At 34.2% G+C, this 72089-nt stretch overlaps 3 protein-coding genes, 1 long non-coding RNA gene and 1 pseudogene across 10 annotated transcripts; 2 read left to right on the forward strand and 3 right to left on the reverse strand.

Annotated features, from left to right (window-relative positions):
• The first annotated feature begins 282 nt into the window (after nt 1-282).
• Nucleotides 283-16584, forward strand: LOC147406358 (Pentatricopeptide repeat (PPR) superfamily protein). Its single transcript, XM_086434357.1, has 2 exons — nt 283-2642; nt 16171-16584. Exon 1 carries the CDS (start codon nt 391-393, stop codon nt 2206-2208), a length of 1818 nt encoding a protein of 605 aa, XP_086290483.1. The 5' UTR covers nt 283-390; the 3' UTR covers nt 2209-2642; nt 16171-16584.
• Nucleotides 7358-9765, forward strand: LOC147406359 (uncharacterized). Its single transcript, XR_015175788.1, has 3 exons — nt 7358-7806; nt 8820-9118; nt 9192-9765. It is a non-coding gene; the product is annotated as an uncharacterized LOC147406359 (long non-coding RNA).
• LOC147406360 (small RNA degrading nuclease 5-like) lies at nt 10012-12376 on the reverse strand. Of its 7 annotated transcripts, none has more exons than XR_015175790.1 (4): nt 11210-12364; nt 11036-11058; nt 10667-10962; nt 10012-10308 (listed from the first exon to the last, which is right to left on the reverse strand). XR_015175790.1 is itself a non-coding variant. In XM_086432777.1 (4 exons), the coding sequence occupies exons 2-4, from the start codon at nt 11129-11131 to the stop codon at nt 10143-10145; spliced, it is 495 nt and encodes a 164-aa protein (XP_086288903.1). In that variant the 5' UTR covers nt 11132-11143; nt 11241-12376; the 3' UTR covers nt 10012-10142. The 7 variants fall into 7 exon arrangements, 6 of the variants coding, with proteins under 6 accessions (XP_086288903.1, XP_086288905.1, XP_086288904.1 ...); XM_086432777.1 differs by having other exon boundaries at nt 10667-10899; nt 11036-11143; nt 11241-12376; XM_086432779.1 differs by having other exon boundaries at nt 10667-10899; nt 11241-12373.
• Nucleotides 16585-16902: 318 nt separating the features above from the next.
• On the reverse strand, nt 16903-33027 carry 5PTASE13 (Endonuclease/exonuclease/phosphatase family protein). Its single transcript, XM_086434356.1, has 11 exons — nt 32056-33027; nt 28759-29011; nt 27540-28344; nt 26726-26850; nt 26259-26343; nt 23215-23380; nt 23073-23113; nt 22682-22949; nt 22133-22256; nt 21698-22052; nt 16903-17629 (listed from the first exon to the last, which is right to left on the reverse strand). The coding sequence occupies exons 1-11, from the start codon at nt 32870-32872 to the stop codon at nt 17276-17278; spliced, it is 3393 nt and encodes a 1130-aa protein (XP_086290482.1). The 5' UTR covers nt 32873-33027; the 3' UTR covers nt 16903-17275.
• A 33780-nt stretch (nt 33028-66807) lies between these two features.
• LOC147406362 (sugar transport protein 11-like) lies at nt 66808-69951 on the reverse strand (annotated as a pseudogene).
• Nucleotides 69952-72089: the final 2138 nt, after the last annotated feature.

Below are 72089 nucleotides of genomic sequence, written 5' to 3' on the forward strand. Positions count from 1 at the left end.
ATTGTTGTAAATTAAATGACGATTTTTTAAAAAAGTTTGAAAAATCTTTGATTTTTCACAAAATCACAATTAATTGTTCATCAATGATTTTTTTTTTTTAAATCATAGATTATTTTTATTTTTAAAATTTTTGGAGTTATTTTATCATTTAATATATGAAATGTATATAAGTGATTGATGTGTAATAAGTAAAAAAATTGGGGTGCCAATAGTAGTTTTCTTTTCAAAAACTTGAATTAGTAGCATAAAAGGCAACTGTTGAGTGGATACGAAAAAACTTGTGCTTGAAACAAGTGCAGAATCTAACAAAAGCTTCAAATCTAAACTTAGAAGGTAAAAAATTAGAGATTTTTTTTTTTTTTTTAAGGAGAATGCCTCGAAACCCAATAAATGCTTAAAACAACATGTAACAGCAAATTCACCACCACCTTACACAAAAGATGCAGAACCATAGACCATCTGAAGCAAATTCACGCCATTTTCATCACAAGAGCCTTCCAACTCTCACACCCACAACACACCTTATTATTAACCAAACTCCTCCTCCATTTCACCTCTACAGAAGATCACTCATACGCTTTGTTCCTCTTCGATCGAATCAAACCAACACCCAATACCTCTACATGGAATTATTTGATCAAAGGGTTCTCAACAAGTTCCCAACCAGAGATGTCATTCGTTTTCTTCTCCAAAATGCGCCAACAAAACGTAATTCCAGATCGAAACACATACCCTTTGCTCCTCAAATCCTTTTCAAATCAAAACCCAAATCAGATTCATGCTCAATCTTTCAAGTTTGGGTTGCAATCTGATTTATTTTTGCAGAATTCGTTGGTGAGTTCTTACTCTAGTGGTGGGAACTTGGACTTTGCGTGCCAAATTTTTGATGAAATTTCTGAGAGAGACTGTATTTCTTGGACTGCTATGATCAATGGGTTTGTTAAGAATAATCAAGCAAAGAAAGGGTTGGATTGTTTTGTTAAGATGAGATTGTTGGGTGTAGAGGTTGATGAAGTCACCATTGTTAGTGTTCTCTCGGCGGTCGGGATGATTGGCGACATATGGTTTGGGAGATGGCTTCATGGATTTTATGTAGAATCTGGGAGAGTGAAGTGGGATGTTTATGTGGGTGGTGCTCTTGTTGATTTTTATGGTAAGTGTGGCTATTGTGACGATGCTTGTAAGTTGTTCAAAGAAATGCCTATTAGAAATGTAATTTGTTGGAGTGCTTTAATAGCCGGTTATGTGCAATGTAGTAGATTTAAGGAAGCATTACATGTCTTTCAAGGTATGCTTCTAGAGCATGTTGAGCCAAATCAAGCTACATTGTCGAGTATCTTGACTGCTTGTGCACAATTGGGGGCATTGGATCAAGGGAGATGGGTCCATGCTTACATTGATAAGAAGAAGTTAGTTGTGAATTCGATCCTTGGGACAACCTTGATAGACATGTATGCAAAGTGTGGGTGTATAGATAAGGCATTCTTGGTGTTTCAAAAGTTACCAAATAAGGATGTCTACCCTTGGACCGCAATGATCAATGGTTTGGCCATGCATGGGCATGCCTTGAGTGCTTTGAATCTCTTCTCTCGTATGATAATGAATGGCGTTAGACCCAACAAAGTCACCTTTATTGGTATTCTTTGTGCATGTTGTCATGGAGGTTTAGTAGATGAGGGGCGTAGGTACTTCGGTTCCATGAGCCGAGTTTATGGTATCGAAGCTAATGTGAATCACTATGGTTGTATGGTTGACCTCCTAGGCCGTGCGGGTCATTTGGTCGAAGCCCTAAATTTGATTGAAAATATGACGATGGAGCCAAGTCCTGGTGTATGGGGTGCTCTTTTTGGTGCATGTATGATCCACAAGGATTTTAAGTTAGGAGAAAGAATAGGAAAACATCTTATTGAGCTACAACCCCATCTTAGTGGTAGATACGTACTTCTAGCTAACTTATACTCTTTATGTCAAAAGTGGGACGATGCGGCACGTGTAAGGAAGCTAATGAAAGGGAAAGGAGTGGAGAAAAATTCTGGCTGTAGCTTGATAGAGGTCGGAGGTGCTATTCATGAATTCGTTGCCGGGGATGTGTCACATTTTCAAACCGAGGACATACATTTGATGCTAGATCAAATGATCTTACAATTGAAGCAGGTAGGGTATGTACCGGACATTGTTGTATTGTCATTTGACCTAGAAATGGGTTAAGGCCAATAAAAAACTATTTATTGGGAATACTTTTCAACAGTAATATGAACAATATCTTGATTTAACAGCATTGGGAGAAGGTAAATGTCCATATTTTTTTACTTTTTTCATCAAAAAATTTGGTTGGTGAATGAATATGTTCCTCCATTCAATTCTGTCTCAAGCTATGTCTTCTTTTATTTTATTGCAAGTGTGTTTATGTATGTTCTGACAATATCAATCTGTGTTCTTTTGGATATTCTTCTTGCCCCTTTAGATCCTTTAATTTGTATCTTTAGGGTCTTGACCTCTATGTGTCAAAATTATAAGTATATCAACCCATCAGCATCTTGACTTAGTCATAGAAGAAATCCCCTCAACTAGCTGAGTAGCAGTCAAGCATAGAGAACATTGGCTTATACTGGTTGTTTTTCTTACTTTGCTACTTATAATAGGTCCATCTAGGGCTGTCAACGGATACGTATCCGATCGGATAGTGGTATATCCGAATCCGAATCTGAATCCGAATCCGATTAGATATCATTAACTAATATTCGAATTCGTATCCGAATAACTTATCGGATATCCGATATTATCTGATTTGAAAATTATTCGAAACTTGAAACTTGAAAACTATCCGAAACTTTTTTACTATTAAAAAATTATCTGAAACTTATTTGAAAATTATTTACTATTCGAAAATTATCAACAGAAAGTAAACTCAAGAGAGAGTACTGGAAGAACCATATATAAGGTTTTCAAAAATCCGTCATAAATTTTGGGAGATTTTTAATCTCTTTATATATGAAGTGAGACTACTTTTACCAGCAACTTAAACCACTTAACAATCACTTTTAGGCTTAGCATTTCTACCACATTTAAAAACACCGATTCAAACTTTATTAGAAAGAAAATTTATGATCTTTTCATTTATTTTTATCTCTTTGAAGTATTTTCACAAACACTTGCAGAGCAAAGTTTAGATACACTCAAACAATAAATCAAAATCACCATTCCAATATTTCAAAACCCCTATTTTCGTCAAGATTACTATGTTGTTAAAAGAACCCAGATTCAATTAAATCAAAATATATATATATATAAATAATTTTACTAAAAATCTAAAATTAGGAAAACAATGGGCTTACTTACCTTTCTGATTAAACCCTGATGTAAATTTAATAAAAACATTACTAAAAACCTGGGCTTAAACCCTCTCTTTCGATCTCCTTTTTACTTCGAACCTCCCTTTGTTTGCACACCAAATCTTATTTATAACAGACTAATCCTTTTTGTAAAGGGGTTGAGATCGTGACAGCTAGGGGTTGAGGTCGTGAGACAATGCCGCAATGAAGAGGAAGAGTTGAGCCGCTGTTTGAGATCGTTGAAGAAGAACGATGGAGAGAGGATTTTCGACTTCGACAGAGCTTCTCTAAGTTCTAAGTTAGAACTTCTAACTTTGAAAGATAGAGTAATAAAGAAGAGAGAGAGAGTAAGAAGAGAGATATGTCTCGTTTTACATAGAGAGAGAGAAAAAAAGAGAAAGGTCTTGTCTTTATTAAAGAGAGAGAGAGTGTGCAAATGAATTGTCTTGTCTTTATTAAAAAGAAAGAGAGAGAGAGTTCCCTAGTCTTTATTATAAAGAGAGAGAAATTGTCTTTTATATATATATATATATATATAAATAAAAAAAAACAGATATGTCTTGTCTTAATTAATGTTTATATATATATATATATAGGGTCCCGTTCGCCACCCTTAGTTTTACCACACACTTTAACAAACGCGTTTTGTCTTACATGGGTTAGAAGTTTCGGAATGAGCTGATTTTTGGTGAGGATGATCTATATGGTGAGGAGATCATCCTCACCAAAAATCAGCTCATTCCAAAACTTCTAACCCCATCAAAATTGATTTACAAAAAATGGACGGTCCACGATTTTTCAACGTGTAAACATGGGGCTAAACATTTCGGAATGGGCTGATTTTTAGGGAGGATGATCTTCTAGGGGAGGATGATCTTCTAATCATAGAGATCATCCTCACCAAAAATCAACTCATTCCAAAACTTCTAACCCATGTAGGACAAAAAACGTTTGTTAAAGTGTGTGGTAAAACTTAGGGTGCTGAACATTTCCCATATATATATATAGGGAAATGTTCAGCACCCTAAGTTTTACCACACACTTTAACAAATGTTTTTTGTCCTACATGGGTTAGAAGTTTTGGAATGAGCTGATTTTTGGTGAGGATGATCTCTATGATTAGAAGATCATCCTCCCCAAAAATCAGCCCATTCCGAAATGTTTAGCCCCATGTTTACACGTTGAAAAATCGTGAACCGTCCATTTTTTGTAAATCAATTTTGATGGGGTTAGAAGTTTTGGAATGAGCTGATTTTTGGTGAGGATGATCTCCTCACCATAGAGATCATCCTCACCAAAAATCAGCTCATTCCGAAACTTCTAACCCATGTAAGACAAAACGCGTTTGTTAAAGTGTGTGGTAAAACTTAGGGTGCCGAACGGGACCCATATATATATATATATATATATATATATATATATATATATATATATATATATATATATATAGGGTCAGGTTCAAGGGTCATATGAGAAAACATATGTAAAAACTTTCGTTTTTAATAAAATTTTAAAATATGGGTTAGAAATTTTGGATTGAGCTGATTTTTTGTGAGGATGATCTCTATGATGGGAAGATCATCCAAAAAAAAAAAAAAAATCAGCCCAATTTGAAACTTCTAATCCCATTAAAAGTGATTTAGAATGTGGACCGTCGATTTTTTACCAATTTTTATCACTAATTTGTAAATCACTTTTGATGGATTTAGAAGTTTCTGATTGAGCTGATTTTTTGTGAGGATGATCTTTTCATCATAGTGACCATCTTTGCAAAAAATCAGCTCAATCCAAAACCTCTAACTCTTATTTTGAAAAATGAAAGTTTTTTCATATGTTTTCTCATATGGCCCTTGAATATATATATATATATATATATATATATATATATGGGTCCCGTTTGGCACCCTAAGTTTTACCACACACTTTAACAAACGCGTTTTGTCCTACATGGGTTAGAAGTTTCGGAATGGGCTGATTTTTGGTGAGGATGATCTCTATGGTGAGGAGATCATCCTCACCAAAAATCAGCTCATTCCAAAACTTCTAACCCCATCAAAAATGATTTACAAAAAATGGACGGTCCACGATTTTTCAACTTGTAAACATGGGGCTAAACATTTCGGAATGGGCTGATTTTTGGGGAGGATGATCTTCTAATCATAGAGATCATCCTCACCAAAAATTAGCCCATTCCAAAACTTCTAACCCATGTAGGACAAAAAACGTTTGTTAAAGTGTGTGGTAAAACTTAGGGTGTTGAACATTTCCCTATATATATACAGGGTCCCGTTCGGCGCGCTAAGGTTTAACAAACATTTTAACAAACATATAGGTACCGTCCGATATAACGCAAATGGATGATCGAGATTGAAAATAACAGTCGATCTGCGTTTACTTATAAACTATGCATCTATTCACAGCGTCATCCCTCCATTTATTTTTATTTAGTGTCACATCCCTCTTCCCTTAAAACAGAAACGAATAACAGAGAGAGAGTTTACTCTCTCTCTATCATCTCTCTCGCTGAAACCCTTCATCGCTCTCTCTCTATCGTCTCTCTCACTCTCTCACTCTCTCACTCTCTCATTCTCCTCGCTCTCTCTCTCATTCTCTCTCTGCGACTCTATCTCACGAACACGAACGGGTTTAGAAGAGAGATGATGGAGTTGGAGCTTCAGGACCCACAATTAAGGTCAGGATCTCTCATGGTTCTGCTCAACATGAGATCAACATTCTTACTCAATCTACTTTTGGTAATTCTCAGTTTTTTTTTTTAATGGAGTGTCTATTTTTTTTCCATGTAATATAGATGGATATTTAGTTTTTGATATTTAATGGAAGGGGTTTAAACTTTAAAATGTGTTCTTCCCCAACAATCTAGTTTTTGCAGTTCTTAGTTTTCCTTACTTGGTTTTGTTGTTTTTCAGTGTGAGATTGATGTGCAAATTGATTTATTTGGTCTGTAATTGTTACTAACCTGATAATGAAAACATAATAAACAGTAAGAGTCTTTTTTTTTTTTTTTTTGGTATTAAAAGAGAAAGAGGAGGTTCAGAAGAGCTACCTCATACCCAAAAAAAAAAAAAAAAAAAATCATCGGAAGAAAAAATTAAATCACTAAACATAAAATAACCCAATCCGAAAACTACAATTTCTCAAGCTTCCAATTTAAATGAAAATCTTTAAAAAAAAAATTCCTTTTAAGCACGTACATCGCCATGCGCTTACTTGAACCACCATGATTAAGGGAGGCATAGAGAGAGAGAGAGAGAGAGAGAGAGAGAGAGAGAGAGAGAGAGACGATAGAGAGAGAGCAAGGGAGGGTTTCAGCGAGAGAAACGATAGAGAGAGAGAGTTCTACTCTCTGTTATTCGTTTCTGTTTTAAGGGAAGAGGGATGTGACACTAAATAAAAATAAATGGAGAGATGACGCTGTGAATAGATGCATAGTTTATAAGTAAACGCAGATCGGCTGTTATTTTCAATCTCAATCGTCCATTTGCGTTATATCGGACGATCCCAATACGTTTGTTAAAATGTTTGTTAAACGTTAGGGCGCTGAACGGGACCCATATATATATATGGGAAATGTTCAGCACCCTAAGTTTTACCACACACTTTAACAAACGTTTTTTGTCCTACATGGGTTAGAAGTTTTGGAATGGGCTGATTTTTGGTGAGGATGATCTCTATGATTAGAAGATCATCCTCCCCAAAAATCAGCCTATTCCGAAATGTTTAGCCCCATGTTTACAAGTTGAAAAATCGTGGACCGTCCATTTTTTGTAAATCATTTTTGATGGGGTTAGAAATTTTGGAATGAGCTGATTTTTGGTGAGGATGATCTCCTCACCATAGAGATCATCCTCACCAAAAATCAGCCCATTCCGAAACTTCTAACCCATGTAGGACAAAATGCGTTTGTTAAAGTGTGTGGTAAAACTTAGGGTGCCGAACAGGACCCTATATATATATATATATATATATATATATATATATATATATATATATATATATATGGGTCCCGTTCGGTGGCTAACTTTTTGGCAAACGGATTGGCAAACTCTTTTACAGCGTTGGATCTAACGACATCGAACGGACACGATTTGATCTCACACGTTATAAAATTAAACGTATATTTGCAGTGCCGTCCCTCAATTACGTCCTATTTTGTGTTTCCTCCCTCTCCTCTTTAAACCAGAGAGAACAGAACTGATCTGTTCTCTTTCTCTTCGAACTCTGTCTTCTGTCTTCGAACTCGCTCATTCTCTCTCGCTCGCACTCTCTTCTCACTAGCTCTCGCTCTAACTCGATCATTCTCTCTCGCTCGCTCTCTCTCTCTCTCTCTCTCTCACTCTCTCACTCACTCACGCTGAAACCCTTGCACTGAAATCCTCTCTCTCGCTCTTTCATTCTCTCTCGCACGAACACGAACACGAACGACTGCAAATCTCTCGCCCTATTTGATAGAACTGTAAGTTTTTTTTTCAATTTTTTTTTTTTTTTTGGAAATTTCTTAGATTGGCAAAACTGTCTAAACTACCATTGACATTTCATAATGGCTTTTGCTTTGGCATCGATCAACTTATGTCCAAAATACCTTAAGGTTTAAGATCTAATTTTCCATTCACTTTTGCCTCAGTTTGTGGAGCATACTTGCAAGTCCTATTAGTGTTATATGTTACAAATGCGATATTATGAATTGGGAATTGGGATTTTGAGGGTAGTTTCATTTGAAAGTTGTATCATGATTCTTCATTCATGAAAAACATTATAGGTTCAGCTACGTTTTATGTGACCTTATGTAGTCGCAGTTACTGGAGGAACCTTTGGTTCTCACTTTGGAGTTTCGCTGTTTCATTTATTTCCCTATGGGAACCAATGGGTTTCTTTTTGTTATTAATTTTGCAGCACTGTAAATTTTGTACTTGTCACAAAAAATTGATAACAATTTGAATATTTATGCTTACATAGGTGATAACAATTTGTTTTAATACAAATTGTAGTCGTAACAGTATGGGGTCTCCATCATTCATGTGGGACACATGGAAATCTGAGTGTTCATCTATGGGTGCTCGACTATGACATATACCAAAATATCCCAACTGGTTGATTTTGGAGTAGAAGTTCTAGGTGGCCCATTGAGTGTTCATCATTGTTTTTATTTATATTTTTGAATCATCATGAATAAATGAAAACAAACAAAGTTTTATTCAACACGCTAAACTGACTCTTCGAAGTAATTTTTTCTTCTACATTGTTTTTTTTTTACACAGGCCAAAATTTTACAATGTGTTTTGAACTATCAGAAAATAGTTGACACCACTTTGTATTATGGTGGCAATATATGTTTTCTGTTGTTTCTCAACCGGCATATACTGTAGAGCTATTGAACAATGTATTACTAACATGCTACAGCTATTGAACAATGTATTACTAACATGCTATCGTATACATTCTCTTCTCTGTTTTTAATTGTTTTAACAGGCTCATTTGTGATCCGTATAAAGGCTTGATGAGCATGGAAATCTGAGTGTTCGGGTCTTGCACTTATATCCCATATGGGAAGCAATAGGGATTGATCAATGGGTATTACATCAGCTGTCCTTATGAACTCGTGTTGCTTCTCTAATATGCAGCTTCAAAATTTTTTTCTACTTCCTTTTTTGTGTAATAAGTTGGTTCAAGACATGTTGGACTTCATCATTATAAATAGTTTTGTTGATGTGCATGTTTTGGTCACTGTGTCTTCAGACGATGAAGCTCTTTCAAAGGCCAGAAAAGAGGTTGGCATTTAACTTGCCGTTTACTTGATAAATTTAATTTCTGTTGTCTGATTGCTATCAGTTGTGGGTGTAGGTAAAAAATGAGAAGGTACACTTCTTTTGGACCCAATTCTCAGAATTGAATTTGTATTACAAGAGACAACAGAGGACATAGAGAAGTTGAATGGGAAGGTTGCGGAGATGATTTCATTGCTTACATGTCATAAGAAGTCTACAGGAAAGAAAGGCATTCGATACAGTATGACTTCTGCATTAAAGGGTATCTTAACTCGCATGGAACCTACTCCTACTGCAGAGTTAGAATCGAAAGCTTGTAGTTCAAATTTTACGAGTCGGACTGGATGCAACACTAGTGAAGCAGAATTGTCTAAAGTGGCAGATGATTGGGAGAAAGCTTATGAGTGAAAATGAGAGATTTATAGAGAGATTCAGGGGGATTGTATTTTACTGATATGCTGGGTATTTATACATTACATCACCTTGGGTGTTTTGATTTTATATTTTGTCAATCTGTGTAGAGAGAATTTACAAGTCCTGTTGTGTGGAAGAATGGTCATGATATGGTTGCCAAATCATGATTGTCATATTTCCTCCAGTATGAAAGTTTCTATGAAAATATATAACTTGCCATGCGGCAATGTTTTGTTGGAATTTTGCTATTTTACTTTACAGGGACTAAGTTGCCGTGTTTGAGTCACTCGTGTGTATTCTGCACTTGAACGCTGATGTGATGCACTCTGCATTTCTCATGGGTGCATAAGGTAGATAAATGTGGGTGTCCTTTGGACATGATTATGGTTCGATCATGTAGGACACCAAGGAGGATATGACTCTTCATTGTAATCATTGCATCTTGATAATTGTTAATTGGATTGAAAGGAAAGGAAAGGATATACGACACAAAATACAAAGTTTGCTTACATCCACAAAATGGTGCATCCAAGTCTACAAATAGTGAGATTTGGGATGGATTTAAGGCATCTAAATTTTTTAACTTTCTAAACATTTGGAGTGTGTACTATTGTTACAAATAATTTTTTTGTGTCAAATTTTGAGCATTTATGTCCGACCCATTTGTAGATCTTCCGTAACAGTGCAAGTTCAATGGAACATTCGATTTGCAGTCTGGCTTCATAAGTTTCTCGCGGCACATCGTGGTCTCCTTCTGTTCTGTGAGCATCTTCCTTAATCTGCACAAATACATGAGACAACACAAATCATTTAAACAAGAATGAAAGTTATACAAGTAATTGATAATGGTTTAAAGGCAATGTAATTCAAATATGTTTCTCTTGGGGAGTGAGCTAGACTAAGGCAAGAAGTCAATATCATCATTTCGTCACATCTTATCTTTCTTTTACAATATATTACTTGTATTTTTTTTGGTCTTACTGGTTATGTAAATCCGTTAGTAAATCCAATGCAGCTAGAAGGTGCATTTATTTATCTTTCATTAATACCTTGTATTCACCATTCAAGCATTTCAATTCAAACTAGTTATTAGATTATCAATATTGTTTTATTAATAACGAGTAAAAAAGCACACACCTTTGGACAATTGCTGTGTCTCCATGGCCGATACAAACAATAAACACAGCATTATTCGGTAAGTCAGAGTAGAGGCTTTGGATCCTAGCATCCATGCAAGTTAAGATACCCTTTAATTCAGAAGTCATACTATATCGAATGCCTTTCTTTCCTGTAGATTTCTTATGACATGTAAGCAATGAAATCATCTCCGCAACCTTCCCATTCAACTTCTCTATGTCCTCTGCTTGTCTCTTGTAATACAAATTCAATTCTGAGAATTGGGTCCAAAAGAAGTGTACCTTCTCATTTTTTACCTACACCCACAACTGACAGCTATCAGACAACAGAAATTAAATTTATCAAGTAAACGGCAAGTTAAATGCCAACCTCTTTTCTGGCCTTTGAAAAAGCTTCATCGTCCGAAGACACAGTGACCAAAACATGCACATCAACAAAACTATTTATAATGATGAAGTCCAACATGTCTTGAACCAACTTATTACACAAAAAAGGAAGTAGAAAAAAATTTTGAAGCTGCATATTAGAGAAGCAACACTATACAACGAGTTCATAAGGACAGCCGCTGTAATACCCATTGATCAATCCCTACTGCTTCCCATATGGGATATAAGTGCACGACCCGAACACTCAGATTTCCATGCTCATCAAGCCTTTATACGGATCACAAATGAGCCTGTTAAAACAATTAAAAACAGAGAAGAGAATGTATACGGTAGCATGTTAGTAATACATTGTTCAATAGTTGTAGCATGTTAGTAATACATTGTTCAATAACTCTACAGTATATGCCGGTTGAGAAACAACAGAAAACATATATTGCCACCATAATACAAAGTGGTGTCAACTATTTTCTGATAGTTCAAAACACATTGTAAAATTTTGGCCTGTGTAAAAAAAAAACAATGTAGAAGAAAAAATTACTTCGAAGAGTCAGTTTAGCGTGTTGAATAAAACTTTGTTTGTTTTCATTTATTTATGATGATTCAAAAATATAAATAAAAACAATGATGAACACTCAATGGGCCACCTAGAACTTCTACTCCAAAATCAACCAGTTGGGATATTTTGGTATATGTCATAGTCGAGCACCCATAGATGAACACTCAGATTTCCATGTGTCCCACATGAATGATGGAGACCCCATAGTGTTACGACTACAATTTGTATTAAAACAAATTGTTATCACCTATATAAGCATAAATATTCAAATTGTTATCAATTTTTTGTGACAAGTACAAAATTTACAGTTATGCAAAATTAATAACAAAAAGAAACCCATTGGTTCCCATAGGGAAATAAATGAAACAGCGAAACTTCGAAGTGAGAACCAAAGGTTCCTCCAGTAACTGCGACTACATAAGGTCACATAAAACGTAGCTGAACCTATAATGTTTTTTCATGAATGAAGAATCATGATACAATTTTCAAATGAAACTACCCTCACAGTCCCAATTCCCAGTTCATAATATCGCATTTGTAACATATAACACTAATAGGACTTGCAAGTATGCTCCACAAAATGAGGCAAAAGTGAATGGAAAATTAGATCTTAAACCTTAAGGTATTTTGGACATAAGTTGATCAATGCCAAAGCGAAAGCCATTATTAAATGTCAATGGTAGTTTAGACAGTTTTGCCAATCTGAGAAATTTCCAAAAAAAATAAAAAATTGAAAAAAAAACATATAGTTCTATCAAATAGGGCGAGAGATTTGCAGCCGTTCGTGTTCATGAGATGGAGTTACAGGTTGCAGGGAGGAATAGGGTCCCGTTCATGTTCGTGTTCGTGCGAGAGAGAATGAAAGAGCGAGAGAGAGGATTTCAGTGCGAGGGTTTCAACGTGAGTGAGTAAGAGAGTGAGAGAGAGAGAGAGCGAGCGAGAGAGAATGAGCGAGTTAGAGCGAGAGCGAGCGAGTTAGAGCGAGATCAAGCGAGAGAAAATGAGCGAGTTCGAAGAGAGAAGACAGTTCGAAGAGAAAGAGAACATATCAGTTCTGTTCTCTTTTGTTTAAAGAGGAGATGGAGGAAACACAAAATAGGGCGTAATTGAGGGACGGCGTTGCAAATATACATTTAATTTTATAACGTGTGAGATCAAATCGTGTCTGTTTGCCAAAAAGTTAGCCAAAGAGCGTGACCTTATTTATATATGGGTCCCGTTTAGCACCCTAAGCTTTACCACACACTTTAACAAACGTGTTTTGTCTTACATGGGTTAGAAGTTTTGGAATGGGCTGATTTTTGGTGAGGATGATCTCTATGATGAGGAGATCATCCTCACCAAAAATCAGCTCATTCCAAAACTTCTAACCCCATCAAAAATGATTTACAAAAAATGGACGGTCCACGATTTTTCAACGTGTAAACATGGGGCTAAATATTTCGGAATGGGCTGATTTTTGGGGAGGATGATCTTCTAATCATAGAGATCATCCTCACCAAAAATCAGCCCATTCCAAAACTTCTAACCCATGTAAGACAAAAAACGTTTGTTAAAGTGTGTGGTAAAACTTAGGGTGCTGAACATTTCCCTTTATATATATATATATATATATATATATATATATATGGGGACGGTTCAGCAGCCCTAAAGTTTGACAAGTTTGGTGCCAAACATTTTTCAAAATATGGGTTAGAAGCTTTGAAATGAGCTGATTTTTTGTGAGAATGATCTCAATGATGAGGAGATCATCCTCACCAAAAATCAGCCTATTCCAAAACTTCCAACCCCATCAAAAGTGAGTTACAAAAATTGGACGGTCCACGATTCTTCAACTTGTAAATTAGGTTTAGAAGTTTCAAAATGAGCTGATTTTTTGTGAGGATGATCTCTTCACCGTCGAGATCATCCTTACAAAAAATCAGTCTATTCCAAAACTTCTAACCCCATCAAAAGTAATTTACAAAAAATGTTTGACATCAAACTTGGCAAACTTTAGGGCTGCCGAACCGCTCCCCATATATATATATATATATATATATATATGGGTCCCGTTCGGCACCCTAAGTTTTACCACACATTTTAACAAATGCGTTTTGTCTTACATGGGTTAGAAGTTTCGGAATGAGCTGATATTTGGTGAGGATGATCTCTATGGTGAGGAGATCATCCTCACCAAAAATCAGCTCATTCCAAAACTTCTAACCCCATCAAAATTGATTTACAAAAAATGGACGGTCCACGATTTTTCAACGTGTAAATATAAGGCTAAACATTTTGGAATGGACTGATTTTGGGGGAGGATGATCTTCTAATTATAGAGATCATCCTCACCAAAAATCAGCCCATTCCAAAACTTCTAACCCATGTAGGACAAAAAACGTTTGTTAAAGAGTAAAACTTAGGGTGCTATATATATATATATATATGGGTCAGGTTCAAAGGACAACCATTTCAACACACATATAGACAACGTGTTTTGTCTTATATGGGAAAAAATGTTTGGAATGGACTGATTTTTTGTGAGGATGATATCTGTGATGAGGGGATCATCCTGGCAAAAAATCATCCCATTCCAAAACTTGTAACCTCATCAAAATTGATTTACAAAAATTGGACGGTCTATAATTTTTCAACAAAAATTGGACGGTCTAGAAGTTTCATAATGAGCTGATTTTTGGCAAGGATGATCTCCTCATCACAGAGATCATTCTCACGAAAAATCAGTCCATTCCAAACATTTTTGCCCATATAAGACAAAACACGTTGTCTATATGTGTGTTGAAATGGTTGTCCTTTGAACCTGACCCTATATATATATATGGGAAATGTTCAGCACCCTAAGTTTTACCACACTTTAACAAACGTTTTTTGTCCTACATGGGTTAGAAGTTTTGGAATGAGCTGATTTTTGGTGAGGATGATCTCTATGATTAGAAGATCATCCTCCCCAAAAATCAGCCCATTCCGAAATGTTTAGCCCCATGTTTACACGTTGAAAAATCGTGGACCGTCCATTTTTTGTAAATCAATTTTGATGGGTTAGAAGTTTTGGAATGAGCTGATTTTTGGTGAGGATGATCTCTTCACCATAGAGATCATCCTCACCAAAAATCAGCTCATTCCGAAACTTCTAACCCATGTAAGACAAAACACGTTTGTTAAAAGTGTGTGGTAAAACTAAGGGTGCCGAACGGGACCCTATATATATATATATATATATATATATATATATAGGGTCAGGTTCAAACGACAACCATTTCAACACACATATAGACAACATGTTTTGTCTTATATGGGTAAAAATGTTTGGAATGGGCTGATTTTTTGTGAGGATGATCTCTGTGGTGAGGAGATCATCCTTGCCAAAAATCAGCTCATTATGAAACTTCTAGACCGTCCAATTTTTGTTGAAAAATTATAGACCGTCCAATTTTTGTAAATCAATTTTGATGGGGTTACAAGTTTTGGAATGTGATGATTTTTTGCCAGGATGATCCTCTCATCACAGAGATCATTCACACAAAAAATCAGCCCATTCCAAGCATTTTTGCCCATATAAGACAAACACGTTGTCTATATGTGTGTTGCAGGAACCCGACCCATATATATATATATGGGTCAGGTTCAAAGGACAATCATTTCTACACACATATAGACAACGTGTTTTGTCTTATATGGGCAAAAATGTTTGGAATGGACTGATTTTTTGTGAGAATGATCTCTGTGATGAGGGGATCATCCTGGCAAAAAATCATCTCATTCCAAAACTTGTAACCCCATCAAAATTGATTTACAAAAATTGGACGGTCTATAATTTTTCAACAAAAATTGGACGGTCTAGAAGTTTCATAATGAGCTGATTTTTGGCAAGGATGATCTCCTCATCACAGAGATCATCCTCACAAAAAATCAGTCCATTCCAAACATTTTTGCCCATATAAGACAAAACACGTTGTCTATACGTGTGTAGAAATGGTTGTCCTTTGAACCTGACCCTATATATATATATATATATATGTAGGATTATGATCCTTATACACATAAAATTACTTATAAAGCTACAACGTATTTTGTCTTATATGGGCAAAAATATTTGGAATGGGCTGATTTTTTGTGAGGATGATCTCTATGTTGAGGACATCATCCTTGCCAAAAATCAGCCCATTATGAAACTTCTAGCCCCATGTTTACAAGTTCAAAAATTTTAGACCGTCCAATTTTTGTAAATCACTTTTGATGGGGTTAGAAGTTTTGGAATGGAATGATTTTTTGCAAGGATGATCCCCTCACCACAGAGATCACCCTCACAAAATCAGCCCATTTTGAACCTTTTTAACCATATAAGACAAAAACGTTGTAGCTTTATGTGTCTACGGAACCCCACCCATATATATATATATAAGGAAAAGAGAAGCATTCGGATCGGATATTAACGAATCGGATGTAGCGATATCCGAATTCGTATCCGAATATTAAAAATACATCCGAATTCGAATTTGATATCCAAAAATTTCGGATAATATTCGAAAATGATTTCGGCTATCCATTGACAGGCCTAGGTCCGTCAGGTCATTTCTCGCCAACATGATCCATTGACTTTCATACTTTCGACTGTTCTTTTACCGTTCTCTTTGTGAGAAACCTAATTACATTGAAATCTCCCCCATACCATAACCCATATATTAACCAGTTCTTCCAATTCTAGGTTCATTTTGAATGGAAAGAACTCACAAGAACTACCTGACAGTTGTATATATTTCATTTTTGAGGATCTACACTTATTTTCGTATATGGCTCCAAGCACTTAGAATCATATCCTAAGCTATATCCTTTCCCCATAAGTCTTATTTTATTTGCTGACTGCGAAGTGAATAGATCTTTTAATTTGACGTTTAGATTTCATTGAAACCTAACTATTTTCTAGTTGACCGTACCGATACTAAGATTTTTTTATAGTTTCTCACATTAAATAATAGTTTCAATGGCACATTTTGTAGAAGAGAACGAATGAAGTAAAAAAAAGAAATTAAAAAACAGGTATTTCAGGGTAAGACTGTGTCCTGAGGATTTGAATCTTCCAAGGTGTATGTCTAGTTGTCTACTTTAGAAAGGTTCCAAGCTTTCGATCGAGGTTTAGAGTTACTTGTAATGATTGAGTGAATGGCTTTGAGTGTCAAGGAAAATCCTCTCTATAGCATTTAATCAAACATATAGAAGAAATTAATTGTAGTTGTAAACTGTGTTCCATGTTGTCTTCTTCCTGTTTGCAGATGAAAACAAGCACCCACAGCTAGTAATAAAACACCACTGAATATTTTTTTTTTAAATTTAATAAAGGGATCAAACATTCCCTCTGCCGCTTGCTGTATTGTTTTTTTTTTATACAAAATTGAATGAGCCTTTGCTTGCATTCAAAGCCATTACAAAGAGCTGGGCTTGAAAAACTTTAGCTTAAAGAATTGGTTGCGCAACGAATTCGTGCCACAACATCTAAAAATGATCGTAAAAGAATCAAATCAAATCTGCACAAAAAAATTAACCAGGCCCCAAACGTATTTACATCAAGATGCCTGAGAGGAGAGTGATTTACCTCCTCGGCCTTCCCCAAACTAATGCAAGGTTTTCTTTTCTTTTCTTTTACCCATCTTTACAGTATTTCCCCCATCATGGACTATGAAAGTAGCGTAGGTTGTCAGACACATCAGAACTATTGAGGTGTTGAAGATCAGAACGATTAAGGGAGGTTGCTTGGATTCTTCTAGAATTGTTGGATCTGGAGTCAATTTGTAAGCTCTTGGATGAGAAGCAATGACGCACACTTATTCGGTGGCTTCTTGTTGCAGTAGAGATACTGCCACGAATGTTCAACGCTAATATCACTTCCTTGTCTCTCGTGTCTTCGCACCACCAGTTTTGTGGAATTCCGTCCACAAATTCTTCTAGGGTATGGAACTCCTCATGTTTCACAGAGACTTCAGCAATTTGGCCGGGCTTGATTACACCAGTTGCTGGAATGACCTGTACCACATTATCAGCAAACTAATCAAGCATGCTTACAAAAAAATACAATTAGAAAAAGGAGATTGAGATCACATTATGATCTCTGGTTCGTAAGAAAACAATGACAATTTATAGTCCTTTTTTCAATAAAAGATAACAATTTGTAAGACAACATTAATAATTTACAATTAGTAACATGTGAGAACAATGATGATGATTCTTATATGTGCAAGGGTGTTGCTCTGATTTGCTTTTTGACATCTAATCTAACCAGAATTCACGTATGGGTCACTGCACTCTCTTTAAGATCTTAATTCTCTCTTATACTTTTGTCCTTCTTTAGTCTTTCCTCTCCTACCTATCGATAAGTGGTTTAAGGAGAAACTATTTGGAATCACTAGGTCAAGATGTTTAAGAGTGAATCGGTTGGGGTAGCCATGTTTCCACATGGTAATAGTTCATCTAGAGAACATCATTCAGCTCTTAAAGCAAGTGTGAGGTGATGGGCTATATAACCTAGCTTTGCGGTGACTGGTGAGCCATGGTAGCACAACAAAATTGTATAAAACTAAGATTTCAAGGCTACTTTATGGCTCAGTGCCAAGTATCAGTAGGTTCTGATCCAGAACTTATGGCAGAAAACTTTTCCATCAGGAGAGCGGTTCCTAGTCAGGGTGGGCTACATGAGTACAAATAATTGATGGCCTAGCACACATAATGTATCTTTCCCTCGAATACCTTGCTATTGCAAACAAATGCCCCAACAAAAAAAGAAGGCAAACACGATTGATAACCACAATATCCTTTCTCTATAAGTGAATGTTGATCACTTCCAACTTAAGGGGAAAATAATACGAAGGCCGATGTTGGGAAAACCGGTCCAGGAAACATGGATCAAAAGATGACTAACCAATTGCCCAGCCAGGCATATGGAACAACAGTCTACAATAATAAGACTCTTCTAGAACAATCATGATCAATAGTTCAATATCCCATCGAAAGCAGTCGATCCGATGAAAAAACCCACCTTAGATGGAATTTTAATGCCCCAAATATATGTAGCTAGAAATATTGATGTAGGCGCAAGAGCCCATGATTGATAGAATGATGTGATGGAGAAAATGCCATCCCAACTCCATAGCCATACCCAATAATCATTCTCCAGAGGAGAGACTGAAACTCCGGCCAAACAACTAATAAGGCTAGTAATGGATATGATATCCCAATCATTGAAGTTCCTTTCGAGTCCAAAGTCCCAAGATATCTTGCCACCAGGCCGAACCATGAAATTTTTTAATGGGTAGAATCTTCTTGTAACAATTAGAGTGAAGGTAAGAAAACCACTTTAAGCGGAGAGATACCATACCAGTGATCTTCTCAGAATTGGATCCTATTATCCTTCATAGACACCACGTCCGAATATGGGCTTAAAACAGTAGGGGAAAACTAGGAGCAAAAAATTACTTTTGTGTTCTTCTTCATTATAGTTTCTAGCGCTTGCAGATGTTCCCCTTCGAGGTTCTTCTTTGTAATCTTAAAAGGGTAGGGACCAAGGAGAAAAAAAACTTGTTTTAAAACTTCTCAGACTGTAAGCTCTTGGCTATTACCACATGAAAGATCAACCCCCAAGAGAAATATCCAACAACAAATTACAGTTCAAGAAGTCTAAAAAATATTTCATGCTTTTTATCACTATAGATCCTCCTCCCTTTCTTTCACAAAAAATCGGATGGTATTGAAATCCCCACCTAGACACCATGAGAGACCCCATCAACTCGTGACATCGTCCAATTCATCCCAAAATAGGGAATTCTCTCCCTTTATATAATGTCTTTAATCTAATCATTTGTTTTACTACCATTCTACTCATCTTTTCCCACCAACCCTCTTAACATTCCAAGATAAAAAAACTTAAGCCATTGATCAACTCAAAATGCCCCTTTCTTCTGACAGCTACCAATTTCATAGCAAAAGCACTAAAGGTCCCTCCCTAGACTTTTCAATTCTTCAACTGCCATATGTTTACTTTTCGTCTTGCATGTGGGGTTCACATCAATATTTGAATCTTGTAGGAGCAATATCTCATTGTGATTTTCCTCATCTTCTTCTCCTCACTGCCACAAGCTTCAAAATATAATAAAGTGACTGATTGAACTCCAATGTTTCAGTTAATAACTGTACTAGGATTGAACTGTAAACATGGATTGATATTAGATGTCTTTTGTTTCACTTATGGAGGCAAATTGGTCATGGATCCTACTGATCTTTAATGAACATGAAATATTTGAAATCGGTTCTATTGTTGGAAATAAAAGCTATCCTTTTGACACCCATCAAAATTAATTGGTAAACTAATTGGGAGTTTCATAAAAGAGAAATTTCTTCTTCAACTTCTATCCATATTACCTCTTCCATAGACCCTTAGCATAGAATAGCTCTCCATCTACCAAAGCTTTCAACGTCAATCATAGCACTTTCAAAATTCTGACATTGAGAACACCCACTTTGAAAGCGCCTAATATAATCATCCTCTCTTGGTCTAATGATTGTGTGCCTTCTCCATTACCATTCACGTTTCAATGCATCCCTTTTCAAGTGGCTTGAAACAGTATGTTTCATAACCATGGAGAGTTGATTTCCACACATCAGCATCCGTGCTTTCAGGAAACACTACAGGCTGGTTCCCACCTCTTTCTGCAGATTAAAAAATTCTTAGGTATATCCCTTTGACATTTTTGCAGCATTTGCCCTTCTTGATCCTTTAAAATACCACTGATTTACTCTATAAGGTTTATGAACTGGATTTTGACCTTCCATCAAGAACTCCAGCTATGACCATCCTTTCATAAGCAACCATGTGGAACTCACCCATTCCCTACCATTCTCTACAATATCCACAACTCTCTGATTCTTCAACCTGCCCCTCTTCACCTTGATGCACATTTGGTCTATTCTTACACTCGTCTTCATAGCTGCAGATGCCATTACAACCTGACCATATCCAAAGCCCACTATCAACTATGGCCGTCCAAAGAAGACAAAGGACATGAGAGTTATTACTGTATACTGTCCTTACATACCGTCCACCTCTTCAATGTTTGTGGAGATCCATACAGCCATTAATTGCTTTTCTCCAGCAAGTGCAATGCTTGAGAGATAAACTGATGTTAACATCCACTCTCTTTGATTATCTTTCTAGTTTATGCAGTAATTGTGGAAAAGTGAAATTTACTTTGTTTCACTCTCCAGTTTCAAGTTTTAATACCCCATTCTAAAGATTGAGCTCAGTATGAAATAGAATAATTATCCGACAGTACGACATTGCACATTTTGGCGTTACACACTGCCCAAATAGTTTTGGGAAAACTATCATCTCTTGATTATCTTTCTAGTTTATGCAGTAATTGTGGAAAAGTGAAATTTGACTTTGTTTCACTCTCCAGTTTCAAGTTTTAATACCCCTTTCTAAAGATTGAGCTCAGTATGAAATAGAATAATTATCCGACAGTACCGACATTGCACATTTTGGCGTTACACTGCCCAAATAGTTTTGGGAAAACTATCACGGCCTACACCGGACTGACCAGCATACATACAGTTTTGCCTTGCACTCTGGATGGTATTTCGATCTGCGTTCTATCCAATGGAGACTCTTGTTTAGTTTTAAGATAATAGAAGGGATCCCCTCCCCAAGGGCAGGGTTCATCCTCTTCTTTCAAGAGATGCATTTCTTCATGTCTATCATAACTAAGATTGGTCATATTTTCAAAGGAGCTAGGGTTTTAAAATTAGTGGTCGGGCTTTAGAGTTTATCCTACACATTGCAATACTCAAGCAAAGATTATCATGACACTAAACAGAGTATTTAAATATGAGAGCTTCTATTGCCACACAAACTTTTGCTAATGCCACCCCAAGATGCGTGCTAGTTCTTTGGTGATTTACATATGAATTGGGGTGGTATTAGCAAAGTTGGTGTGGCAATATAATCTTTCTTAAATATGCATGCCATAAATAACACAGAAACAAAACCCATGAGCTGAAATGAAAAAGCATTCACATTTATCTGAAAGAATGGGATGTTACCTCAAGCCAACGGGGAAAACCAAAGGAAACATGTTGCTCATGTGCTTGACCATCGTCCTTGATGGTAGACTGACCTTCACAAAAGGTTTCAAACAGAGCTTGGTCTTTCGCAGATTTGTTAGTGATTTGTAGAATGCATCTGCTTTGGTTTTGAAGGATTATGTTGTTCGTGCTAATCATAGTTTCTGGAACATCATGTAATTCTTCAATGAGAGACCTGATTTTCTCATTAGATCCAATAATTTCTCCAAACTCTTGTCTCCTTATGGACTTGTCTATGTGGGCAATATCAACATTGAATATACACCGAACAGGTTTGTGATCACTGTCAGTCACATCCATGCAAGCCTCGTACCTGATAATGGATATGCCAAGTTATATGACAGCAGAAAATGCAAATAGTTGACCAGAAAACAACCCCACAAAGAATCTTACTGCAAAATTGAAGAGACCACAGGGCATTGCAAACTGCACTCTGATAGTGAAGCAGAACGGCTATCACGATATATTATTCTGTCGCACCATGCAGGAATGCGCTTCTTCTCACTTGAGTCATATCCTACAAAAGGATTGATACACATGATTAGCTTTCAATGGTAGTGGGGAAAAACCTTAAGCCCAACAAACACTAAGAATGACATGTCATGCCATCCCTTTGACAAGAAATACTAGAAATTGCAGTTATGTCCAAGGTTTAAAATATCATATCAATTGAATGTTTCGGTTAATGAAAAAACAAATACAGTATCGGCTGATACATCTCCAATACATTCCCGAAACATCAAATGTTTCGTAACAGACTTGTCCGATACCGATACATTCCGATATTTTAAGCCATGGTCATGTCATCCCTTTGATGGATTCTCTAAAAGAATCAGATGCTTGTCTAGTTCAAAAATTAGAGACCTATACCAGGATTTGATTCTATATCAGAATGCCAAAACAGTTATTCCAAAAACTCAAATGTCTCAGTTAAAATCAGACCTCCTAAACCTGCTTGGTGCCTTTCAAACTTGTATGTGGGAGGAAAAGTTATGATTCCTTCCCGCATCCCTTGGAAGACTTTCCCAGATTTCATTTCTGCTCTGAGCTGATCCCTTTCTCTGAGCCAATCAAAGCATCTTTGTGAAACAAAATCCCTTGCTTCATCATAAGAAATGCCGTGAAGCCGATAATTGAAATCACCGAGAAATATGACCATGTCTGCTTCAGATAACTCAGGCCTCCCATCTTCAGAGTGGCTGCCAATTGCCTGTAAAAGAAACAACATTTTACTTGCAAACTCTAACCAGAAAAGAAACTAAGATCACAGAACAATAGAAAATAACATTGAAGATTCAGATCACTTATAATATCCATTCATAGAAATACTTACGTTTGTACTACGAAGCATTTGAACAGCTGATGAGACACCAGCTGAAAAAAAGACGACCAATGGCAAGAAAGTAAGAACCAACCAGCCAAAAATAAAATAAAGCAGGCAAGAGAGAAAGATAAAGATAAATACGAAACCATACCAGCTGCAGCATTGAGTAGGTTAGATGGCCTGTTGAAGATCATTGTTCGATAAATATGATCAAAGTCAGCATTGCGGCGATTGACTGCTTCTAAATGTGCAGCAAGGTGACAATTCACAAAGCACATTATCCGATCAAAGACTCTCATTCTCAAACCTACACCTCCCTGTTTGCAACACCTTTGTCCATGTCAATCATATGCATGAAAACTATGATACCTTTGGCCATGTCAATCATATGCATCAAAAGTATAGCGTTAAAGTAAACTTGCCATTAAGCGCAGGAAAAAGAATTGCATGCCTACAATCAGTACTGCTTGAGACAGGAAATAAGGTGACAGGTAGGGAGACTAGCCACAAGAGTTCCTACAATATCAATGGAAGGGATTTCAATGATTGGGAGCTTGAGTTGGTCTCAAGTACGATTGATTTTAGTTCCCATGCGGTTTCGCTCTCCGGTGAAAAGGATAGGTGGAATTGGGAAGGCTCTTGAGTGGAATTTTCTCGGTCAGATCCTTTTACCATGAGCTGGAAAACATGCATCGATTATCATCTCCATTTTGATATACCCAAGTGTAGGGCCCCAAGGTCCTTCCAAAGTATCTTTCTTTGTCTGGCTGGCAATTTGAGAGAAAATGCTCACAATGGATAAGCCGAACCCATCCTGGGATGTCTATGCCTAGTTTTTGTAACATGTGCAAACAGGATGCCGTGTCTGTTCATCATCTCCTGATGCATATGCAAACAACATACAGTCCGCTCATTGGTGCAATGTTTGGAGGGCATCTTGATACATACTCTGGATTTTAAAGGCCTAAGATTCAAGATTGGCAAAAGATAGAGTTTGGTTTTGGGGGGATTAGTGGTGATGTCCCTCTCAAGACCTAAGTTCCAATACATTTCACACTTCCTCATAAACTATAATACCCTATTCATGATTTCATGAAATGGAATGGGGAGTATTTATCTTGGAATTTTGGCTTTAAGACATTTGAATGACTGGGAGATTGATCTTCTGGCAAACTTTTTTTCTTATTAAAATTAGCAATTCCTCCTCTCCTTTAATAGGAGACGAGCAATTATGTTCATGGAATTATAATAATATATCTCAGGTATATTTGTTTTATTCCACTTAGATTCTTTTGGTAGCTATGATTTTTTTGGCTTTGTTTATTCAACAACTTCTTTGGAAAAAACACCCGATGACCAATGATTTGATAAACATTTGAAAGATAATTGTTAATTTTTTTGTTTCACGTGTAAGGCCAATAGAGACTTTGTAAATCATCTCTTACCCTATTGAGATGTGGCCAGAGAAGTTTGGGAATCTTTCTTTACTTAATTTGGGATTTGTTCACCTTGTTTTGTAGTCGGTGTAAGACCTTTAGACCTCTTTTGGAATTGGCATACCTTTGCTTTCTCATTTAGAGTTCGGTTGATGTAGAAGTTCTGACCATTTGCAATTTCTTGATAATGTATTTCCTATTATCATCATCATCACATCAAAGCCTTATCCCAAAGATTTAAGGTTGACTAAACAAATCATTTTCCTCCATTCCATTATGTCTAGAGCCACGACTTCTATTATTGAGAGAGTGTTCATATTTGCTTTCACTATCTTCATCAACATTGTTTTGGGTCTTCCTCTCACTCTTATCGAACCTTCAACTTGAATAATTCTTCTGTGGGACTGTAATTGGTCTTCATTGAAATATGCATTGCAATAATTTCCTTAGAATTGCAAAAAATTAGAGAAATTGAACTTTTCAAGCTTAAAAAATCTATCTAGACACTATTGTTTCTTAAAAAAAATTAAGCATTTGGGGTAAAGAAATTATTGTTTACATTCTAGGTGATTGAAAATATTAGGATTTTGTTTATTAAAATTTTAAAAATAGATAAAGATGCATGAGCTTAAAGGTTAATTGTTTGTGCAATTACAATAAGTGAGACTACACAACCAAAGGCTCATAGAAGGCCAGAATATAGAATAAAATGAGAGGGTAAGAAAAGAGGTTGCGTTTACAAGTTAGGTGAAAGACAATCGAGTGTTGGGTTACAAGGGAAAAGTAAGTCTGTAGTTTCAGGGGTACCTGTATTTAACATGATTATGATCATTTTCATGTATAATTGTAGCTATTTTGGTTTTCCAAACCCTTAGGTGGAGCCACTATGTAACAAAAAAACCATAGACACTTACTCATCACTCTACATGCCTTGTAGCTATTATTGGTTTTCCAAACCCTTAGGTAGAGCCACTATGTAACAAAAAAACCATAGACACTTATTCATCACTCTAAATGCCTTCTTATAATGGTTTGATGCTGATAGATTAAGACTTGAGAGTATGTTTTCATTCTTGTTTTACCATTTCCTATAATTTCTCTATAATTTTGTTTTCTCCATTATCCATTTCCACAATATTTCCATCATCTCCCTAAATGCATTATTTCCACACGAAGTTGAAAATTTCCCTTTCTTGTGAGGTCAAGATAAACATCGATATTGAAATTTAACACTTCGGTGTCATGCAACTGTGAAGAACTCAATCATCTTGAGCTAAGGCACACTCAAGATAGCTCAACCTGTCAGGTAATAGACTTTCCTAAGAGATTTAGAGAATTGAATGGATGAACAGATTCCTGCTACAAACCCCATAGATGAGAATCAAAATAAGGCCAATGAGTATAATGATACTGAGCATTCTACAAAACAATATGTCGAGTTTCACTTGGCTTCTCATCATCATAATTGAAGACTTATACCAAAAATTTGGGGTAGCATCTCATCAAATCATAATTATTTAGCAGTACCACAAATAGTATATCGGATTAAGGTATTGTAAGGAAGAACTACAATTGAAGCTTAAAAACAGTACATGTAATCTTGTTATCCCAACATTCCTTTTAAAAGGGTCGAGAAATCTATGAGGAGTCTTTTTGTTACTTTATTCTTGTGTTCTTAAATAACAAAGAAGAAAAAAAATGACCTGGTTATCAACCTTCATGAATGACAAAGGCAAACTAGAATTTGAAGGAAATATACCTTATTACCAATTGCACGCCCTAAACCACATGCTACTGCTGCTGCATCAACATCCCCAACGTATGGTTTGAGATCTTTTCTAATCCTGGTAAAAATTAGTAGTTCTTAATATCAGATATAGTTCCTTGACAAGGACAGAAACCCTAAGAAGATCGAGGAAAGGAAATTAGATGACTTATAAAACAAAAAGAAAACTTAAGGTTCATAATATATCAGTGGCTTTAATTTCCAGAAAATTGGAAGGAAACCAAAATCATCCTAGTCCTCTCCCCAACATAAATGCTTAGGATATGTACATGGCCTGGACAAGGGAGCCATCCACGTAGCCAATCTTTAGGGTCATCTATTGGAAGGAGTGATGAACCATCTAGATTTTCCATGTCAGCCTCCACATGTAAAGAAATCCCAGCAATACTCTGAAGAGTTTTGAAGTGCAGCTCAAGAAAAATGGTTGACTAAATGCTTACCATACAGCTATTAGCAAGCCGGCAAGCTGCCTTGAACCTGCACGTTCAAATGTTTTCCCATCATCTAATGTTTTCCCTATCGTATCCAGCCACCACTGCCCAATAGAACTCCCCTCAAGTCCCACCTACAATCAGTTAAACAATTTTAAATGAAACAAACGCCAGAAAGAAGAATGAGAAAAAAAACATGAACAGAAGTTTTCAGATCAATGACATCTACAATAAGGGAAAAATAGTGACAATCCCATGATTGGATAACAAGGTTGAAAGCACCTGTCCACATAAGGGTTTTTTTGGAAATTCAATGATATTTTGCCCAAAGTAGCTTTCCAAAACATTATCGCATTTAATATATTTAAGAAGACCCAAATTGTATTTATTTCTTTGAGTGTGCCAACTTGGTAAGTTGGTAAAATCTATGAGTGGCAATACCACAGATTTGGGATCAAAATGCGTCTTCGCCCTTATACCTAAAAATAATGAAAAAATAAAAATCCATGCATGGATCAGTCAAGCTGCATTTTAGCTTCTTCAGGAAGTCTTTTACGTTAAATGAATACAATTTCTTGCATGATCAGTGTTAGATGTTATTAATATATGTGAGGGGGCATATATGTAATTTCCTCTTTTATTCATTAATGTGGAAGTGCCACGACTCCTAGGGCAGGAGCAAAGTTCGACTCCTCCCACTTTCTCCATTCTTTTCTTCTTCTCTCCTGCTCTAAACCCTAATTTGATCTTCTACAATCACAATCACAATCACAGTCAACAATAACAACAACAACAGCAACAAAAAAGCACTAAGAAATCTTACAGTTTCTCGTGCTGCAGACATAGCAAGAAAACCTGCACCCATTTCCACTTCCTGCAACCCAACAACAACAATGCCAACATCTGATGCTGCAGAACCAAGCCACAAAATGAGTGAGTCATGAGAAGCTCTTCCTTGCCCAACATTCCAAGTGCCTGCCAATATCTTCAAATTTTCTAGCTTTTTATACAGCAATTCTTTGCTGGCCAATTCTGATCGCAATATATTGTCAAGAGGGCCCGGAGATATAATGTTCCATCCACGAATACCACCATGATTAGCCAATGTAAAAACGTAACCGGCACCAAAACCCATTTTTATAACCGGACTATCATGAGCAACCCATTCCCCTAGCAGATTACCTTCGAGATCGAGTACCTGAATGGTGCCACTCACATAACCTACCCAGATCCGAGCCCCAAAAGTACAAAAACATTGAACGGCAAAAGAATGGTGGTTGAAGTCTTGTAATCGGTTCCCATTTCCATCCCATTGCACAAGTAATCCGTTTGCACATCCAGTCCAAATCATTCCATCTGTTGTTATCATCAGTGCTTCAGTTCTCCGATTATCATCTGTGTAAGATCCCTTAGCTGCAACTCGGCGGACAGCATCAGCTGCTCCCATCAGAGCATTACGTGAACGTTGCAAGAAGGAGCCTTGAGACTTCTCCTTCTTTGATGTAGAAACAAATTTTATTTTCATCTCATCTTCTATAGATGGATCCTGCACTGATGAAACATCGACACGATTCTCTACCTGTCCATCTACATTAAATACTTTCAAAAGTTCCCTTGTACGAGCATCCCTGTGGAATAAAACCGAAGTCAAAAAAGAAAAGAAAAAAAGAACAAACAAACAAACAAACGAGGTGGCTTAATTCATTTGAAAAGAAACCCCCTTCAGTAAGAAAACAGAAACTTTTTCTCATCAATGCCCTTATGCCCCCTCACAAATACTCATAACATTATTCAAAATATTGCAATGTCTTGCAATTAATTGGAGAAAGAGTAAAACTTTAATTACATTCAGTCAAGAAATTAGATATCTTAGAAAAAAGGATATCTATTTTAGTTGCCCGATGTTGCTAAAACTCATGAACTGACACAAGATTTTCGTGTCACAAGGTTCCAGAGGAGATGTGTCTATGTTATATTATAGTAAGTAGCAGCATTTAACTTTATTAACCTTAAAGAGGACCATTGGTCAAGTTAAGACATACCACAATGCAAAAGATAGGCACCCAGCACTCCAGACCTTTGATCTAGAATTATCAGATAACAAATACTTTACATCTGAAGCAGATATGGAGCAAATACCATTTACAGTGACTTGACTCTTAAGGTCTACGTATGACCTTTCCACAAATAAAGTAGCTATATGTCTTTCCTCAGCCGGTAAAGAAATAGATTTTTCTATGGCTTCACAAGGCCAGACCTTAATTACACCACCATCTGAACCAGACCATAGATCACCTGAATTTAAAAGTACCACAAAATCAGAAACAGAGGATGAACATAAATATTTGACACACAAGAGGCTGCAATATGATGTGTAAAATAAAAAGAGAATAGTCTTGCAAGAGATAGACCTTTTACTTCATTTAATCTGATAAAAGCTTCAAACTATGTTCTAGAAATGCAGCAGGAAAAGGAAATAAAATGGAAGTAGTAGTATTTCATTGCAATAAATACAGGCCTGTTAAGCTTGCACATGATTAGACATCCAAAAACGATACTGTGCCAAAGTATTCTGAAAAATACCGTCTTTATGGCATGTTGTGCCAACCACCAGCACAGTTTTGAGGTCTCTTGAGGGGGGACACAAATTTCTAAGTGAAAACTACATCTGTTCAAGCACATAAATGTTCAAAATATTGTGCAGGCAGATGTATTTAGAGTTAAAAGTAACAAGATAATAATATATATGAATATTTTTGGGTTCTGGGTTAATGCCACTTATTGGGAGTAAAACCAATTGTTTCACCCATGGATCTTATGAGTGAACATGTGGTGGATCAAGAGAGCTTGTTGATGACCTAGAGAGGTAAAGAAAACTTTAGACAAGCTTATACACTTGACAATCACTAGGCATGATATCACACTCATTAAGATAGTTGATTCATGCAGAATCCTCACGCTTCAAATATGGAGGTTGTCCTTCGTGTCTTGTGATATCTTAAGTGGAAACTTGGTAAAGATATCATATACAAGGACATGGTCATTTACTTGTTGAAAGCATATTCTGATTTAGATTGGGTAAGATCTCAGTCAGAAGGGGATCTACTACCAGATACTACACTTTTGTTTGAGGTAACCTAGTAACATAGAGAAGTACGAAACAAAGTGTTGCCAATAGATCTAGTAGTCCTTTTTCTTATGAGTTTTATGGCTCAACTATTTAATGTACGAACTAGGTCCCCAATTGTGGTCCTATGAAATTGTATTGTGACAATCAAGCAGTTGCACACATCAGTAGTGTGTCAATGATCCAATTACTTATGATTTGGACTACTCCTACCAAAGATATTCTTTTAATGTAAGCATGGTTTTAAAATGAAGTACTATTGTAATTTGGGTCATTATGAAGAATGCAATGTGGTGCATAGAGGAAATTATAAATTATAGTAATTTAGTATGATATTTATCAATGTTATCCCAATATAGAACAACTTTGAGTTCACCTACACATACTACAATAACAACATTTAATACCATCAATGCAAATTAATTACATTTTAGGGAGTCCAAATCATTTGCTTGGTTTGAATTTAAATTCTCCCTCTTTGCTTATTCTATAAATGCCATGATACTCAAGCCCATAATTTCCTAATCTTACTAATAAAAAAAAAGAACAGAAAAAGGAAGACACACAATCCAAAAGCAAAAACCCATTAGATTCCTTTCTATCATACACGATTATTGTTCTCCTCCCCCCACCCCCCTTTCAATAATACCCTCTAACTTTACCATCTTTCCTCTCTTACCCCTTTAACCCAAAAGAGGATGTCCGTGTTGTAGAGACAAACTCTAGTAAAACAATAAGATCAAAAACATATTTGATAGGACAATTGTTTATGCCAATGATCATGTTAGAATGTATAGCATTCATGAAAGCATTATATCTATATATATATAGAGCGTTCAATAGACAATCTTAGGGGGGACAACGTTGGGAGACAAGATTTGTCCTATATGGCTTAAAAGTTTCGGATTGGGCTAATTTTTTGTGAGGATGATCTCTATGGAAAGGAGATCATCCTCACTAAAAAACAGCCCAATGTGAAACTTCTAATCCCTTCAAAAGTGATTTACAAATTAACAATACAAATTGGCGGTCCACAATTCTTCAACTTTGTAAATCACTTTTAATGGGGTTAGAAGTTTCAAATTGGGCTGATTTTTATGAGGATGATCTCCTCACTATAGAGATTATCCTCACAAAAAGTCAGCCCAATCCAAAACTTTTAAGCCATATAAGATAACTTTTGTCTCCCACCGTTGTCCTCCCAAGATTGTCTACCGAGCACTCCCCTATATATATACATAGGGTGGCGTTCAAAGGCCCTAAAGAGAGCCAAACATTTTTTCAATGTATGGGTGGTTAGAGGTTTTAGAATAGGTTGATTTTTTGTGCGGATGATCTCTATAACGAGGAAATCATCTTCACCAAAAATCAGCCCATTCCAAAACTTCTAACCCCATCAAAAGTGATTTACAAAAATCGGACGGTCCACGATTCTTCAACTTGTAAACTAGGGTTAGAAGTTTTGAAATGGGCTGACTTTTATGAGGATGATTTCCTTGTCGTAGAGATCATCCTCACAAAAAATCAGCTCATTCCGAAACTTCTAACCCATACATTGAAAAAAAAATGTTTGGCTCTCTATTTAGGGCCTCCGAACGCCACCCTATATATATATGGGAAGCGTTTGGAGGCCCTAAAAGGAGCCAAACATTTTTTAAAATAGTGGTTAGAAGTTTCAGAATGGGCTGATTTTTGGTGAGGGTGATCTCATCATAGATGTCATCCTCACAGAAAATCCGAAACTTCTAACCCATACATTGAAAAAATGTTTGGCATTCGGAGGCCCCTAAAGAGAGCCAAACATTGTACCAAACATTTTTTTCAATGTATGGGTTAGAAGTTTCGGAATGGGCTGATTTTTGTAAGGATGATCTCTATGACAAGGAGATCATCCTCACCAAAAACCAGCCCATTCTGAAACTTCTAACACCATCAAAAGTGGTTTACAAAGATTGGATGGTCCACGATTCTTCAACTTGTAAACTAGGGTTAGAAGTTTTGGAATGAGTTGATTTTTGGTGAGGATGATCTCTTCACCATAAAGATAATCCTCAACAAAAATCAGCCCATTCCAAAACTTCTAACCCCTATCTTGAAAAATGTTTGATTCTCTTTAGGGTGTCGGAACACTTCCATCTATATATAAATAAGAACTTCAATGAAAAACTACTTAATAATAAGGAAATTCTATTAAAACTAAGCCGATAAATACCATAAGAAGTCATTGCCATCGAAATAGTGGGACCGCGGTGCCCATGCCACGTCAAACCTTCCCTAAAAGGATTCTCATCCAAAGATTGATCCATCTTCCATGACCTAATCTTACCATCCTTATGCCCACTCCAAATCAATCTATTCCCCACATCGACAATCAAACACATTGTGGGCGAAGTACGAGCTGACTCATAAAAGGGCGCTGCATCCTCATCTCCTCTCCTCACTTTCCCTCCAATTCCACAACCCGCCATATACGCATCCGAAAAATTCCAAAATCTCACCCCAGATTCCATCCCAGCCCATAATTGACTCTCCGTACAAACAATGTTTCTCAAGAACGACCCGATCTGCGTCTCCCGATGCGGGTGAGGCCTTAATTCAAGCCCCGGTGGACGCCCTGGATGTGTAGCGGCACGAAGTGGAACCTTAAAGATCCCTTTACCTCCACCACTAGCGACGAAATCGGGAAGAAATCGTCGTTGCTGATCATCGAATCCACGAGACTCAATTCGCTCCAATTCCAAAAATTGTTGGGTTATGTACTCGTGTCGTTTACTAGTGCTGTAAGTGCTACCAACACTAGCCGATGGATGGTAGAATTCATCATCGTCGGAAGAATCGTAAAATCTATCAATGTTCTTAGGGATTCGATCTTCGTCGAGGCTGTGTTTTCTTACGGTGTTGCGTTTATGGGTTCTTGTTCCTCCTCTTTCGCCTAATTGTTGACTATAAGAATGGATTTTACGATGTGGAGGGACAATGCTTAGTGCTGCCAATACGTCTCCATCGATGTCTTCAATCTCTTCCTCCATTGATTGTCCGTACAAATCTTCAGAACCAGAACCATAAGAAGAAGAAGTATAAATTTTCTTTTGAATCTCAATGAAGGAAGAGAAGAACAAAAACTGGGTTGTGGGTTCCGTAGAGAGTGGCGGGGTTTATTGAGAGCTTACGGACAGCAAATGTTTGAATTTCTTGAGACAGGAGGAGGTTAGTTTCTAAATAGTTTTTGTTCTCTTTTATACATCTTCTTAAAGATGTCTTGGATTGAAAAAGAGCCACGTGTAGTGATGATGGAGCTCTAACTATTATCATAGGGGTGCACATGGTTTGGATTGGTTTGGATTTTGGTAAAATTGAAATCAAACCAAATATGATCGGTTCTACAAATTTGAAATCAAACCAATCCAATTACCCTATAGAACTGAACCAATACAATCCAATCTTGGTTTGGATTAGTTCTCGGTTCTGATACTTATTGGGAAATTTTATAGTAGAAGCAACTCTATTTTTCTAGGCTATATGTGAATTGGTTATTCTTGAAGTTCTCTTTTTTGATGGCCTGAATCTTGCCCTAGTTAGTTGGGATACCAAATCAAAGTATCCAATTGACTATCCCCACCTTCATTAAGTAAAATTTAAATTGAAAACCCAAAGCATCCCCATAGTGTTAGAAATAAATTCATGCCTAGAGAGATTTCTATAAAAAGAAGAAACACGTGATATCAAACCTGACATCTGAAACCCAATTGTAAGAATAAAATCCATTTTATATGTGATGAAAAGCAACCAAGAATAAATTCAGCCTTCAAGGATAATGCTAGCAATATGTGTGATGAAAAGCAACTAATGAATATTAAATCTAGACATCATAAGATTTACATTTGGTTTTGCATCCACAAATGCAAAATGAGTTAGTGTCACTGTTACCTCTTCGTAACACAGTTGAGAGAGAGAGAAAGAGTTACCTCTTTGTTTTTTGAAGAAGTGGCGAGGTGAGGTGAGTGAGAGAGACAAACGATGACAGTTGCTAGGTTTTCAGCTTCTTCTAACTGGAAGAAGAAGAGAGAAATACAAAACGAAAGTTCTGTTTTTAAATAATTAAAAATAGTGACACTAACCCATTTTGCATCTATTTTTAATATATATATTTATTTATTAATATTAGATATAAATTTGCTTTGGATTTCGGATTGGTTCGGTTCTATTATGTCCAATCCGGAACTGAACCAAAGCAACCGAATTTTTTTTCTTTTGATCTGTACCCGAACCGTGAGTGTGTTCAATCTGAACCAATCCAATCCAAAAGCTTCGGATTGGTTCGGTTCTCGGATTTATCCAATCCAATGTGCACTACTATTTTTTTTTTTTTTTTTTGAAAAATCGAGGTATGAGGAGCTCTTAGAAGCAAATTTTTTTTTTCTTTCTTGCCTGCGTATCCCCCACCCTTTAGATGAGACTAATCTCACGGTCACACACTTCGCCCTCTTGGAAAGACCTACTAGCAATTGGTTTGAGGTCGAGAGTCAAATGGACCCACGAGGGATTCATTGTTTCGTGGGGTTCGATCACTCGACTTATCCTTCATGAGGAGCCCTATTAATCATATGGGCACGTGCAGTCCCTTCCCACACATGAACTCATATGGAGGTTTAATTTTTGCAAATATGAACTTTATTTATGGAATTTTCAAGTCTAACCCACAACAAATGAGAAAAAACTTTGAAGTAGCCATGTCAATTCAAAATTTCAAAGAAACCCTTTCCTTTGGATTACATGTGGCATTTCTAAGGAAGTATTCAAAATGTTAGCCACTTCAAACCCTTTAAAACATGTCTTGTAACGTAGAGGGTTCTTTCAAAATTTTGAAGTGAGCTAGCGGCTTCAAAGTCGGACTGTAATGGATGGTTGAGATAAGAGAAAAATTAAGATTTCTTAAAGATTAATACTAAACTTCTCGGGGATAGTATAATTTTATTTGCAATGCATTTTTCTTGGAAATCCTTGATATCTCAACTTTTTGTTTGATGTGTTTTCCTTTAATTAATGAGTTTGAATCTATGTTATTTGGTTGGTCAATTTGATTTGTTGAATTCATGGTTCACCACTCTACATATATTAAATTCTCTAATGTTTAAGGGGAATGTTAGCATCATGTCATTCTTTTTCTATACAATTTTTTGGGAACTTAATGCATGTTATTTTAGTTTGGGAATTTGATCCTTTTAAAATAATCAATTAAACAGAAACTCTCATTTATTAATAATTCAAGTTTGAATTTAGGCTACATTCAAAGATTTACCTCGTAAATTACTTGGTGTATTTGGGGGGATAAGACTGCATGTGCCTCAAGGATTAGTCGAGTGTACTAAGAGGCCCAAATAGCTTAATTCCCAAAAACAAACCCAATAATAATGATCAAGAGAGCACATGTCATTCGATGACCTGAAAGAAGAATGGGATTAACTTTAATTCTCTTAGATTGTTGATTAGAATACGACTAGCCTTACTAACTTAGTAAGATTTCAACTCTTACTAAGGGTCGTTGACCACACCTTGTGACATCCAAATACATAAACCAATGCCACAAGGTTGTAGAGGACAAAATTATATGAATTTTGAAAGAAAAAAAAAGTCACTTTTCACCGTTAAATTTTAATTTTAAATTTGGGAGTTCTGTGGAAGTTTGGTAGCCATCCATTTTCAAAACCTTGTATGAAACCCAAAAACAAATAAAATTTTGAATTTTTTTTTTTAGTCTAAGTTTTTCCCTGAAATTAGAGGGTTGCGGTGTTGGATTGCCAATGTAGTTATACATTTGGTAAAATGACCTTATTAAGACTTAAGATCTTACAAAGTTACTAAAGGAAATATTTTTCCAATTGATTATAAGAACTCAATATGATTTATATAGAAAATAATAAGCAAATCCTAATCATAGGTAAACTCTATATTTAACAAATCCTTTAAATATTTTAATCTTATATTAATCTTACATGACTCAATGTATTGCATTATACAATATTACAATCATTTTCCTGTACCATATTAAAAAAACATAGAAATTCAGATTTTCGCCTACCAATTATTTTGTTGATTTCTAAATTAATAGCGATGCCATGTCGACAATAACCTCCAATTCATTTTCATTACCTCAAGAATCAAGATCCATAACGGTGTCTCATTCCTATAGACTAGGAATGTTGTCTACATGGCATCTTTTGGTAGGTGTTTAAAACAAATTGGACTAATCAAGGCGTTTTTCAACATGGCACGCATCCCAATTTGTTTAAACTCCAACCAAAAAAGAGCAATGTAGACACCGCATCTTGCTATAGGAACAGGATACCATTTTGGATCGTGTTTGTAGACACCTCAATTTGAACGGGCCACTTCTCGAAAGGGCCCAAAAATATCAATTTTCCAAATAAATGGGCCAACGGGCCTTAAGGGCCCAACTCATTGAAAATGGACATTTTTACCAACCCGAGGCCCCTAAGACCTCTCAATGGTTTAGGAGGCCACCAAAAGGACTCGGCCAACCTTACGCTTTCCCAACATTCACCGCTCCGCTTCCAAAATAAAAAACGTCAAATTTTCGATAAATTTCACCAACGGGCCTAAAAAGCCCGATTCGCCAACACGTGGCATTTTTGATCAAATTAATGATTATAAAAAATCTAAAAAAATTAATTAAAAATTAAAAAGGTGAGACTTGAGATGCCTACCCCTCTTCTACTATCACCGCTCCGCCTCCGTATTCGTAAAAACCATTTCTAAAACCCAAGCCCAACACTACAAAGCCCACAAATCATTAACCATATCCAATTCATTATCCAACCCACAACCCTAACCCATAAACCACAACCCACATCAACCAATCACTCTTTTATCATCAAAAGATGACACATGTCATCACCCCATCTCACCTCCCTCACCCAACTACCTACCCCATTAATTTGCTTTAAATCCCATCTACCCACACATCAACCCATCACCTTTTCTCTCAAATCAAACACATCTACCCACACCCCTAACCTATACCTCCCCTAATCTACCCTCATCATTCCCTACAAAACCTACATCTACAACCTAAACCTACACCATCCTCTCAAGTCAAACACTCAACCTCTCCCATCAACCTATCCCAACCCTTCATTTTCACCCACTTTAACACATGGCATCATCTCCTTCATCCTCCCAAAATATCATCAACCACCTCTTTAAATCCTCCATTCTCTTAAACCAAACACCATTTAATCTCAACCACCATCTTAAACTTACCTCACCAAACACTCCACCCAAATGGGTTGGGTAGGATCCAAACCATTTGGGTCAAAACTCACCCATTTAACCCCCCTTCCCTAAATACCCTCCAATCTCCTCTAAATTACAACACCCACTTCTCTCTCAAACTCATAACCATTCTACCCATTTTCTTCACTTCACCCCATTATATCCCTAAAATAACTCCTAAACATCTATAAATACCCTCATCCTCTTCCCAAAAATGGCCCCCAACTTCTCATTACAAAACTTCTCCCCAACACTCTCTCTACTAACAACCATCATCAATTCTCACCAAGTTTACCAACTCTTTCACACAAATCCTCTACAAGTCTCACTAAAACAAAAGAAATCCCTACTCTCTCTAATCACTTCTTCCCATTCTCATACTCTCATATTATACTAAGGACTCAAGAAGACTCAAGCAAGAAGAAGAAAAGAAGAAACAAGATACAAGGTGGGTTTGAAGCACACCCCCTCTCTTTCTCTAACCTTCTACTCTTTCCCTCTTCTAACACCCCCTTCTTTTATTTTATTTTACCCCTTTTGATGATTGGGCCCCAAGGCTAAGGTTCATAAGGGTCATTTCCATTAATGAAATGACCCTATGATCAAGCCGAAAATGAATCCCTACTTAGGGAACATATGCACCCACGTGGCACATTTTTTTCACCTTCTTTTAAAAATAAAAAATGATCGAGTTATTTGAGGTTACCGCCACGTGGCGGGGAGGAAAGGGTGCCTAACACCTTCCCTTTTCTTCAACCGAGCCGCTTACCCAAATCTTGAGGTTTGACTACCCCTTATCCATTGTGAGTCACTAAAATGCCAAAAATCTCATCTTTTGGAAAATGTACCCCGGGTGACCATTCACACCCACTTCCAACTTGAATGGTGGCGACTCCAAATCATTGTAGATGTAGTCATCATAATGACGAAATCACGCGTCTACAGTGTTCTTTGAATTTATTTTCATTATTGTAAGAGTCAAGCTAGCCTAACTAACTTTTTAAGATTTCAAATCTTACTAAGAGTCATTGGATTCACATGGATTACCACATTGGTAAATCCAACAACACACCCTCTAGATTTGATGAAAGAAAAAACTCATATTCAAAAAAAAAAAAAAAAAGAATCTTTTTGGGCTCGATCAAAGGTGTTAAAAGTAAAATTCAATATGTGAAAAATAATTTTTCTATTAATTTTTTGTTTGTTTGAAAGTAATTCAAAATTAGGGCAACAACTTGGGCGGATTGGCACGAGCTCAACCTTAATGATGGGTGAGCCTGGGTTAGAATATCTCAACCCGACCTCAATTTGGGTTGAAGGGTCGAGCAACTTGAATCAACCCGAACTTGATGCCTATATACTAATTTAAAAATATTTTTATGATAATTATATATATTTTTGTTTAATCTTTTGATTCTATCTTATTATTATGGTTTTTGAACAATTGGATATTATTAATGTGGGCTTTGATTTAGTATGGTTTGTATAGATATTGTCTCAATGATGGATTTGAAAGTTGTATGTGATTTTATTTGATAGTGGTTTGGTTTGGTTTTTTGGTGTTGTATTTTTTTTAAGATATAAAATATGTTAATTGATTTAGATTAAATTAAAGATATTCAATAGCTAACTCATCCAACATGCCCTAAATTACCTAACTATGGCTAATATAAGCTCAACTCGATTTTAGAAGATCAAATTTGGGTTAGTGAGCTTAGGCTTGATGGTGGTTGAGTTGAGCTCGGGTTGAAGGTTCTACGTCTTGGGTTTACCATCTAACTCGCCCAAGTTGCAGTCTTATTAAAAATTTTATGCTCAACATCCTATTATGAGTTTGGATCTTATAAGGTGGCACGGAGAGGAAACTTTCCTTACTTGGTAAGAAAGGTATTTTTGTTATCCCTCAATGGATGTCCTATTGTCATATTTGATGTTTATTCATTCCTTTTTAATTTCAATCCAATAGGAAACTAAACCTATCAAAGAAAGTGGTGTTCATTATTTAAGTATTATTTCACCCAATGATTTAGTGCTTGAGCAACTCCTATTTTTATAAGGAAAAATTACTTAAAGAACCCTCGTGGAGGGACTTCTGTCTAAATAGTCCCTAAGTTTTTCGACTTAGCTAAATAGGACATTTAATAAAAAAAATTCTTTCTAAATGGTATGATCTTTGAAGATCATTTTCACCATTTTTACATGTGAAATGTTGGAATTACCCTTTCCTTGGTTCTTGATGATATGAAGTCTTAGAAATCCATATAATAGAACGATCTTGCTCTCATTCCCTCAAGTTCTTCCCAACCTACTCTACGATAAAATCGACACAAGAGGTGAGTTTTTAACACTCTTTTTTACTTATTTTTTATGAATATAATTGATCTAGGCCAAAACCCAAGTAAATAGATGGTTTATAAAGATTTTATGTTTAATTCATTTTGTTTTGTTTGTCGTTTTGATGAAAAATTGTGTTGGAACCAAAATTGCAAAATTGAACACAAATTAGTTACAGCATCGAGTTTATACTAAATAATATTATGAACTCAATGGTAATTTAATTATCGTCGAGTTCGATACTAAATAATATTAAAATCGTCGAACATGATTCTAATTAATATAGATTTTTTATGTAACAAAACCTTCAGTGAATAGTCACATCCACTTTAACTTTTTAATGAAATGGCAAGTCACCTTATGTGCTCAATTATATCTACTTACTTGTTTGAAGATATGATAATTTACAAAAGATCTAGTGAATAGTCGCATTCACATTACTTGATTGCCTATATATATCTTTAGAATACAATTCTTTGAATCCCACCTCTCAACTCATAATGTTTTCTTTTTAATACAAAAAAACTCATTATTAACGATGTCTAGTAGAAAATCTCTGATTGTCATTAGTAGTGATGAATCAAATAAAAAAACAGAGCTGACAAATAATGACGATAGTCAGTCTGATGAATACTTGGGAAACTCATGTTATGACATGAGTAGTTTAGACGAAGCAGCTCATGATGATATAATCAAACATCTTCAAATTGTAGAGTCGACTGAAAATTATTTCAGTGAAAGAAATAAATAATGGTGTTGATTGGTCAATGAAATCGAATATCTTAAGATGGTGGTGCATGAAATCAAGAATTTTTTTTTCCGATAGAGAGCAAAGATGTACTCGAAGAATATACCATCTGCATTTAATCAAGCTCTTGAAAGTAAAAAAAGTAAAATGCATGAATGCATCTCCATGTCATACGACACGACAAATTGAATGATTTTCCTGAATCTATTGAAGAAGAACGAGAAGAATTTGTCAATAATAATAACCTTGGTTCGCCATACAATATGACTGATGAAAATGATTCAAATTAAGTTATGTTTTCCTTTCTAAGTTTTGTAGAAGTTATGTTTCCATTTTCAATATTATGATTAAGTTGTGTTTTTCTTGATGCTAATTAATATTAAAACCGTCGAACTCAATAGTATTTGAAATCTTGATGTTAATTTTAAATTTGCATGATTTATTTTTACTTAATAATTTTTTTATACAATAAGAATCATAACATCATGTCTGAATAGAGTTTATATGTTATTTTGAGATATAATGGTAATTTTTCAATGAATGAAGAAGATGGTTCCATGACTTACATTGAGGATGAGGGTAGTTTTGAATTAAATTACATACACCACAACGATACAGTCTCATCATTTAAATAAAGAGTTGTTAATACACAAATATATCAAAGGAAGATATTTTTTGAAGTACTTCATGCCCGATAACAAAGTTTTGATTTACCTTTCAACGGATAGAGATTTATTTTCTTTGATTGATTTATATCGATCAACAAGAACTATATACATGTATGTGTTAACCGGGTCCACCTCTAAGATTCTAACTCAAAGTTCAAAAGTTACAATATTTGTGACTATAATAAAAAGTAAGGAAGCCATTGATAATCAACAACCATCGCCACCAAAAAATATCCAATTGGTCTTACTTTTATTGTCAAAATTTTGAAAAGATAATATTTTTGGTGTGGGGTAAGAATTTAATTACATAGAAGAACTTCGTAATACGTTGAGACAATACGCGATAACTCACAATTTTGTTATGATTTTCATAAAAAGTGACTCAGTTCAAATAATTTCAAAGTGCAAATTTGATGGGTGTCCATGAAGGTTACATGCATCCAGGGTTCCAGTTAATTCAAAGTTCATAACAAAGACAATTACAAATCGACATATATGTGGTGGTGGAATTACTTCTAACATTGACCACTCTCAAGCAACCAAGAAATTATGGTCTATTCTTTATAGAAGCCAGCTCCAACTTTAGAAACTGATTTTTGGAAGAACTAGAAGTTCAGAACCTGAAAAGTCATATCTACAGAAGTTTGTTCATTACAAAAGCCCATTAACTAGAAATTAATGTTTGTTTAATAGCTTTTTATTGTTGGATTATGGTAAAATGATCAAAATACCCATTATCTTGATAATGTACCTAGAATGCATAAAAAATGAGCAGAATACCTTAATAAATATATAATTACATTAAATATATATATAATAAATTTATATTAAAAAATTATAAAAATAATAATTTTCACTTGACATAAATTTATAAATTTTATAATTCTATCGAAATTTAGACAGTATTTCTTCTTAAAAATGAACGTATGACATTTTCTTAATAAATAAAATGCCTGCATAATATACAATCCAACATCTATATAAAGATGAAGGGTATTTTGATAATAAAGTAATGATGATGAATTATTTTTTATCTTGGTAGTAAAGTTGAAGGGTATTTTGGTAAAGATGACGGGTATTTTGTTAGTAATCCCCTTTTGGAAGATGAAAAATATTTTGATAAAGATAAAGGGTATTTTAGTAATCCCTTTTTATTTTTTAAGATTAGGTTTGATTGAAAATTTGATTAAAGATGAAGGGTATTTTGGTAAAGATGAAGGGTATTTGATAATTTCCTTTTATTTTTTAAGATTAAGTTTGGTTGGAAATTTGATTAAAGATGAAAGGTATTTTAGTAAAGATAAAGGGTATTTTGGTAATTCCCTTTTACTTTTTAAGGTTAACTTTGGTTGAAAATTTAATTAAAGATAAATGATATTTTGGTAAAGATGAAAGTTATTTTGAAAGATGAAGGGTATTTTGGTAATTTCTTTTTATTTTTTAAGGTCAAGTTTGGTTGACAATTTGATTAAAGATGAAGGGTATTTTGATAATTTTCTTTTATTTTTTAAGGTTACGTTTGATTGAAAATTTGATTAAAGATGAATGATATTTTGATAAAGATGAAGGGTATTTTAGTAATCTCATTTCATTTTTTAAGGTTAAGTTTGGTTGAAAATTTGATTAAAGATGAAGGATATTTTGGTAACTACACTTGAGTTGTTTTACATTTTGGCTTCTCGCAAAAGTCATCTGAAGAAGCTCCTTTTAGACGACTTCTTTTAGGAGCTACTTTTGGATTTTAATTGAAATCCGCAGAAACCAAAATAACCTAAACGAACATCATTTATCTGACTTTTTTTGGCTTAAAAGCAAAAAAAAAAAAAAAAAAAAAAACTAGTTCCTAAAACTCAAACGAACAAGGCCTTAGTCTCAAAGTTAGTTATAAGCAAATTGAAAGACAATCTACAATATAACACATGTGACATACTCAAGGACATAAGGAGAGATTATAGTATTCTTCCCAAGTACATCAAATGTTGGAGAACAAAAGAGATTGCAATGAATAAATTGCATGAAAATTATAATGAGACATATAACTTTTTACCTTAGTATTGTGAAAATGTACAATAGACAAACATTGGGAGCATTGCAATATATGAAACTGGGCCCGATCGTTGATTTATTCGATGTATTATATCATTTAATGCTAGTAGGATTGATTTTGATAATTATTATCGGCCACTCATCTTCTTGGATGGAACCCATTTGATCTCTAAGACCAAGAGATGTTTATTAACTACTATAAGTATTGATGATGACAATCATTTATTTCTAATTGTTTATGCTATTGTGGGCAATGAGAACAATGATAATTGAATGTTGTTTTTTATTCATTTGAAATCTATAATGTGTAAGTTGCAAAAATTGACTATTATTTCAGACCATAATATGGGTTTAAAAAATACGATTGCAGACATACTCCCAAATGCATATCATGTTTATTATGTGTTACATCTAGAGCATAATTTGAAAGATTATCTTGAAGGGTCAATGTTGACATCTACAAAAGTTAAAATTGCAAAATCTATATGGCTCATTGCTTATGCATTGGACATGAATACTTATATGGATAATCTCAATAAGGTAAAAGACATCTTTGATTAAGCATACAAGTGGATATTGAGTTGTGAGCTTGAACATTGGTGTAATATTTTCTTCGAAGGTGACCATTATAATTATTTGATGTTTAACATAACTGAAAATTCTAATGAATGGATTTTACTCAAATCAAAATTTTCAATCATTCATTTGATAGTTGGTATCTGAGCAAAATAATGATTTAGATGCATGAACAAAGAGAAATATCCGTCTAGTGGGAAATTTTATTGGTTCCATCAGTTAATGATGTACTTAATTTTGAGGACTTGATGTTCTTTTTGCTAATAAATACGAGGTTGAAGTGAGATATGACACTATTCCTTGTGTGAAAGTTGACGAACAAACATGTGCATACAAATAATGACAATTAACATATATCCCATGTGTGCATGGTCGTCCTACGATTAACACCCTTGATCGATCTATATTAGAATTTTTTAAGGGTAATTATTTCACAACCAACAATTTTCATATGACATAGGCGAAAACTATTCATCCGATTTTCGATCAGGACAAGCCTATAAATTGTAAGTCGACACTATTTGTAGTTAATGTACTACCACCGATTATCTGACGACTAGTTGAAAGACCTAAGAAAAGAAGGATCGAATCTCAAGATACCCCATGTCGTCCAATACGATGTAGTTGTTTAAGTCATGGTCATAATAAAACTACTTATAAGGAACTACTTATGTAGAACCACATTGAGTATCTTGTGTCTTTAAAAAAATAATATTATTTAATTGATTAAATTACTGTCGAATTCAATACTAAATTATTATTGAACTCAATACTAAATAAAATAACAGAACCTTGACAGAACACATTTTTTACACATTACTGTCGAGTTCAATAACCATTAAATAAATTACTATCGAATTTAATTCTACATAAATAATGTATTATCGATTTCGTGGGAACATTCTATGATGATGTATAACGTCGGTTTTAACCAAAACTAACGTTATAAACAAATTAATAAATCACATTAATTTTCAATTCAATCTGTATGTTCTCATAATCTATTTTACTTTAATTTTCTTCTTTTATATAGGATGTATATTTGTAGAACTTGAAGAAAAGAAAAACCTCTTTTTTGACATGAAAAAGTTTAGGAAATTACATGTGAAGGAAAGAAAACAAGACTGACAGAAGCAATTAATCAGTGTGATTAGTTGTAAACTTAGGTTTAAATTTTTTATTAGTTAGAATTTTTTGATAAATTATTTGTTATAAGAAAGTATGTTTGACTCTACAATATATAATTACCGTCGAATTCGACTCTACAAGATTTCATTATTGTCCATTCGACTTTACAAGATTTAATTAGTGTCAAATTCAATACTAAATTATTATTAAACTCGACACTAATTAGAACAACATAATCTTAATAAAAGTTTTACACATTACTGTTGAGTTTTATAATAATAATTAAATTATTGTCAAATTTGATACTAAGTTATTTGTAACGCCCCCGAAACACTAACAGAAAACTCAATGTCAAGTCCTGAGGTACTAGGTGGCGTCTCAAATTTTGACATGGTTTCCTTTATTTATATTAGCGTTCCAATGCATTCGAAAACCTGATGAAAATAAAATAATATACTGTATATAAATATAACTAAACAAAATAGGATAACAACGGAAACTAAATATATATTAGGACAATATAATGTAGATCAGAATGCGGAAGGTGTAACAATATACAGGATTTACAAGAATACACTTCCTTTAACATGAACCTACACTCAACTCCAAATCTATGTATAACCTATATGGATTGATGCTATTAGATATAGCCCTAGTGCTCACTAGATAGCAGACTCTAATCTTCTTTATGACCAATCAGGTGCACCTCACCCACCGGTTTCACATCCACTTCGACAACTGTAGGCTTTAAAACTAAAAAAAATATGAAAGAAAGGGTGAGTAACAATGGTTACCTAGTAGGTCCACAACCAATTTTTACTAATAACCTCTCTAACATGAATGACTAAGTATACTGAATCATTTTAATACATGCAAAGTTTTACAGAATAAACTACGATTAACTGATACATATAGTTAGGGATGAACAACTAAACATTTTAAAAGATTCACATTATATCAGTCAATAATACTCATTATAACATTTTATTTTTATACAAATTTAATTGGCAACATGAAAACATTAAACATACATTTCATTTTATAATTTAAAATAAAATAATAGATACATAATATACAATGGTAAAGTAGTGGAATTAGAGAGTTGGGATTTCACGACTAGATTACTCTTAGTTGGGACATGATGTTCTAACAATAAAGTATTAGTTCCTGATTTTGAGGTTTGTTGATGCATTATCATACTTGTGGAACCATTTATCCAGTTCAGGTTGTCATTTGACTTGACCGTAAGTAATTGGTATCTTTTCGACTTATCAAGATGTTTGACTACTATAGACTGTTAATGATTACTGATCAATTATCTTTGTTTATGCCTATCCGACATGCATGTGATCCCTATTTGTATATGACTACCTTTACATTACAAGTTCATTGATAAAGATAAAGAGGAATAAATCCGAATTCCAATTGTGACTCCCTTCTAATATGTGTCTTATACCTTTATTCTACATTCTAGGATAACACATCACTCCGGATGATATGATGCACTATCCCTTCAGGCATTCACAAACTCTTTAACAATTAATAAAATAACTACATATATATATATGTATAACATTTTTCATTGAAAATAAATGAGAAATTAACATTACATAGTTGAGAATAGATATCCAGTTTCTACCATGCAATAGTAGTCTACCGACCTAAAATAAATAATAGTACGAAAATCAAACTACGCTTTGCAAGACAGAAAAAAAATAAACATGCAACTGAAATAATTTAACCCTGGATATCCTTTCATCAACCACACCACAATGTAAAATACAAACATCACCCATCGGGTGTGATTCTGACATTTTACCACTTCATCCATTTTTTCCCTTTTTCGATATTTGCACTTTTTGATTTTTTAAATAAATTTTATTTTCTCGATGTTTGTTAACCCAATCCAATTTTATTCAATATCAAATCATTTTTCAATTTTTAAAAATTCATTTTCATCACTTATATTTAAAAATTACGAAAAATTTGGTCAAGACAGGGTCTAAGTAATTGTACGGAACTAAAATAGTCAAAATGAGGTCTGACAGCAGATGGAGGTGGCAGAACCATGTTTTTGACTGTGGTACCTGAAATCGCCTCGATCATTTTTCTGAGAATTAGAGTCGTGCCTAGTTTAGGCCTAGGAATAAAAAATAATTCCAAATGGATATGGACCAGTTTACGAATAAGAGAAATGTATAAAGGGTTACATTACGGGATTCGAAAGGTGTTAGGTACTGAATTCGCCTGATCGAGATGATCATCTCTACTATGATCCAAAACTATCCTATGGTCAATATACAACGACTAAGGTCAAACTAGGATCCAATCATTATCAATTTATATTGTGTTTGTTTAACGAATTTTACAACTACAATTCTCTAATTATTTAAATTATTCATTGAATTTCGCACAAAAAAGAAAGAACTTTGAAAAAGTCCAAATCATATATCATGTTCTAAGATTCACATCGCAAATATTTTCAAATCAGCGAAAAGGAAAATCATAAAAAAATTTCAAATTTGAAAACTATGAATGTGAAATTTCAAATCGGCAATTTATGATGTTTATAAATTAGGAATACGAAAATTTTTAGATTAGAAATTTCAGAATATACGATGAATTCCTGAATTAGAAATTTATAAAAATAAAATTTCCAAAATAGAAAATTTTAAAAACAAATATATATATATAAATTTTTTGAATTAATAAATCTCGAATTTCCATGAACATGAAATTTCTAAATAAGAAAAGGCAAAACTTCTAGATTGAAAAATTACTAAAATGTGAAATTTCTAACTTAGAAATTTAAGAGTATGTGTTTTTCCAAAAATATAAAATTATGAAATTCCCATATTAGAAAGTTTCAAATACGAATTTTTTACAATAGCAAATATGAATCCGAAAATGTCAAAATAGAAAATAGAAAATATGAACATGAAATTTTCAAAATAGAATAGTATAAATTTGAATAGAAAATTTCAAAATACGTGCAATTTATAAATTTTCTGATTATTGAAAATTTCAAATCAGCAAATTACTCACATAGGCAAAATTCAAAAATTAATAAGAGAGATATATTCCAATTTCTGAATTTTCAAAACATTCGTCTTGACTATTCATCAACTTCATGAACAAATTATTGCATGGCATCATTTTCAAAATTATTGCACAAATATCACTTATCACAATCCATCAATTTCAATAATTTTTTTATTTGCTAACCGAGTGTCTGGGATAACTTTTGCGCACCACGACTAATCTCATGGAGGATTACCACAACAACCCACTGCCATGGTCCCCCAGTTAAATCATGAGAAAACCCAAGAGGGGAATCAAACCCGTGATGTGCACCTAACCCACACTTCACGTGCTTGTCCTTACCACTTAGGCAACCCATGAAAACTATCAAAATAATTTCAATAATTATCCATTCCTAAACATGAAAACTATCAAAATAATTTGAATGACTCTAATTGCCAAAAGAATTTAAACAAACACACTTTCATAATATAAAAATCAACTAAAGCATCGTAATCATGAATTTTATAAAAAGAAAATAATATAATTCCTAATCCTACTAATATGAGAAAAAATATTGAGAAAGAATAGAAAAACAATAATTTCCTATACCCCAAGCTACGTGATGATTATTATTCTAACACAATAGAAAATACTAATACAATAATAAAAAAAGAATAAAGCATGAGAAGGAGAATATAAAAAAATAAAAAATAAGTAAATCAGACTTACTTTGATGGCGGAGTGAGGTGGTTCCTTCAGATGCAACTCGAATCAATGAAGAGGAGGAAAAAAGACAGCAACAATATTGTTGTTGGAGTGTTGTAGAAAGGATCGAAAATAAAATAAAAAATAAGAAAAAAAATTGTGCTAGTAGAAAGTGTTAAAGAAAGAAAAAGATATCGAATATAACAGTACTAGTGGGTGTCTACGAGAAAAAAAAAGAAAGTTGATATCACTGCCGTATTCAAGAGAAGAAGAAAAAAAACAAAAAAAGCCATTATTGTACTGCTGTTGTATGAGATAGAAGAAAAAAAAAGATAAAACAGGGCGTGGTTGTGCTGCTATTGTATAAAAGAAGATAGAGAGAGAGAGAGAGAGTATGTGTAGAGTAAGAGAGAGGGAGAAAAACATGAAAATTAGAGATGAAAGTAGAGTATGTTAATGACTGTTGGTTGTACTCTGTTTTAGCTCCAAAATGTGGAGGAGAAGATGTCTCCAAAACTTGGGAAGAAGGATCAAAAGACTAGTCGAAGTTGTGTTGTCCTCTAACTTTTTTCAAAACGTAGAGAGACTTCTCCCATATATACAATATATATATATTTTTTTTCTTTTTTGAGATCTTCAAACATTTTTTCTCTCTTTCTTTTCGTTTATTTTTCTTCCTTTTTATTTTCTTTCCTTCTTATTTTCTTCTCTTCTTTTTCACGTTTCTATTAAGAGAAGAGGAATGGTAATCCCACGTTACTCACCTTGTTCATGGTCTTTTGTCAATGAGTTGTGATTGGTCAATCTTATGTTTATTTATTTATTTTGCACGGTTGTTTTGATTTAAATTTTATGACTCAATTGATTTTTAATTTGAAATTTTTTATTGGTTGATTAAATTTTACTTTAATTTTGATTTTTAATTTGATTAAATTTTAATTTATTTGTTGATCAACTCTTAATTTGCATTTTAAGTGAATTTTGATGAAATTTTGATTTAAATTTTTAATTTGATTTTGAGTTTTAATTGATTGAATTTTAGTTTGATTTTGATGGTATTTTGATTTAAATTTGAATTTGATGTTTAGTTTGAATTTAAATTTGATTTTTATTAAATTTGATTTTGATTAGATTGGATTTTTCTTTTTCTTTTTTTTTTTTCTTTTTTGAGATTTTCAAACATTTTTTCTCTCTTTCTTTCTTTTCGTTTATTTTTCTTCCTTTTTTATTTTCTTTCCTTCTTATTTTCTTCTCTTCTATTTCACGTTTCTATTAAGAGAAGAGGAATGGTGATCCCACGTTACTCACCTTGTTCATGGTCCTTTGTCAATGAGTTGTGATTGGTCAATCTTATGTTTATTTATTTATTTTGCATGGTTGTTTTGATTTAAATTTTATGACTCAATTGATTTTTAATTTGAAATTTTTTATTGGTTGATTAAATTTTACTTTAATTTTGATTTTAATTTGATTAAATTTTAATTTATTTGTTGATCAACTCTTAATTTGCATTTTAAGTGAATTTTGATGAAATTTTGATTTAAATTTTAATTTGATTTTGAGTTTTAATTGATTGAATTTTAGTTTCATTTTGATGGTATTTTGATTTAAATTTGATTTTGATTAGATTGGATTTTTAATTTAATTTTTTTTATCATGTTTTCTTAAGAATCAGAGTCTTCAAGTCAAAGTCAGATATTGAGGGGCATTTTGGTTATTTTTGTAATTTCTCATAAATTCTTCTATTTTCATTGATTTGGGTCTTATTAGATTCAAAATCATATTCTAAATACAATGGAGGTACTTTCGATATTTTTTTGAGGTCCAAAAGTTATAAGGGATATTTTTGTCATTTTCTTGATTTTTGTAGATTTTTACGAATTTTGGCATGAGATTTCTTTTAGCCCCAATGAGATTATTTCTAAGTTTCAATGTCATATTATTTATTGTAATGTGGTCTTTAAGTTATCGAAATGTGTAGCGAACCTAAGCGTACGTACTTGTTAAATTGAATGTAAGGTGCAGTGATCCTAAGCGTGCATAAATTTCTATGTTGAGTCGTAACTAGGAAGGGAGATGGAAGGACTAGAAATGAAAAGATTGGAGATACTATTCATAAGCTTTCAAGTTCTTTGCGCTCATCATTAGGAATTTACCACAACCGAGGGACGAATTGTCAAATTAGGCAGATGCAAATATGGGGTGTCTACAACACTGCTAGAATGGCCTGAGGTAGGTGGAGGTGGCACTGCCAGCTCCTACTTCCAACACTAAACAATGCACGAAAATTGGATTTTTCTTTCAATTTTTGTGTTTTTCGTCAATTCTTCAACATACCATCCCACCTACATAGAAATTGTTTAAAACACAATTAAAAACATCAAATACATATAATGTTTATGAGTTTGAAATAACCGAAACGAAATCTACGTTTTGAAACACATTACAAGTTTTGATAAAAGTCCTAAATGCAAATTTTTGCAATCTACGATTTTCAATAGGAATTGAAAGTCCCTTACCAAAGTTCATGATTGTTGGATGTAAAAAATTAGCATGGAAGTCGAGGTGGACATTATGGAACTCTTGGGTACAAAACAAATGGGTTGGTTGCGAAGCTCTCGATGACGATGTTTTTCATCCTTCTACAATGAATAATGACTCTTCTCCTAGTTAGAGGAAACTCCTATTGGGTGGTATCAAAACCCACTCATTGATTTTTGGTGAGAGACGAAGAGAACGAAAGAAAAATGAAGATCAAAGGTGGTGAGATTGTAGAGTTTGTCGATGCCGAAAACTTTCCATCTTTTGTCGATGATCAACGATGGTTCGTTCGTGACAGATCTAGAAGAGAAAGGGTGGGAAACCCTTGGCTGTCAATTGGTTGGGTTTGAGTTCTTTGGAGAAGAACAAAATGAAATAAAAGAAAGTCAGCTTTCTTTTATAAAAAAGACTAAGGGCATTTTGGTAATTTTTCTATTTGTGTCTATGGTTGACGATATTTCTATTTTTCAGACTCGAAAATCGATGAATAAATACTCTATTCTTAATAATTTTTCATTATAGACCTAGTGGTGTGATTGAATTTTATTAATTCTCACTTTAAAAAAATTCACCTTTTTAAATCTCGTCATATACGAAATTCGAGGATTTTATAACTTTTTCATCCGAACTCGAATTTGAGCATGCTTACAGGCTAAAGTATATTTTTCAATAATTTTGAATCCAATAGTGAAATCATTTTTTATTAAAAATGAATAGAATCAAATTCGAGTATTTTACCCTAAGTTCATCTTTTAGAATATTCTCAAAATTTTACTTTTTGAATTTCCTCAAGATACGAATTTAAAACTTGGGGTATTACATTATTATTGAACTTGAAACTAAATAAAATAACAATACCTCGACAAAATGCATTTTTTACACATTACTGTCGAGTTCAATAATCAATAAATAAATTACTGTCAAATTCGACTCTACATGAATAAATTACTATCAAATTTGACTTTACAAAATTTAATTAGTGTCAAATTTGATTATACAAGACTTAATTAGTGTTGAATTCGATACTTTAAATAATTCATAGAAAATGATAAATATACTTACAAAAAATACGTAGTAAATAGTTACACACCTGAGAGCTGTCAGGATATATGTTCTTCCACTTTTTCATTATAAATATGTACGCACTAATAACCTAGATGTAACTAGATCATATCATAACAAATATCATTGTTATAAATGTAGACACCCCATTTTTTCTTAAGTCGAGTCTGAAAACATTAAGAACCTTCTAAGAATGGGCCTGACATAAGGTATTTTTCAAGAAGGGTTTTAAAACCCAATTTTCGAGAAGGTACATGGTCCAAAGGCCATTCTAAGAAGGAATTTGAAGCCAAGCCGAGCCTTACCTTTAGCTAAGCCATTTTTAGGTTAACATGTTACTTGGTTAAACCTTAGATCTAGCCAAGGTTGAATTTTGGTTAAATTTTGCTTAGTTGAACCTAAGGTTCAGTCAATTCTATTGGGTAGTTGCAAGACTCATGTGTGCTAGAATTTCCTTAAGAGAAATTATTCCCTAATCCTTCTCCTTAATGTCTTTTTTTTCAAGAAATCCTTTCATTTTACCCTTTTTTCCTCACATTAATTCTCTAAATAATTTTCTCACCTTGTTATTTAGGTAATTTCCCAAATCTTCTAACAAAGATTTTTGGTCAAGCCCGAGAGAATTAAGAACCTTCCAATAATGGAATTGACCTAAGGTTTTATTCAAGAAGGTTTTAAAACTAAATTTTTGAGTTGGCACATGACCCGAAGACTATTTTAAGAGGGAACTGTAAGTCTGGTTGAACTTTACCTTTAGCCAGACTGTTTTTAGATTCGGCCAAGGTTAAAATGTTGCTTGGTTGAACCTTAGGTCTGGTTAGGGTTGAATTTTTGTTAAATTTTGCTTAGTTGAACCTTAAATTTAACCAATTCTATTAGGTAGTTGCAAGACTCATGTGTAGTCGGATTTCTTTAAGAGAAATTATTCCCTAATCCCTTCCTTGATGGCTATTTCATTGAGAAAACCTGTCATTTTACCATTTTATCCTCACTTTAATTCTCTAAATAACTCCCTCACCTTATTCTTAAGGTAATTTCCCAAATCTTTGAACAAAGACTCTTGATCAAACTTGAGAGCATTAAGAATCTTTTGAGAATGGACTAGATGTAAGGTATTTTTTCAAGAAGGGTTGTAAAACCCAATTTTTGAGTAGGAACAGGGCCCGAATGCCATTTTAAGCCTGGCCGAACCTTACCTTTGGTTAGGTTTTTTTTTTTTTTGGCCTAAGTAAAAATGTTACTTGTTTGAACCTTAGGTCCGGTTAGGGTTGAATTTTGATTAAATTTTACTTGATTGAACTTTAGGTTCAACTAATTCTATTGGCCAGTTGAAAGACTCATGTGTGCTCGAATTTCCTTAAGAGAAATTATTCCCTAATCCATTTTCATAATTGATTTTCCTCAAGAAATTCTTTCATTTTACCTTTGTTATCCTCATTTTAATTCTCTAATAATTTCCTCACCTTGTTCTTTATATAATTTCTCAAATCTTCTAACAAAGATTCTTGGTTAAGCTTGAAAGCATTAAGAACCTTCCAAGAATGGATTTGACGTAAGATTTTATTCAAGAAGGTTTTAAAACCCAATTTTCGAGTTGGCACATGATCTGAAGACTATTTTAAGAGGGAATTGTAAGCTTGGTCGAACCTTACCCTCGGCTAGACCTTTTTTAGATTCGGCCAGAGTTAAAATGTTGCTTGGTTGAATCTTAGGTCTAGTCAGGGTTGAATTTTTGTTAAATTTTGCTTGGTTGAACCTTAATTTAATCAATTATATTGGGCAATTGCAAGACTCATGTGTGGTTGAATTTCCTTAAGAGAAATTATTCCTTAATCCCTCTCCTTGATGGCTTTTTCATCAAGAAATCCTTTCATTTTACCCTTTTGTCCTCACTTTAATTCTCTAAATAATTCCCTCACCTTGTTCTTAAGGTAATTTCCCAAATCTTTTCACAAAGACACTTGATCAAACTCGAGAGCATTAAGAACCTTTCGAGAATGGACTAGACGTAAGGTATTTTTCAAGAAGGGTTTTAAAAACCCAATTTTCGAGTACGAATATGGCCTGAAGACCATTTTAAGAGAGAATTTTAAGCCTGGCCAAACCTTGCCTTCGGCCAGTGCTAAAATGTTGCTTAGTTGAACCTTAGGTCCAGCTAGGGTTGAATTTTGATTAAATTTTGCTTGATTGAACCTTAGGTTCAGTCAATTCTATTAGACAGTTGCACGACTATTTTGTGCTCGAATTTCTTTAAGAGAAATTATTCCCTAATCTCTCTCGTTAATGGTGTTTTCTTCAATAAATCCTTCCATTTGACCCTTTTATCTCCACTTTAATTTTCTAACCTTGTTCTTCAGGTAATTTTTCAAATCTTCTAACAAAGATTCTTGGTCATGCCCAAAGGCATTAAGAACATTCCCAGAATGGACTTGATGTAAGGTATTTTTCAATAAGATTTTAAAATCTAATTTTCGAGTAGGAACACGGCCTAAAGACCATTTTAAGAGGGAATTTTAAGAATGGCCGAATCTTACCTTCAGCTAGGTTTTTTTTTAAAGTTTGGCCAAGGTTAAAATGGTTCTTGGTTGAACCTTAGGTTCAGCTAGGGTTTAATTTTGGTTAAATTTTGCTTGGTTGAATCATAGGTTTAGCCAATTCCATTAGGTAGTTGCAACACTTATGTGTGCTTAAATTTTCTTTAGAGAAATTATTTCCTAATTCCTCTTCTTAATAGATTTTTTCTTAAGATATCTTTTTATTTTACCTTTTTATCCTCACTTTAATTCTTTAAATAACTCATTCACTTTGTTCTTTAGGTAATTCTTCAAATCTTCTAACAAAGACTCTTGGTTTCAAGAATGGATTTGACATAAGTTATTTTTTAAGGATATTTTAAAATCTAATTTTTGAGTAGACACATGGCCCAATGACCATTTTAAGAGGAAATTTTAAGCCTAGTCAAATTTTACCTTCAATTAGGCTTTTTATAGGTGAAATCGTCTCGACCCATTTTCACTAAATAGTGAATAGTGGTCCGATTGGTAAATTGAGATTTTTTTTATAAATGGGAGTCGCCACCTAGTTTAGGTCTGGGAACCAAAATTAACTCCAAATGGATATGGGTCGATTCAAGGATTAGAGAGATGGGTAAGGGGTCAGATTACGGGTTTCAGAATGTGTGGGATGTGGGCTACTATGTGAAGAAGATGAAGGTGATAAAGCTGTAAAAAATGTGGTTAAAGAATGAGTGAGATGGGGACTGCTATGTGAAGAAAAAGAAAATGATAAAGACTGTAGAAAAGAAAGTGTGGTTAAGAAGGGGCAAGATGGGGGTTGTTTATAGGTGGAAAAACTAAGTAAAAAAAATGTGATGAAGAGGGCTGAGGAATGTGATTAGTGGGGGGCTGTTTATAGGCTGCTAACAAAAGACTGGAATGGTGTTTGGGGCTATTGTAAGGGCTGAGGAAAACAGAAGAAGAAGGAGTATTCAGTTGGGGCTGGTTTTAATGGTGAAGGCGTGAGTGTAAGTATGTTGCTGCAGATTGAAGAAGAAAGTTGTATTTGGTTGATGCTATTGAGGACGTTCAAGAGGGAAGTTGCAGCAGGTTTAATGGAGTTAACAGAGGGGGCAGCAAGAGGGCATAGAGAGATAAGTGAAAGAGAAAGAGAAAGCAGAGAGGAAGATGAGGAGATCAGAGAGATGGCTGCAATGGCCACGTTTCGAAGAGAAGGTTGCTGTCTAGTGACTGTAAGATGAAGCAGAAAGAATGAAAAACCGATAACAATGGTGGGGGTGATGAAGACGATGACGATGGAGGGAAGAAAACCTGTTGTGCGTGTTGGATATAGAAACAATGAAGGAGACAGTGATGAAGAAGAGATCAATTTTCTTTTTTTTCTTTTGTTTTCTCTTCCCTTTTTTTATTTGTTTCCTCTATTACCTGTTCCAAGAACGTCAGTCCCTTGCTTTGATGGGTTCAAAAATGTCTAATCTCCTCCTTCAAGAGAATATAAGACTCTCTTTTTATAGAGTTCACTTTCTATTTTCTCTTTTTCTAAATTTTCTCTTTCTTTCCTTTTTGATACTTTTATTTAATTTCTTTTCTTTTTTATTTTATTTGCTTATTTCTTTAACCGAACCAATAGAGAGAATATCTCTTTTTTTGAGTTTAGAATGAAAGGGACCATGATCCCATACTTCGCAACACGTGGCACATTGGTGGATCATTATTGATTAAATTTTAATTTTTAATTTTGGTTGATGATTTAGGTTTCAATTTTAATTTTGGTTTGATTTTAATTTGATGGGTTAATTATGTTTCATTTTTTGATCTTGATTGGTTGATTAAATTAAGATTTTAATTCGATTGGTTGATTGCGTTTTAATTTGAATATCGATTGGTTGATTAAGTTTTAAATTCAAGTTGATTGCTCGATTGGATTTTAATTTCAATGTTAATTAGTTGATCGGATTTTAATTTCAATCGAATTTTAATTTTAATATTGATGGGTTGATTAAATTTTAGATTGAATGTTGATTTAAATTTTAATTGTTTAATTGTTTAATTTTAATTGTTTGATTTTAATTGTTTGAATTTGAATTGTTTAATTTTTAATTTGAGTTTTATTTTTAGTTAGATTGGATTTTTAACTGCATTTCGATTTTTATTACTTTTTCTTAAAGATCGGGATCTCTAAGTCGAATTTGGATGTTAAGGGGCATTTCGGTCATTTTTATGATTTTTTCCTAAATTTCTCATCAGTTTGGGTCCCGTTAGACTCAAAATCATGTTTTGAATGCAATGGAGGTACTTTTGAGATTTTTCGGAGGTCCAAAATTCGTGAGGGGTATTTTCGTCATTGTATCGATTTTTGTTTGTTTTTGCGAATTTTGGCATGAGATTTCTTTTGGTCCAAAAGTGATTATTTCTAAGTTTCAATGTTGTATTTTCTTAGCGTAGCGAGGTCTTTAAGTTATCGAATTATGTAATGAACCTAAGCGTACGTACTTACTAAGTCGGGTAGAAAATGTAGCAATCCTAAGCGTGCGTAATTCTATGTAGCGTGGTAAGGAGAAAGAAATGAATAGAATTAGAAGATAGAAGGAATTGGAAGGAGGTTTCTCACAACTTTTCGAGTTCTTTGTGCTCATCATTAGGAATCCACAGCAACCGGGTGACGGATCGCCAAGTCAGGCGGATGAAAAAATGGGGAGTCTACAATATGTTCGGCCAGGGTTATAATGTTGCTTGGTTGAACATTAGGTCCAGCTAGGGTTGAATTTTGATTAAATTTTACTTGGTTGAACATTAGGTTCAGCTAATTCTATTGGACAGTTGCAAGACTAATATATGCTTGAATTTTGTTAAGAGAAATTATTCCCTAATCTCTCTCTTTTATGGCTTTTTCCTCAAGAAATCCTTTCATTTTATCATTTATCTTCACTTTAATTCTCTAAATAATTTTCTCACTTTGTTCTTTAGGTAATTTCTCAAATTTTCTAACAAAGACTCTTGGTTAAGCTCAAGAGCAATAAGAACCTTCCGAGAATGGACTTTACGTAAGGTATTTTTCAAGAAGGTTTTAAAACCCAATTTTCGAGTAGGCACATGACCCAAATACCATTTTAAGAGGAAATTTTAAGCTTGATTAAACCCTTTACCTTTGGCCAGGCTTTTTTAAAGTTTGGCCAGGGTTAAAATGTTGCTTGGTTGAACCTTAGGTCCAATGAGAGTTGGAATTTGGTTAAATTTTTCTTGGTCAAACCTTTGGTTCAACTAATTTTATTGGGCAGTTGCAAGACTCTTGTGTGCTCGAATTTTCTTAAAGAAATCATCCCCTAATCCCTCTCCTTAATGGAGTTTTTCTCAAGAAATCATTTCATTTTAACTTTTTATACTCATTTTAATTCTCTAAATAACTCCCTCACCTTGTTCTTCAAGTAATTTTCCAAATCTTCTAACATAGACTCTTGGTCAAGCCCGAGAGCATTAAGAACCTTTCAAGAATGGACTTGACTTAAGGCATTTTTCAAGAAGGTTTTAAAACCCAATTTTCGAGTAGGCATATGGCCCAAATACTATTTTAAAAGGGAATTTTAAGCCTGGTAGAACCTTACCTTCGGTTAGTTTTTGTTTAGGTTTGGCTAAGGTTAAAATGTTGCATGGTTGAACCTTAGGTCCTGTCAATGTTGAATTTTTGTTAAAATTTTCTTGGTTGAACCTTAAGTTCAACCAATTCTATTGGGTAGTTGCAAGACTTATGTGTGCTCGAATTTCCTTAAGAGAAATTATTCCCTAATCCCTCTTCTTAATTGATTTTTTCCTCAAGAAATCCTTTCATTTGACCCTTTTATCCTCATTTTAATTCTCTAATAATTTTCTCACCTTGTTCTTCAAGTAATTTCCCAAATCTTCTAACAAAGACTCTTGGTCAAGCCTGAGAGCATTACAAATTTGCAGAGAATGAACTTGACATAAGGTATTTTTCAAGAAAGTTTTAAAACCTAATTTTTGAGTAGGCACATGGCCCAAATGCCATTTTAAGAGGGAATTTTAAGCCTTGTCGAACCATACCTTCGTCCAAGGTTAAAATGTTGTTTGGTTGAACCTTAGGTCCAACCAATGTTGAATTTTAGTTAAATTTTCTTCGGCCAAGGTTAAAATGTTGTTTGGTTGAACCTTAGGTCCAACCAATGTTGAATTTTAGTTAAATTTTGCTTGGTTGAACCTTAAGTTTAGCCAATTCTATTAGGTAATTACAAAACTCATGTGTGGTTGAATTTCTTTAAGAGAAATTATTCTCTAATCCCTCTCCGTAATGGTTTTTTTCTCAAGAAATTATTTCATTTTACCATTTTATCCTCACTTTAATTCTTTAAATAATTTTCTCACCTTGTTTTCAAGTAATTTCCCAAATCTTCTAATAAAGACTCTTGGTCAAACCCGAGAGCATTAAGAACCTTTCAAGAATTGACTTGACATAATGTATTTTTCAAGAAGGTTTTAGAACCCATTTTTTGAGTAGCCACATGGCCTGAAGGACATTTTAAAAGGATATTTTAAGCCTAATCAAATCTTACATTTGGCCAGACCATTTTTAGGTTCAATCAGGGCTAAAAGTTTGTTTGGCTGAACCTTAGGTTCGGCGAGGGTTGAATTTTTGTTAAATTTTGCTTGGTCAAACCTTAGGTTCAACCAATTCTATTGGGCAGTTACAAGATTCATGTGTGCTCGAATTTCCTTAAGAGAAATTATACCCTAATCATTTTCCTTAATGACTTTTCCCTAAAGAAATCTCTTCATTTTACCCTTTTATCCCTACTTTAATTCTCTAAATAATTCCCTCTCCTTATTCTTCAGATAATTTCCCAAATCTTCTATTAAAGACTCTTGGTTAAGATTGGTCCCCACATGAGTTCAATTATTGCATTAATCCTATCTTGTTAGAATTAAATGAAGGTGATTTACTCTTGTGCACATTGATCCTATTTTCAATTCTACAACTTTTCCTACGATTCAAGGTAATTTGACCATCTTCTAAGGATTACGACCATTCTATCCACCCTAGAAAATTCTTTAGAACTTGTGCCTAATGACCCTTTAACCCTTAGTTTGTTGGAGACCCTCTCAAGAGAATTGATCAATTTATCCAAAAAACAATCACATAATTGTATGCCATTTGGTCTAATTCTCTTCAATTTGACTTAAGGTTAATGTCTTAGAACCATTAGAGGTGATTGTCACCAATGAGAACCATTGTAAGCTCTATTGGGTCTTGGAACTCTCTTACCCAATTGAACATGAGTTACATAATCTCCTTTTTCTAGGGTGCATGAGTTATCAATTTCTATTATCTTAGAAGACAATGTGGTACGTGGGATTTCCTGATCCTCATTATCCTTGGTCACCCCACTATCCTTAACAGCCCCATCTTCCATCTTATCCTTCTCAGCATCACCTTCAACATTGTCCATAATATCACCACTTATACCACCAACCTTTTGATCATCGTTCTCCTTAGTCATCTCAACATCCCCCTGAACCATCCTCTCCACAGCATTCTCATCAACCCTTCTATCCACCACATCTTCTTCAACCCCATATCCTCAACATCCTTCATTTTCTCACCACCTCTATTCTTCTCAACATCACTACCACCATTTTCCACCCCATGGATCCTAGAACCACCATCTATATCATCATTCCTTCTCCCATCATTATCTTTTTTGTTTTTTTCAAGTAAAACTACTCTTCCCTCCAAAAAGTCACATTGTCTTCTAAATCACAAACATTTTTTTGAAGACTTATTACAAGTTTTGTGAGATCCCTCCTTGCATAAGTTTTGAGTCTTTTCACTGCCTTACCATTATTGTCTTCATCCTTCCTACTCTTCTCAACATCCTATTGAAGCCTCATCTCCACAACATTCCCTTAAACCACCATTTCCACAACATCATCTTCAGCCTCTTATCCACCACATCCTCCTCAACACACTTCTCCTCAACATCTTCCATCTCCTCATCAACAATATCCAAATTCATTTCCCTCCCCTTCCCCCTTCATCTACCTTTTCCCCTCACTATCTGTAGACACCCCATTTTTTGCACTCGCCTGATTAATCAACTCGTCAACCCGATTGCAAGGGTCCCAATGATGGATGATTATTCTAATGCTATATATGTTACTAGATATGTTTCAGAAATTCAGATGAGGTATCTCAAACTAACAAAACTGTAGAAACCACGCTATGCTAGGAAAATATAATCCCAAAAACATAGAAATCATCATCTTGCAGACAAAAAGAAGCTTTACGATAAAAATCACTTAAAAATGATCAAATTACCAAAATACCTCTAATCTCAAAACATCCTTAGAGCCTACATTACGCTTAGAAAAATCCTTTCAAACACATAAAATAATAAATCGAAACCAAATAAACCATTTCACCAATTTTCACAAAATTACAAAAATACCCCTTATAATATTCACGACCATTTCGCACAAAAATTTCATAAATGACATAAACTAATATTTCCATTGAATTCTTTACGAAAAATCGATTCCAAAACATCCTGGAACATTGAAAAACGACTTAAAATGCAAAAAGTCATCTCCGAGGGCAAAACGGTAATTTAACAATTAAAATTTTTAAAATTAATAATTAAAACATTAATTAATGTAAAGTTAAATCCTAATTAAAATTAAAGTCAATCAACTAAGACTTAAGTCAAAATCCTAAAATCTAGTCAATTAAGTAAGACTTAAGTCAAAATTCTAAATCAAGTCAATCAAGTAAGACTTAAGTCAAAACCTTAAATTCTAGTGAGACTTAAATCAAACCCTAATCAATCTAATAAGACCAAAGTCAAACCCTAACCCTAAAAGAATTCTAATCTAACTCTAAAATTATCTAAAAGAAACATAATCTAACTCTAAAACTATCTAAAAGAAATATAATCTAACTCTAATTCTATCTAAAAAGTTCTTAAAAAAATCTATAAATAGGGGTCTCTACAACCTATTTTCGTATCGAAGAGAAAATCATAGAAAAAGTAAGTAAAAAAGTCTCCCCAACCTTCCCAAAATCCTAATTTTGAAGTCCTAACTCCTTACCTAACACTAAACCCCAACTTTTGCTCAAAAAATACCCATAAATTCTTCAAAAACACCCAGAAATCCATCAAAAATTAGGAAACACTTAGATCTAAGGAGAAGATACTTCATCTTGGAGATCTGAAGCTGATCCAATAATAGAAAACGAAGTAAGGAATCTCTCCGCCAGCTCTGAGGGAACTATCGTTGTGATCATCTAGGTATTTTTCATTCTTATTTTTTTTAATTATTTATTTAGGTATTTTAGCAATGTAATTTTATTTGAGAAAAATAGAGACCGGCGTTTGCTGGGCGGGGTTGGTACCTAACACCTTCCAACCCCGTAATGTGATTCCCGGACCCGTATTTTCTTTCGTAGATTAGTATTATTTACCTTTTAGAGTCAATGTTCGGTTCCTAGACCGTAATAACTAGGTGGCGACTCCCAAACCTTAAAAATCAAAAGCGGATCCGTGCACCCCACAGATCGAGGGCACTTTCACTATCTCACTCCCACTATTCTCCTGAACTTTCTTTACTTTCCCTTTGTTTTTCTTCTTCTTCTCTTCTTCCCATATATGTATTGTTGATCCATCTACAGAAGCTTTTAATTTGTTTTACCAATCTTGGTTCATCTTCTTTTCCTTGTGCCTTCTGCGAATACAAAATATAAGAATTTATCAAAAAAATAATGAACAAGTTAATGTAAATAAGTTATGCTCCTATTTACCCAATAGGTCTTGGCCTATTTCAGAGGATTGTATGTTTTAATTAATTTTTCATCAATCTGAATTGTATCTAAATTCAAAACATCCTTAATAAATTTGTCTTTCTTCTCACTTTCTATCAACTTCAAATTTCTTAGAACTTGTGAGCAAAATTTTAAATTCTATTAAACATTTATACAATAATTTTTTTTATTAAAATTAAATATATATTTTTACCTTGCATTATTTCAAAATATCCTCATCAGCCTTATCCCAAAAAAATGTTGTGGATTCCCATTTCTTTGTAAACCATCATTCCCCATGGATATTATATATAGCCCTACCAACCACTTCTCCAAGTGTTATCATGGCTTATCCCAAATCTTTGTACACCATCATTCCCCATGGATATTCATTAAAGGTGTCTAAATCGTTGATAAACTCAACGTATATTGGCAAGATGGCGTTGTTGCCAATTGGGAGTAAAACAATACCGATAACATAGAGAAAACTCAACTTCAAAAAATCATCAGAAGAAATCTCTGGGTCTCCAACGCAACTGAAACATACTTGGTAAGAATCTTCTAAGAAGTGGGGTAGTATGTCTGTCTTATGGTTTTCTTATCCTTCTCAAGTGATTGGAGTACAACCTCCTTATCTGCCACACATCTTAATCATAATATAAGGGTAACATCTAGTAGGGTAATCTTTAAATCTTCATCACCAAAATAAAATGACAACATTGGTTGAATTTTTTCCATCAAAACTGTTATTGTATAATCTTCATTGCCTTCAATTTGTATAATTTACCAAAGTGCGTATCTTTAAATGCCTTGGTTTGTTCTTTAGTTAAACCGTCAAAAAATTTGATAAGGTTACCAATACTTGAACAGAGTGTTCCTTTCCCCTATAATATTGATAATAAAAAAAATAATACATACCTTTGACTTCAATACCACGATATAACTGCACCATTTTATACAATAATCAAGGATTTTTAGTATAAAAAAAATTATTTAGTTAAATAAATTACCATCAAGTTCAATAATATTACTATTGAATTCGATGATATTACCAAATTACATTTTCTGTGAAGGTTTGTTCACAATATCATTGCCATTGAGTTCATATTATAATTATATTACAATCGAGTTCATAATTTAATTACACATTAACTCGATGGTATTATATTACAATTGAGTTTATAATTCAACTGGTATATATGAACTCGATGATAATTATATTACAATCAAGTTCATAATTTTATTACATATGAACTAGATGGTAATTTAGTTACCATCGAGTTCATATTATTATACTTTTTGTGAAGGATTGTTCACAGTATCATTACCATCGAGTTCATAATTCAATTAGTACATATGAACTCAATGGTAATTTAATTATCGTCGAATTCATATTATTAATACTATTGAACTTTGATGTTGTAAACAATGAACATTTGTCTTCTCCGACAAGAAAATGATGGATTTTTTTTTTAAAAAACAACATAAAAACGATAAAATCAAACTCTATTTGCATTTTCAAACCTAAATGAATCATATGGAGTAGATTTTTTTTATGTTAAAAGTGATTCAAATATTTTTTTTTAAAAAACCTAAACCAAACATACCTCTTCAAATTGGCCAATAAAACCCTCCAAAAATGCAGATTCGAGCTTCTTCGACGCAAATGATAGCTCTTATATATGCATCGATTGGATGTTGAAAATTGAGTTATTTGATGAAAATAGTCGTGAGTTTGGAAGTTAGGGTAGTTTGGGCCAAAGTTTAGGTGAAAATGGTCTTTAGGGACCATTTAGAAAGAAAAAGTTTACAAGATGTCCTATTTAGCTAACTGCGAAAACTTATGGACTATTTAGAAAGAAGTTCCTCTACGAGAGTCCTTTAAGTAATTTTCCCTTTTTATAATCATTTTACCCAATGGTTCATTGTGGTTAAAAAGTTGAGAAGTTTCAAAACCGTGATCAACTTTTGACGAAACTCCCATTTTGGCTCGTTGTTTATTTTAATTCACAAAATATTAAGAGCAAAATCACATGTATTTCAAAGTGACGTTCTTGTTGATATAAGGTAGCAAGATCATTGATAAATAAAGCGATAGTTTTGTTGGTTAAAAAGTGACAATTTAGTGAGATCGTCACTTTATAAACCAATGAGATTGTTGCTTTTCAAATTAATATCCGTGATCTCACCACCTTATATTAGCTAGATTGTCTTTTGGAAATACATGTGATCTCGCTCTTCATGTTTTTGGAATTAAAATGAACAGTGAGTTGGAATTGGAATTTTGTTATATTCAGCGCAAGAAGTAGTAATTTACCCTAAAAAAAATTGAGGCTTCATTTGCTAATTAAACCTTGGTTAAGATGAAAAAATAAAAAAAACTAAAGCGCAAGGTTTCTAGAACACTTGGGAAAAGTCTATAAAATTTTATGAACAAGCCTTTTTTGGAAATGACTCAAGTAGAGAAGTTTCTCAATGTATCAATGTTTACTTCTACATAAGCAAAGATACAAATTGACCTAGGAAAATCTCACATTCAAAATGGGAAGGCAAAATGTTAAATATTTTACGATATCCTGTTTCCAGCACTATTTTATTGTGAGAGAGATGATGAATGAAAGGGAAGATGGATAAACTCTTAACTATTATACGATAATCCACGTGCATTTTAGTTTACTAGTACTTCAAATGTAATATTCTAACACATTTTACTTAGTAATTCTCCGAATAAGTTACCAATTATAACCAATTTTTTTAAATGATATAAGAAACAATTAAAACTTTCATTCAATTCAATTCCTTGTAAAAATTCACAACTTCTTGACCTTTATTGGATTATTCACGATTTACTCTTTTTTCCGAATTAAACAAATAAAATAAAAAAACTTTCTGTGAAGAGGGTAAAAGCACACGTTAACCCTTATTTTCATAAAAAGGAAATCTATCTCAATATAGTATGATATATGTTCATTGTTCGCTCTTTAAACTTAAAGGCTTCACCATTAGACAATCACAAATCATTGTTCAGTATTAACCCGTACAGCAAATTGTTAACTATAGTAGTGACCAACAAATCTAGTTAAGAAAATTAGACAACCACTTTGTATTACTTTGAAATTATTAAAGAAACCATTTGCTTATATTAATATAAATGACTGTATACCTTATTTCACAATTTTATTTTTAACAAAAATAGTTATTTGTTGTATGGACAACTTAATGAATTTATGCTCTTGATTTGAATGCATGTTCAGAGAAAGGGTAAATATATACATAAAAAAAAGCAAATGTGATCATACGATATAGACTGTTTTGGTAAAATTTTTTTTATTATATTATGAAATTGGGCATATGGCCACTTTCATACTCACATATATAAAAAGATAGATTCAGTGATTTTTGAAAAATATTATGCTGTAATAGTTATGTATTTTGCCAAAATTTCTAAACCAGCCCAAAATAGTAAATGTGTCAAAAATATATAGCATTTTTGGTGAAAATAAATAATTATGAAATTGAGTATACGGCCATTTTGGTAAATATCTAGAAAATGGTTGGTTCAGTAATTCAAACACCAAATCAAGTTTTTGGCCGAAGGGCTTGTCTTCGAGAATATCTTTCTAAAAATTATTTCTACGATTCTAGAATTTAAATAATTTTTAAAACCAAATAACTAGGTGCAAAGAAATGATTTTTGGTGGATGGGAATAATCAAGAAAATGATATGTAAGCCAAATAGTACATAGTTCTTGATTCTGGATTTAATCTATCCGGGAAAGAGCTAATCAACAGTGAAAATGAGGGTCACAAATTTGTCTCTTACTCTGCAATTATTATTATTATTCTTAAATGATTTGGGTTTTGTGAATCTCAAAGGAAAGAAGGTTCAAATATCTATAACTAAACCACTCAATGGGCATGTTCCTGGATGGAGCTAATCAACCAATAAGGTGCATGTGAGGTACACAAAGTACGTTGTCTCTTAATTTCTCTCTAACTATTACTATTATCAAATGATTTGGGTTCTGTTAATCTCAAATGAAAGAATCTTCAATTAAATGATTTGGGTTCTGTGAATCTCAAGTGAAAGAAGCTTCAATTCCCTATAACTAAACCACTCAATGGGCTGGTTCCCGGATAGCTCTTGATTCTGGATTTAGTTTATCCTATATAGAGCTAATCAACCAATATAGTGCATATGAGGGACAAAAAGTTGTCTCTTAATTTCCTGTAACTATTACTATTATCAAATGATTTGGGTTCTGCGAATCTCAAATGAAAGAATCTTCAATTACCTATAGCTAAACCACTTAATAGGCTTGTTCCGGGATAACTCTTGATTCTGGATTTAGTTTATCCCGGATAGGGTTAATCAACCAATAGAATGCAAATGAGGGACACAAAATTGTCTCTTTCTATGTAATTACTACGATTATCAAATGATTTGGGTTATGTGAATCTCAAATGAAAGAAGCTTCATTTACCTAAAACTAAACATGGGCGTTTCGCTGATGATTTATAGCTTAATCTGGGATGTATTTCCCCCATAACCAATGTTTTTTTTCCAAATCTTGTTCATCTCTTCAATTGGAATGTTCATCGTCTCGGGCAAAAAGAAGTAGATGAAGAGAGTCATTACCATCTCAAATCCAGCGAAAAAGAAGAAGATTCCAAACTTCATGTGTCAAAGCATAGCTAGGAAGGATTGGGCAATGATGAAGGTGAAGAACATGTTCACAGATCGATGGCTTGTCCTGCCGATCAAATCTCTAGAGGGAAAATTTCACTAGGGATCAACCATGACAAAGGCCCCCACGACCATGCAAATACAGTCACATAGACACATACTAAGGACAGCACCATATTGGCTCCAGTGTCAGACAATGATCCCACACCGTTGACCCCAAATTTGGCACTGAGCATGATTCCTACAAGAACCTATGACAAAAACCACAACTCACACCGCTATTTCATATCAGTCGTAATCATAAAGACATAAAGACATAAATACAGATGGAGAGTTAATTTTGGATTGGTGTTTTACCAAATAGAGCGAACCAGAAGCCAAAATTATCATGCCATAAGCGGTTTTAGCATATAGGGAATAACCCATGTTTGATAATGAATTTTTTTACCAAATAACATACTTGTATTTACACCTTAAGATGTGTTGAGTGTATATTTCCTCCACTCTTGGGTGTGTCCTACCTCTCTAAAGCCCCTGTGACCTTATATTCATAGTTTTCCTTCTCTGCAACAGATCGGTCTTTTGGAGTAGTTGGTTGGTTAACATGGTACAAGAGCGCTAGGTTTGTATAGGTCACAGGTTTGATTCTTTCCATCCTTACGGGTGAGGGGGAGTGTTGAGTGTATATTTTCCTTCACTCTCGGGTGTGTCATACCCCAGTTACCCCCCTGGTTGGTGAGCCTCTTATAGTCATACTTATCCCCTTCTCCAACCAATCGGTCTTTTGGACTATTTGGTTGGTAACAAGATGGATATATTTATTTGAAGTTGAAAAAACGATAATTTTGGCTTCTTGCCCACCGATTTTGTACTTCAAATATACCTGTGATATGAACATCTGAACGCCACCTTCAAGGAAAAAAATTCTGCTCCCAATTTTGTTGACCGCAAAGATATAGACCAAGGTGCATGGCAACGACATTGATCAAGCCAGTTATAACAATGGACATAAGCGAGGCATTGTCACCAAAACCCAAGATTCTAAATAGCAAGGGGGTGTAGAACATGATCACATTGATTCCTGTTAGTTGTTGGAAGAACGGGATGAGTACGGACATGACAAGTTGAGGCGTATACTTTAGCTGAAGGATGTTCCTCCATGGATTTGCCACCTTAATTGATGCTTCACTCGCCTTGATAAGGTCTTGGAACTCCTCGTTAACCTTGTTAGCTCCACGAACTCTTTGCAACATAGCTTTGGCCTCATCCCTATGGCCTTGTTCGAGGAGGGAGTTGGGGGTGTCTAGTAGGAAAAATGAGCCAATGGTCATTATGATTGCGGGGATGGCAGCAAGAGACAATGACACTCTCCATTCATTTCCGTCCTTAATCTTGCTTTTGTCACAGTTCACAACATTCACAGAAAGAATTCCGATTGTTATCGCCAATTGAAACCCAATGTTGAGTGCTCCTCTTAATTAGTTTCGCTGGTGCCATTTCTGATAGATAGATGGGAACAGACTACCAACACAAACATTTGAGAGAGAGAGTCCCATTCGGGGAAATGTTAGAGTAGCTTCATAGGCGATAAACTAAGAGAAAGTTAAGTGATGTGGTTTGGACATTTCACGGAAGGTTGATTACAACCATTGTTACACAATTCTTTTTCAAAAATTCAGAAACTCGTAAACATCTACACAATTTTTATTTTTGGATTTATCCAAATTAACCGAATTGACCCGTCAAGTAATTGCCAAATTCATATTGGTTAATATGATTAGGACCCTAGATAGTTAGAAGAAATATTCAAATTTATGATCTTAAAAGAGCGACAATATGGCCCAAAAGATTGTGGATGGAGATGACAATGGGATGTATGAACTCACTGTGATGCAATTGGTCCGACCATATTTTATTATAAAATCGATTAGTTTGTAAACCTTCAATTTTTTGAATCTTATCTTTTCATTAAAAAAAAAAATGAAGCTAGTTTAGGAAAGAAAGAAAAAATATATTTAAATATTTTGATAAATGTAAATTGCTCCAAACCAAATTAAACTAGGGTTTGACTACCCGATCAATTTAATACATTTTTGGTCTAGTTGTTGGTTAGTTTGGCTTTTAAAATATTACTTTCCATAACAAAAGACTTGACTTTAGACAAAATGGAATGGAAGAACATGATTCGTTTAGCCCCAATCTTTGGGATAAGGCTTTGTTGTTGTTATTCTTGTTGTGTCGGAGAGATGGATTGATGAGGGAGGGCATAGATAGAATACCTGACTAGCGTACCCCAAATAAACGACCAATGAAAAGCATTTCAACATTTGCAGCCGCATCACTAAGGGCAACACCAATTAGAAACATCGATCCTCCTACCGACATGGAGATCTTTCGGCCAAAGACACTTGTTGTTGCAGAGGCAAAGAAGGAAGCGACCAAAGCTGATACGTAGAGGGAAGAAGTGAAGCTAGATAACAACTGGCTATCAAATTTGCAGCCTAAGATCGAATATAACTTGAATTGAAGCTATACTAACCTACCATTGATGTATGATATCACTCCCTTAACCTTTGTTTCGTTGGCTGACCCTTGTTTTAGGTACAGTTTTAGTGAAAACTAGTAGAAGGATTTCGTTGAGGGGGACCAGTTAGTTCCCCTCGCTTAGGGCACATTTCAACATGGAAAATAATTTTTTTTTATAGAAAAACTGAGCCTATGATTGGACCAAAATTTGTCAAATTGGTTGGATCTTGGTTCAATTCAAGATCTTAGGCCCTAACTCACCCTCCGTGGATGAACCTTGAGTAGGAACCCTTAGGTTTTCGGGGCATTGGATTCTCACCAATGTTTGCGTTACTCAAACAGACATTCTTGCTTCCGCTTCGTCCACACCTGCTTGTGTGAGTGCTTCTCTCTAAGGCGGGACGCGGTCCACGGAGCTGCATCCCTACTCACCTGGTCCATGCACATCGCTCTCTTCAGGAGGTTGGCCGCCTATCCTAGATCTTCCCATTTTAAATAAGATCCCGGGCTCGATCCGGTTTAGTATCAAGGTTCTTATGTTTCCGTTCCTATATATATGGGTCCGTGCAGCATTTCCACGATATCGTTAAGTTCCATACAATATCTCATAGGAATAGAAATAGCTCTTGTTCCTATTGTTGTTGCTTTAATATTTAAAACTTTTTTGATTTCAAATCAGATACATTGATCTATGATTTGTTAGAAGAAAACAAGAAATGACCTGGTTAGGGACTAGGTTAGTCCTGATTTATATTTATTAAAAGAGTCATGATTTTCTGACTCGAAAATTTTCACTCGGTCTATACTTGCCTGACGTGGCAAGGGCAAAAAACCATAGATCTTTTTCTTCAAGATACGTAAGGAAATGATCAATGATTATGTGCCCTTACAACATCAGCCGTGTACAGACCGAGTGAAAATTTTCGAGTCTGAAAATCAGTACTAGTCTTATTAAAACTAGGAAAGTGCATCTGAGCTGCACATGTATTATTATTTGCTCAATTAGCTAGTGTAGAGGGCACTGTAGCAAAGAAATTCAACAGAGAAAATATAAAGAGAATGATTAGTGGTTGATATTTGACCTTATATAAAGGGAAAAAGTGGTTGTTTACATGCAACAAATTTGCCCAATGCCATCAATGGCCCTCTCCATCCCTCTTGGAAATATGTGGAGCATGTTAAAGATATGCATATTACTTTGAATTCTATTGGAGACAAATAATAGAGCGACTGACTTTCTTGCATGGTTACGTGCTTATGAGCGTAAAAAATGCATTTTTAGGAAAACTCTTCCATTCCTCAAGAGCTTGCGAGAAGTATTTTGGATGATGTAACTTATAACTACTCTCACGAGTAATTGATTTAATAAAGAACCCCAACTTACATGTCATTGTTTGAATGTTTTAAGTTATTATAGAGCCTGAACGTTTTGTAAATTAAAACTAGTTAAATAATAAAAATGCCTAAATAAATGAAGCAAATACTTTAAAAAAATATCACATTATGAAAGAGCTTGATATTCTTCCTTTTATGTTAATTAAAATTGATATATTTGTTCTATTGAAGCTCCATAAATTAATTAAAAAGTAGGAAACCAACTTAAATTAATCAAGGAAACAAACACATGTCTGATGAGATTTGTGAGTTAATGAGGAGCTCTTATGAAAAGGTGGGCCCATTCAATCTGGTAAAGCATTCAATCGAATATCTTAAGATCACTCAAATGCAATTCCAGTGCATATATATAATCAGCAAAGAAATTCCTTTTTATCTAAATTAATGTTTTCTTGAAGAAACAATGTTTTTGGTTTCATTATGAAAATAAAGCATGGCCCTTTCCTCAAAAGCCAACCCCCAACGTTAAAACAAATCCAATTGCACTCGCCTTTAAACTACTTTTTGAGGGTCAACATGCAACACAAGTGCATCAACCCCTAATTAATTTCTTTCAGAGCATTTTGAAAGATACATATAAGCACCCCAAGCTACCCATCAAAAGGTACAGTTGCAAGAGAAATATAAATATCTTATATCCAATATTAAGTAGAAAGAAATACAAAGCATCACTTAGAATCACTATAAACAAAGAGCTTCCTCTACCTCTATAAGGTGTAGCTTTGGAACATAAAGTTTCATTTTCATCCTCTTTTTTATTTTTTTTCCGCTTTGATTCACTATTGTTTTCTCTTCATATATCAGTTTCATTTAGGTTTTGGGAAATATAACCTCAATTAACTCGGAAACGTATCCATGAAGGCATATATAGCATTCATTATTACCTCAGTAACTATAACCTGTTAAAAACAAAAAAAATAAAAAATAAATCCACGCCCATTAATGAAGAGCTCGGGGAGGGTTTTCTTTGAAGAATGCATCAAGTTTTTTTTTCAATCATAGTCATAAGAAGCAGACCTTTCTTCACCTGGTTCTAGAATTAGAGTCCATGGAATAATCCTCAAGAACGTTAATCAACATTGCATAGATTAATGCCAGAAGTGGAGAAATTATGAATAGATATGAATGCTTTAATTTTACCGATATCTATTTCCAGCATTAGATTAATTATAGCAAGACAACACACTCTC

This window comes from Akebia trifoliata, chromosome 3 (genome assembly GCF_017979445.1).
Source record: "Akebia trifoliata isolate Shusen 1 chromosome 3, ASM1797944v1, whole genome shotgun sequence".
In the NCBI taxonomy this organism is placed as follows: Eukaryota; Viridiplantae; Streptophyta; class Magnoliopsida; order Ranunculales; family Lardizabalaceae; genus Akebia; species Akebia trifoliata.

Coding starts and splice junctions, on each gene's coding strand:
- 5PTASE13 (XM_086434356.1), bottom strand. CDS start 32,872: ATGGAGGAAGAGATTGAAGACATCGATGGAGACGTATTGGCAGCACTA. Junction 22,257..22,681: donor GCACCAAGCAGGTTTAGGAG/GTCTGATTTTAA, acceptor ATCCTTTTGTAG/GATATGACTCAAGTGAGAAG. Junction 17,630..21,697: donor GTTTTCCCCGTTGGCTTGAG/GTAACATCCCAT, acceptor AATGTGGTACAG/GTCATTCCAGCAACTGGTGT.
- LOC147406360 (XM_086432774.1), bottom strand. CDS start 11,188: ATGCAGCTTCAAAATTTTTTTCTACTTCCTTTTTTGTGTAATAAGTTG. Junction 10,963..11,035: donor TTTCAAAGGCCAGAAAAGAG/GTTGGCATTTAA, acceptor TTGTGGGTGTAG/GTAAAAAATGAGAAGGTACA. Junction 10,309..10,666: donor GACACAGCAATTGTCCAAAG/GTGTGTGCTTTT, acceptor GTATTTGTGCAG/ATTAAGGAAGATGCTCACAG.
- LOC147406358 (XM_086434357.1), top strand. CDS start 391: ATGCTTAAAACAACATGTAACAGCAAATTCACCACCACCTTACACAAA.